The sequence below is a fragment of the Alexandromys fortis genome, unplaced genomic scaffold (genome assembly GCF_014885135.2).
Source record: "Alexandromys fortis isolate MF-2015 unplaced genomic scaffold, M_Fortis_MF-2015_v1.1 scaffold_3, whole genome shotgun sequence".
NCBI lineage: Eukaryota > Metazoa > Chordata > Mammalia > Rodentia > Cricetidae > Alexandromys > Alexandromys fortis.
The window spans coordinates 8,539,430-8,603,304 of record NW_026067909.1 but is presented as its reverse complement, the minus strand read 5'-3'; the positions used below and the strand labels follow the sequence as shown (position 1 = coordinate 8,603,304).

At 48.9% G+C, this 63,875-nt stretch overlaps 4 protein-coding genes across 10 annotated transcripts; 3 read left to right on the top strand and 1 right to left on the bottom strand.

Moving 5' to 3' along the window:
- Positions 1-3,152: 3,152 nt before the first annotated feature.
- On the bottom strand, positions 3,153-7,405 carry Znf511 (zinc finger protein 511). 2 transcript variants are annotated; one of them, XM_050136788.1, is made up of 6 exons: positions 7,253-7,405; positions 6,940-7,013; positions 6,461-6,662; positions 6,240-6,364; positions 4,212-4,331; positions 3,153-3,509 (listed from the first exon to the last, which is right to left on the bottom strand). In XM_050136788.1, exons 1-6 carry the CDS (start codon positions 7,403-7,405, stop codon positions 3,431-3,433), a joined length of 753 nt encoding a protein of 250 aa, XP_049992745.1. In that variant the 3' UTR covers positions 3,153-3,430. The 2 variants fall into 2 exon arrangements, with proteins under 2 accessions (XP_049992745.1, XP_049992746.1); XM_050136789.1 differs by having other exon boundaries at positions 6,299-6,364; positions 6,471-6,662.
- On the top strand, positions 7,367-31,421 carry Tubgcp2 (tubulin gamma complex component 2). 4 transcript variants are annotated; one of them, XM_050136780.1, is made up of 18 exons: positions 7,367-7,512; positions 11,374-11,557; positions 12,843-12,971; positions 13,863-14,039; positions 15,101-15,260; positions 18,346-18,553; positions 18,745-18,944; positions 19,275-19,464; positions 20,144-20,289; positions 20,919-21,099; positions 21,386-21,566; positions 24,627-24,799; positions 25,518-25,646; positions 27,042-27,162; positions 27,475-27,618; positions 28,449-28,577; positions 29,680-29,843; positions 30,461-31,421. In XM_050136780.1, exons 2-18 carry the CDS (start codon positions 11,408-11,410, stop codon positions 30,594-30,596), a joined length of 2,718 nt encoding a protein of 905 aa, XP_049992737.1. In that variant the 5' UTR covers positions 7,367-7,512; positions 11,374-11,407; the 3' UTR covers positions 30,597-31,421. The 4 variants fall into 4 exon arrangements, with proteins under 4 accessions (XP_049992737.1, XP_049992738.1, XP_049992736.1 ...); XM_050136781.1 differs by lacking the exon at positions 7,367-7,512 and adding an exon at positions 7,527-7,611; XM_050136779.1 differs by lacking the exon at positions 7,367-7,512 and adding an exon at positions 7,735-7,988.
- Positions 31,422-31,527: 106 nt separating this feature from the next.
- Adam8 (ADAM metallopeptidase domain 8) lies at positions 31,528-48,695 on the top strand. Of its 3 annotated transcripts, XM_050136784.1 has the most exons (26): positions 31,528-33,834; positions 34,781-34,884; positions 35,848-35,924; positions 36,040-36,118; positions 36,195-36,271; positions 37,239-37,422; positions 37,648-37,710; positions 37,792-37,860; positions 38,067-38,233; positions 38,402-38,483; positions 38,744-38,892; positions 38,976-39,153; positions 39,447-39,536; positions 39,645-39,834; positions 39,918-39,993; positions 40,210-40,375; positions 40,793-40,870; positions 41,225-41,318; positions 41,501-41,620; positions 41,797-41,908; positions 42,537-42,696; positions 43,111-43,164; positions 43,440-43,490; positions 47,349-47,423; positions 47,670-47,744; positions 48,165-48,695. In XM_050136784.1, the coding sequence occupies exons 1-26, from the start codon at positions 33,795-33,797 to the stop codon at positions 48,213-48,215; spliced, it is 2,661 nt and encodes an 886-aa protein (XP_049992741.1). In that variant the 5' UTR covers positions 31,528-33,794; the 3' UTR covers positions 48,216-48,695. The 3 variants fall into 3 exon arrangements, with proteins under 3 accessions (XP_049992741.1, XP_049992743.1, XP_049992742.1); XM_050136786.1 differs by lacking the exon at positions 41,501-41,620; XM_050136785.1 differs by lacking the exon at positions 47,670-47,744.
- Positions 48,696-48,753: 58 nt separating this feature from the next.
- LOC126498295 (sperm flagellar protein 1-like) lies at positions 48,754-54,044 on the top strand. The gene is given in 8 exon segments (XM_050136787.1): positions 48,754-49,089; positions 49,486-49,597; positions 50,412-50,562; positions 50,952-51,153; positions 51,463-51,550; positions 51,633-51,729; positions 53,796-53,900; positions 53,902-54,044. Coding segments are annotated over 8 exon segments (1,023 nt in total). The 5' UTR covers positions 48,754-48,851; the 3' UTR covers positions 53,932-54,044.
- Positions 54,045-63,875: the final 9,831 nt, after the last annotated feature.

The following is a 63,875-nucleotide window of genomic DNA, read 5'->3' as shown; positions in this document are numbered from 1 at the left end:
GTTGTTAGTTTTTGAGTCACCTCCATTTTGATTCCTGTAGTGCAATTTACATTACATTACATCAGCAGTGTTAAAAGTTCCTATTTTCCAAACCATCTCCAGACTTTGCTTACATTTAAATTTTTGAGACTCAATTTTTACTTTATGTGTATGTGTATTTTGCCTACATGTATGTCTGTGTGCCACACGAGCATAGTGTGCTGTCAGAAGAGGGTGTTGGATCCCCTTCTATGCTTGTGAGCCACCATGCGGTTGCTGGGAACTGAACCTAGGCCCTCTGGAAGAGCAACCAGTGCTCTAACCCCTTGGCCATCTCTCTAGCCACTCATTGATCATTTTTAAATTAATTTTATTGGCAAGCATGATAGTGCATGCTTTTAATCCACAATTCAGGAGGTGGAGGCAGGCAGATTTTTGTGTGCTCAAGGCCAGCCTGGTCTCCACAGCATGTTCCAGGCCAGCCAGATTACATAGTGAGACCTTGTTTCAAAATATTATTTTTTAAAATTACTCGTGTGTGTGTGTCAGTACGAAGTTATATGCGTATGAGTGTGGGTTGCCATGGAGACCAGAAGTAGGTATTAGGTAATCTTGAGCTAGAGTTACAGGCAGTTGGGAGCTGCCTGATGTCAGTGTCTGGAACCAAATTCTGGCCCTCTCCACGTATGGTCTCCACGTGCGGTATATGTTCTTTAGTACTAAGTCTTTGTTCTGATTCTATTGATGGTCATAATTCTGACAAATCAAGTAAATCTCTCAGTGTCAAACACTTTTTCATATATTCATTGACCACTTCTAACAATTGTTCGATTCTGTTGTCTACTTATTGATAGCATTCTTTATTCTTTTGGCACTTAATATCTTGAGTTCTTTCTATACTTTAGATCAGTGGTTCTCAACTTTCCTAAAGCTATGATCCTTTAATACAGCCCCTCACGTTGCGGTGATCCCACAACCATAAAATTATTTTGTTGCTACTATAATTTTGCTGCTGTTAAGGATCATAATGTAAATATCTGATATGCAGGACATCTGATATGTGACCCCTGAGGAGGTCATGACCCAGAGGTTGAGAACCACTGCTTTAGATAGTAATACCTTATCAGATAGCTAGCAAGGAGATTCACCCATTCTGGAAGCTGTCTGTTTTCTTCATTGTGAAGCCTCTATTTCTTGTAAACCTCATTGATCAGTTCTTGGATTTTCTGAGTTGCTTAGGTCCTTAGCAGAAAGCCCTTGCCCATGTCTTTATCCTGACATGTTCTCCTGCTTTCTTCTAACAGTTTTAGAATTTTAGGTCTTATATTAAGACATTTGATCCAGGTTGAGTTTTGTGCAGATAAGAGCCAAGGACCTGGTTTTATTCTTCTGCATGTGGAACCCACTCTTTCGCACTACCATACACAAAAGAGTCCCTCTTTTCTCCCATGTATGTTTTTGACACTGTTTTCAGATTAGGTGGCCATAGCTGTGAGTTTATTTCTGGTCACTGTAGTAATAAGAGCGGCAGCGGGGTTGCGTCCCCGGCACCCCAGCCACCTGGCTAGCTTATGCCCGAAATAACAACACACAAACTGTATTCTTTTAAACACTGCTTGCCCATTATATCCAGCCTCTTCTCAGCTAACTCTCGTACCTGGACTAGCCCATTTCTAATAATGTGTGTAAGCACCCCAAGGTGCGCTTACCAGGAAGATTCTAGCCTACGTCCATCCTGGGTCGGAGCTGCCTGGGAGAGCGGAGCCTGGCGTCTCTGCTCCAGAGAGCAGAGCTGTCGAGTCTGAGCTCACTTCCTCTTTCTCCCAGCATCCTATTCTGTTTACTCCTCCCACCTATGTTTTAACCTATCAGGGCCAAGGAGTTTCTTTATTGCTTAACCAATGAAATCAACAGATTGATATATGACACTCCCACATCAGGTCACTTTGTTCTCATCAGCCTACTTACCTATTTGCCTTTACCGTGCTATGGTGAGAGCTCTAGCATTACACTGTTGTGCATCCACATGAATTTTAAGGTTACATTTTCCATTTCTGTGAAAAGTTTCCTGTCCTTCATCAAATTTGGGACTGACTCTGTAGCCGAGGCTGGCTTTGAACTCTCAGTCTTGCCGGTGTTGGGGTTACAGATGAGAGCCGTATAACCTCGTCTTCACCTTTCTCAGCTCCTTGACTTGCGTTGCACAGTTGATGTGCCCAGCTCACTTGGTCTCCCCTCTGCCATCTCAGCTCTCCCTGTGAGTCCTTCGGTGAGGCGTTTAAGGTTCCAGCACTGTACTTTCAGCTCCAGAATTCCCATCTGGCTCTTTTCAAAGCTGGAGAGATGGCTCAGCAGTTAAGATCACACGCTGCTCCTCTAGAGGATCCTGGCTGGATTCCCATCAACCACAGATGTCTGTAACCCTAGCTCCAGGTCAGAGCCTCTGTGGGCACCTGCTGTCATGTGCACATGCATATAATAAAAATAAATCTCAAAAAAAACCCCTAAAACATCACTCTTTATTGAAGGTCTCTGTGAGATGCCATGTTCCACCTTCCTTAGTCTTATGAACATGTGTAATGCTTCTGTTAGTCCTAGCATTCCGCCACCTCATAGGCAGCTTCTGCTGCCTTCAATTTCAAGACGGTGGGCTATACATTCTGTTCCTTTTCAGACCTCTCATTGATGTTTAAATTTGACATTAGTAACAACTAATTGATCTTAGAACAACTCTGGGGCTTGTTACAGGTGTGTTTATGGGTAAATAGATCAGGGTTTTGGTAAAGATGGTTCTCCTGTGTTTGACTTTCTCAAGCTTCTGGTTGGTATCTTTGGGTAAGACCAGTACCCCTCCCTGTGAGCTCTCATTATCTACTCCACATCTGCTCCACCATCTCTGCAGTGTGTGCCCAAAATCCCTCCCAGGGTTTCTTCCTGCTCCCTTCCAGTAGGGTTTAACTGGCTGAGCAGGGCACAAGGAACAACAAGAATGTCTCTTAGAGCATAAGGATCCTGGATTCCCCTGTGGCTGTGCTGGACCCCTCCTTCATAGCTTCTGTGGGATGCAGGCTCTGTATGAATATCTCTAAAACTTTGTGTTGAAAGCGGAATAATCATGGCTCACAATAATTCCCTTTTCTGTCTGGCTCAAGAACACAGGAAGAACAGAGATGAACAGTGAAAAATTTTATTTTGTATGTTTAATAGTGACATTCTTCGAGTAGCCCCCACGAAGCAGGTAGGTGGTTTCTCCATCTCATTCCTTCAGTGTGTCCTGGTTATTTCTAGAATCTGCAGATTCTGGGTTTCGACACACTGGCTGCTTCATGTGATCACGTAAGAAAATAAGGAGGTGGCAAGGGTCCAGCTCAGGGCAGCTATCCAGAAGCAAGAGAAAGGCCCTGGCACACCACTCCCTGAAAGTCTGTCTGGCTTTTCTTGCCAGGATCCATCAGTGCTGTTTGTTTCTTTTTTTAGTGCTTTTAAATCCTCTGGCTGCACCCTGGCCAAAACAGACAGTGGAGGGTATTCTGAAAGAGAAAAACGGTCATATCAAACAAAGGCATCATCTCTAACAACACACAGTTTCTCTGTACTTCCTTCACATTTGTATTCTGGAATGTTCTCCTTTTGCTCTGTGAACACTCAGGAAATGGAGTCTGTCCTCTTGGGCCCTAGGATCAGCCCCTGGTCTCAGGCTTGCTTCCTGTGGGATATCTTCTTGGTACCAATGTGCATTTGCTTAGAAGAACGTAGCCAGCAAGGTCGGCTCCCGCTGAGGCCCCTATGGCATTGGTTTCCTGTTATCTCCATTTCTGAAACCCAATCACCACGGGCAGGCAGGGTACTCACAGGCCAAGGCCCAAACAACTATAGAAGATGGCTGCTGGGAGGCAACTGAGGGACACACATGTCCATCTTCCACCAGTTTGGTTTCTGGGGCCACCCCGCCACCCCCTACTGTTCAAAAACTTCCCAAAATAATAGTTGAAGTTTATGTGAGTGTAATCTGTGACAGACAGTCTGCCAGGCAAACACGGGAGAAGCAGAGACGACAGTGAAAGGATGGGGATGGGGGGTGGAGGGGTGCCTGCATGTGGGGCTCCAGGGTCCAAAGGAGGGTAACTAGAAACTTCAGGTTGTCACCTGCCATGAAGCCCATCTTTCTGCCCAGCGTCACCCACTCTCAAGTCTAGGGTCATTAACACACACAGAAGGATGTACACACTGACCTGTGACTGTAGGTCCGCCTGCAGGGAGGTGGGGCAGCAGGTTCAGAGGAGATTTCCATGGCGTCACTGTCATCTTTCAGGGCTCTGGCTGGTGGCTCTGCTGCAGCTGGCATGGCTGGGCTGTAGAGGAAAAGCAGTGAGCAGCATCTGTACCTGGTTCCCTAGTACTAAAGTTGCAAGGAAGACACTATTTATTATTTCCCCTGCGATTCTTTTTGTAAACTATTTTGGCACATTCTAAGATTACAATTAAATTTTCAAATTATTGGAAAAAGAATGTTTTATGGCATCATCACTGGTCATGCATTCATATAACGAAGTCTGATAATTTATAAATTTAAAAATAATGATTCTTCATCCCTCCCCTTTTTAAAGACAGCTGGGGCCAGGTGCAGTAGTGTATTCTTTAATCCCAGCACTGGGAAGGGACAGAGATGGGTAATCTTTGTGAGCTCTAGAGGCTACTCAGGTCTACAAAGTGAGTTCCGGGTGAGCCAGAGCTACAGCGTATACATAGTGAGACACCTGCCTCACCCAGACCCAAAAGAAAAGAAAAAAAGACAGCTGACCAGGAACTTGTTATGCAGACCAGGCTGCCCTCAAATGCACAGATCTGCCTGCCTCTGCTTCCCAAGTTCTGGGATTAGAGACATGAACCACCATGCTCAGTCCCTACTAGTAACTTTAAGATTTTTTTATTTTTGTATTTTTCTCTTCAGTGCAACATATGTGTGGATGTCTAGGGGCCAGAAGAGGGCACTGGATCCCTTGGAGCTGAAATTACAAGCAGTTGCGAGCCATCTGATATGGGTATTGTGGACAGAACTCTACTACTGAGCTGTATTCCCAGTTCCCAGGTGTCTTTCCACAAGGAAGAGAGTTACTAAATGAACTCGATAACGTGGATTCTTGCCCCTGCTATCCACAAGCTAATCCAGCACCACAGACGCAGAGGAATGATGAGGTCTCAGATTCGCATGGGGCATTCCACAAGGCAATAGGCTCTCAAGTTATTTTACACAGAAAGGTACGCTATTTGAACAAAACAGACTTCAACTCACGAAGTTTTTATTTATTTATTATGTGTGCTTATGTGTGTATACCCATGTGTGTGGTGCATGCGTGTGTGTGTGTAGGACAGAGGCCAACCTCGGGTGTCATTCCTCAGCAGCCGTTTACCTTATTTTTTTTGAGACCAGGGTTTCTCACTGGGACCTGGAGCTCACGGATTAGGCTAGGCTAGCTGGCCTAACCCCAGAGACCTCTGTCTCCACTTCCCTGGTGCTAGCATTATATGTGTACACCACCATGCTTGGCTTTTTTTAGGTGACAGGGAAAGAACCTCAAGCTTACGCACTTCACCGAATGAGCTGTCTCCCCATGCCCAAGCTATGTAATGATGAGAGTTCACTGAAAGGGTCCTCCCACCCCCACTCCGCCTTATAGGGTTTCTCTGTAGCTTTGGAGCCTGTCAGGAACTAGCTAGACCAAGCTGGCCTTGAACTCACAGAGATCCTAGACAGAGTGCTAGGATTCAAGGCGTGCACCACCACCACCTGACTCAAAAAGAATCATTTTTTTAGAGGAAGCAAAGAAGCATTACACTAAGAGTTATTCCGGGAGTTAACTTTCCCCAGAGCAGTGTAAACAGTCATGGTAACAGACAGCTTTGTGGATAAGTTTTTAAAAGTCAGCAGAGAGAAAAAAAAAAATGAAAACAAAACAAAACTAGGAGTTCCATGGGAGAAGTGTGAAAGGTGCATGCACTGGGACAGTCCCCAAATGCCCTTGTTGGTAGATTCAGAGGGGCACGCAGGGCACAGACCAGTACAAGCACCCGCTAGTACCACTCCCTCTGCTCCCAGCCAGGAATTGCCCTCCTGTCTCCATTGACATATAACCCAAGCATACTAACTCACTGCGCTCAGAGTTCCAGATACCTGTGTATGAAAACGAAGTCAAATTTAACTACAGTGTCTGTTCCCTGGCTCAAGACTGGGGACAGTCACAACTGGTTCCCTCACGTACCCTCTGTTTGTCTTGGGCTTATCAAATCGGAAATCCGCAGGGTACAAGTGGAGCCTCACCATGTGATCCTTCCGGTCTTGGCTGGTCTTGAACTTCTCTGGGCAGCCTTCCACCAAGCACTGGTACTACAAAAGACAAGGTGGCACTTCCACTCTCACCCTGCTACAATGGTTCCAATCCCAGGAACCACTGTAGCCACGCTGAGTGTAGCCAACACCCACCATGTCTTGCCTCTGGGCCAGGATCTGGAACAGAGAGTCGTGCCATTCCAGGATGTGGACATCCAACAAATGCCCAGAGGGGAAGGCCCGGCTGCAGAGGGAGCAGGTGTTTCCATGTAGCATGTGATAGTGGTGTTGGTAGTCCTCTAGCGCAGCGAACACTTGGCAGCAGCCAGCCACCTGACAGGTGAACTCGGGCACCCTGGGAAAGGAGGCATGTCACTTGGAAGGATGCCCCCACCCCAGGCAGGAATTCCAGGGGGATTTGAGCTTCCTGTGCCACCCCAAGCCTTACTAATAGACTAGGGGAGGGACGACCCAGCCAAGCCATGCGTGAGTGTGGGCAGGGTGGCGCTAAGCCAATAGTACTCAGGGTGTGAGCTGGGAGGGGTCCGATTCCTAGCCTGTGTGCGGACGGGAGAGGAGGAACCAGGGTAGCACTAGCAAGCAGAGAAAGGCCTCGAAGCCAAGCTGCTCACATGGACTTCTCCGGCGTCTCGGACACTTGCGTGAGCATGTCCTGCAAGTAGAGGTGCCGCTGCACGTCCCCATCCTACAGAAGACAGGCGCCAAAAGCCATGGGTGGACCTGGGCCCCGAAGCCCCGCCCTGCAGCTTTGAACCACGCCCCAACCTATAGAGTTGTATCCAGCCCCTAAGACCTGCCCACAGGTCCCACCCACACAGACAAGCTCCGCCCAGAACAGCCCCGCCCACAGCCACAGTCCTGCCCCTTCGGCCCCGCCCTGTGTGTCGGGGGCTCAGGAAACCTTCCGCCCAGGTTTTCACGCACCTCAAAGAATTCGTGATCCCGCGGGAAGTGCACGGGGCGCGGTGTGAACCGGAAGGGCGCCGCCCCAGCTGCAGGGTTCCGCTCCACCGGCAGCGGCTCGGCCGCCCCGGGCGCCCCGGCTAGGCGGGAATATAGCGAAGGGGGAAGCAACATCTCCACGGTTGCCGCAGCCCTTCGGCCACCGTCGGCGGGGCGGGAACGGACGTGACGTTTATTAAGTTCCTGTGGCGACCCTGCGGGGCGGGACGCGGCGCGGGGAGGTGAGTGAGGACTGGGTCTGGGTTGTGGCGGGAACCGGTCGGGGCGGGGCTGGAGTCGCACGCCGGGACCCGGTACGCGAACCGGACTAGCCTGCAGTGGTAAGAGTCTGATTCTCTTGGGCGTCCGCCGCCGACAGTTCCTACTGCTTGCCCGGGCCTGCCCCACAGCTCCACGGTGCGACAGTCTCTGGCTGTTTCTGTCCCCTCCAGGCGTCCCGCTGGAGGAGGCAGCGGCCGTGGGAAGTTCACGATTTAATGTGACCCCTCTCTCCTGAGAGCCCCGTGGTGACTGCGGAACTGACTTGCCTGTCTTCTGGAGTGAAGGAGTCAGCCCCCCGCCCCCCTTCAGTAGAGACTACGAGGGAAGAAACCCTAACCTAAATAAGAAGGCGATTGAGATGTGCAGCTGACACGTTCGGGGCTTTAACTTTCCTCCTTTCCTAAAATACGGCCGAGCAGGGCTTACCTGTAAGAAGGTATTATCGTGGAAGAAGATAAAGAAGCTTAAAAGCTCCTAGCTTTCTCAACCCGCCTGCCTGCCTACCTTCTCTCTCTCCTTCCCTCCCTCTCTCCTTCCCTCTCTCTCTTGATTTTTGGTTTGGTTACACAGGGTTTCTCTGTGTAACACCCTGGTTGTCTTGGAAATCACTTTGTAGATCAAATTGGTCTTGAACTCAGAGAGGTTCGCCTGCCTCTGCCAGCCTGCTTTCACGTACACTTCAGGACCATTTGCTCTAAAGGCGGCACCACCCACAGTGATCTGGGCCCTCTCCCATTAATCATTAGCTGTCAGTCAAAGAAATAAATGCCCCACAGGCTTGCTTACAGGCCAGTCTGGTGGAGACAGTTCCTCAGTTGAGATTTTGTCTTCCTAGATAGGTCTTGGTTTGTGTCAAGTTGACAAAAACAAAACAAAACAAAAAAAATGACCAGCACAGACAGGCTGGTTTGTACTATTATCCAGGAGCCTCTAGTGGTCCTCAATCTTCCTAATGCCTGCGACCCTTTAATACAGTTCCTCGTGTTATGGCTTCTTTAATACAGTTCCTCGTGTTATGGCGAACCCACCAATCATAAAATTATTTCATTGCTCTTCGTAACTTTTGCTACTGTTATAAATATCTGGTACGCAGGAGGTCTGATCTGTGGCCCCTGTGAAAGGATTGTGGGGTCTCGACCCACAGGTTGAGAATCGCTGCTCGAGATTCCCCTTTTCTCGCCTCTTCTACCTCCACCCCAAGTCCATTTTTGTCATTGTCCACTGAAAGAATGCACCTGCCTTGCTCATAATTGGTTGCGCCAGACTTTGCTAAGTAAGTTGTGTTCAGTCCAGTGCATGTGTGGTGACTGAGAGCGGTAGGAACCAAGGAGGGTGAGATGGTCCAGTGGGCTGTTAAGGGTTAATCAGACTTCTCTACAGTTGTATCTTTCAACTGTGACCTTGTCTTCATGTATGTAAGGATGTCAATTTTGTTGATGTTCCTATCTGTGTCCCTTGCCCACTAACTGCCAAGAGTTTAGATATGTCTCCTGGGGCATATCTAAAGCCTTAAAGGAAACTACTGTTTAGAGATGAGAGAAGCCTTTATTTTTTCTGGAATTACGTATAAATCAGGAAGCACGGCAGGCTCCTTAGATTAATACATAAAAGTGGGGATATCCGAGGATTTACACATTTACTTGGATAGGATATTAAACAAGTATCTGTGTAGATGATCTTTCCATGTGGTCAGGTCTGTGTGTTGGCGGCTCACCTTCGTTGCCGTCTAGCATGTTGCAGGACAGCCTTCAGGCCTGGGAAACCACATGGTACTGCTGAATTTGGAGAGAGTATATGTGGGGGAAGTTTGGGGTTTTGTGTTCTGCTTGCCGGGTAGCTTAAAGCAACTCTTTTGAGACCTACCAATATTTAAAAAAAATATTCCTTGAACGTTTTATTTTTAGTTTCGTATGTATGGGTGTTTTGTCTGCATTTTTATCTGTGCACCATGTGCATGCAGTGCCAGTGTCAGACCTCCTGGAATAGAATTACAGATGGTTTTGAACTACCGTGTGGGAGTTGGGAACTGAACCCAGGTCCACTGCAGGAGCAGCCAGATGCTCTTAACTGCTGAACTGTGTATCCAGCCCTAAGGGACCTGTCATTTAAAATACTGCCAGTGTCTTAGTATCTCTCTAAAACCAAACAATGTCCACGTTACTTAGTAAGCATAACCAGTTTGCAGATAACAGCAAACATGTTGAGGCAGCATTGGTTTTATTTAATCTCCATAGCAACTCTGGGTAGTTCTGTTACTCCCTCTTCTTGTGAGAAACATGCAAGAGGCTAGCTAGCATTTTGTCACATCTTGTTTTAGTTCTTGGAGACACCTATTTTGACCATCGGTGGAGGTTGAACTAAGAAACTGCTTTCTTTTACACGGGTTTACAGTGTGAAACTCTGAAGGTAGAGATCCAAGATGGCACTGTTTGTACATTGGCATACTGTGGGAGTGTGTGCTGAGTGCCCTTGGCACTGCTTAACTCAAGGCTTGTCTCAGTTGGAGATGTTAGCATTGCAGTTCTTAACTTCTGAGTTACAACACCTTTGAGAATTTACAAGAATGCTCAGAAAATTCACAGGTCTGAATAGGAAAGTCTCATCTCCAAGCATAACTTCACTAATGTTTGTGGATCTCAAATTAAGAATCCTATAAAAGTTTATTACCATGTTCCTATAATATCATCAAGTTTATTAGGCTTAATTTTGAATCTGTAGCTAGTGTCTGTTTTCCTTAATGTTCTTTATTAGTGCTTCTGATACTGACTAGCTCAGCCATCGGTAGAAGAGTGGAAGACCCCATGTTGTCAGCTATTGGTACCAGGATATTGGTACATCTGTTACCACTAGGACATTATAAACAGTCTCCACATGGTCAGCTACTTTCCCCTGGAATGATGGGATAGATGGGATGAAGTCACCAGCTCTTTCCTAACCTGTGGAAATTCACATGCCGTCTTCTCTGTTGCGCTGTGACATCGGATATACAGTTCTGTTTGATTTTGAGACAAGTTTTTGCTGTGCATTTCAGACTAGCTTTGACTGTGATCTTTCTGCCTCCCCTCTCAAGTTCTGGGGTTACAGCCTCTAAAGTCGCTTTGATCTCCACCACTTTGGCCATTGTCTCTACCCTAATACTGCTGGCCTAGAACATCAGGAAAGCTAGAATATGTGGAAATCTTACCTACCTAAAATATCTTTGTATGTTGCCAGGACTGGGCCAGAAAAGGAAACATTGAAGGCTTTAGAGTGCAAAAAAAGGATGCTAGACTTAAACCTTACAGTTTAGGGTTTAAGAACTGGGTATGCCCTCATGAGTGGGAAGTTTTAATACATCAGGGCAGAGACAGTAACATAGGCCTGTGCCAGCGCCTCAAAGGGCAGGATCTTTGTGTCTGCCCAGCCAGGGCCTGAAAAACTGAGACAAAACAGCAGATCTGCCTCCTGCAGGCAGGCCCATGGTCACATGAGGATGGCTGGACCAGGAAACGAGAACAGGCTTGTGGGGCCCATTTCTGTGATTTACCCCGGACAGCTGGCTCCTTTAATGGTGGTGTGAGCTGGAAAACAACTGGAGGCTCTGTCAATAGGGGCATGACACAGGTGAATGCAGTGACAATGGCTGGCAGATCTCAGTAGCATTTTGATACATCCGACTGTTAGGAACAGGGAGAAGCTCATGATTGACATAATCTTGGCAATGATTTTACTGTCAAAAGCTTGAATCAGTCAAAAGACATTTTAGGTTTTAATTTTGGAAGCCAAAGTAGCCAATCTTGTTTAGGTTTCAATTTTATGAACAGCTTTCTTTCTGCCTTCAGGAGAATATTGCTATGTTGGTGTCTCAGATAAACTATGAGTGAATTTCGGATTCACCGTGATGTCAATGAGCTGCTCAGTCTGCTGCGCATCCATGGTGGGGGCGGGGCTGAGGTCTACATTGACCTGCTGCAGAAGAACCGGACACCATATGTTACAACCACAGTCTCTGCCCACAGTGCCAAGGTGAGTACCTGTTCCTGATACAGTACCACAGCAGTGGGGGCCTGAAGGTGCAGCCACGGGTGTGGACACCCAGCCTAGGGCCATGGGGATGGGCTGTCCCTGGTAGCCACAGCATGGCTAGTACTGGGCCAACAGCACCCGGTGGATGCTTCCTTTGAACCTGGCATTCACTGTGCTCTGCTGGTCTTCAGGTTCCTGACAGTAGCTCCTGTTATTGTATCCCGTTATATAAATGAATTAGCGGGTGTCCAGAGAGAGAGTGAACTCTCACTTACACAGCCCTCCTCTGTTCTGAGGAGGAGACTTAATATATGTAAAAATTACTGGGTGGGAAAAGGAAAGCTACTGGTATTAATCACGTTGAAATTTCTTTCAGTTTTTTTTTTATTTGTTTGTCTTTTCTTTTTATCTCTTTCTTTGTGTAGCCTTTGCTGATCTGAAACTCACTGTGTAGGTAGTACAACAGGCTGGCCTTGAACTCAGATCTGTCTGGGATTAAAGGTGTGTACCACACCACACCTGGCTCAATTATTTCTTTTTTAAAGAATTCATAATTCAATAATGCATCTTTAATAAAAGATACTTTTGAATTTGAAATCTACTATGTTTTTAAACCTAAAAACATAGACACTAGAGAGCCGGCTCAGTGGTTAAGAACACTTGCAGCTCTTGCAGAGGACCTGATTCAGTTTCCATTTCCCCACATGGTGGCTCATAGCCATCTGTAACTCCAGTTCCAGAGGCTTCAATGCCCTTTCTGACTCTGTGGACACTACATGCACATGGTGCAGAGATGTACATGTAAGCAAAACATTCAGATGCATAATAAAGTAAATCTTTTGAAAGTTAAAATAAAGTAGACTTTGTGAGGCTTCACTTATTTAACCAGTGTAATGAAGGCATCGGTACAGGCAGATGGATTGAGCAGAGCATGGCTCAGGAAACGCACACTCATTTGGTTTGTTGCCCGATCGTTAAACATTGCTGAGTGAAACGTCCCTAAATTGGTACAGACAGTAAGTTCAAGAGGCAGCAAGTGTCAGAGAATGCATGAGCTTGAAGAAGAGTTGTGAGTGCTCCTAGGCCGTGGAGCAGAAGACAGGAGAAACCATAAAAGAAGGGTGGCTGGATTTGGTGGACCATTGACATTAATCTGTTTGTTTCAGAGATGTGATTGTTTAGCTCACCTAATTCAGCTGTGGTTTATTTGTGTTTCTTTTTTAAGATTTTTTTAAAAATATTTGATTTGTTACTGTCATTAATTTACTTCTGCTTGTGATTTGAGGTTAAAATTGCAGAGTTTTCTCGTACTCCTGAGGACTTTTTAAAGAAATATGATGAACTGAAGTCTAAAAATACAAGGAACCTTGACCCGCTGGTGTACCTGTTATCAAAGCTCACAGAAGACAAAGAGGTGAGCTTCCTGCCTCATCTGCATCACCACACCTGCTTTGGGGACATTGGAAACACCCCACAGTGTCTCCACAGAGTCCTCAAGCAGCCTGGGGTGCAGGTTAAACCTCTCCTGCACACCCTGTCCCTGCTCTTACTGACTGGCAGCTGTACCTCATGAAGGCAACACTTTGAAGGCATGTGTTTGGTGAAATGTTAGCCTCTCCATACTGAAAGAATACCTGTAAAATTAAAGGGAAGTGGATGTATTAGCTCATGGCTTCAGTCCCCATTATTTTTGGGCCCAAGTTGAGGCAGAATATCAGAGAGTAGCCTGGTAGAGAGGTGACAGAGCTGCTGGCAACTGGAAAGCAGAAGAGATGGACTAACAGGCATGAAGAGTTCAGTTTGTGTTATCAGTGAGTTAATTCACTGATAAGGTTAGAGTCTTCATGAACCAACTCTCTTTCAATAACATCACCAGCTGGGGACCAAGCCTTTAACATGTGAACCTTTGGGGAAGGCATTTTATATTCAAACTACAGCAGTGAATCATAATAACGCAGGAAACATGGATGTAGTAGCATGAGGTGTGCATATTTGCTTTTCTCTGATGCTGTGCTGCATGTGTCATGTGTCAGTCTGGAGCCAGAGAGTAGTGTGTTGAGCCCGGCTCTCCATCCATGCACAGGTGAGTACCAAGCACGAGGACAGACCGGGAAAGTGGTACTGCAGCCTGGGTGCTGTAAGTAGACTGTAGTAGAACATTTGTCCATTGGAGGTAAAATTATGAATTGACTGTCAAAGAAGACTGTAGGCTTTCTGTCCCCTGTTGCTTTGGTGACGTGACAGGTGGTAGAACACTGTGAGCTTTTGTGGCCCGGTGTAACTGGATGGTTTTATGTGTTTGCAGACACTGCAGTATTTACAACAAAATGCAAAGGAAAGAGCTGAGCTCGCAGCTAATGCTGCCACCAGCGGCAGCACCAGCTTCAGCATTCCTGTTGCAGCCTCTAAGATGTCCACACAGGAGCTAGAAGAGCTGAGGAACCAGTTTGGGGGTGTGGCTACAGGCTCCACACTGCAGCAGGTACCATATCTACCGTCGTCCACAGGGTGCTAGCTGGGCAGATATTTCTATTCCTAGTAAAGAAAAATAATCTGCCTTAAGTGAGGCTAAGGCTGATTGTGCTCTACAGTCATAATTCTGACCCATAAGAATAAACAGTGCGGTGAGGGTCTGACCACGTCCACCTGCCGTGCATCTGAGCCAGCACCAGTCGTGATTCCTACTGGAATTTGTGACAGTTTCTAACACAATAGCATTTTTAAATCACCAGTTATTTCCTCTAAGTTATGTTCTCCTGTTGTAATTGCTGCTGCTTAGATTTATCCTGCCTCACACTGGCCTTTTTGTGAGTTTCGAGAGTCGTAGCCACCACATGCCTGCATTTGAGACCCTCAGACCCCTCTTCACAGCCCCAGCTCTGTATAGTGCCCCAGCCTCTCCACTGTTTGCTGAGCACAGAGGACACCGCAAAACCTTTTAGGTATATCCCTGTACCATAGCACTCATACCTCTCACGTTGTGTGACCTATAAGTATGCAGAGCTAAGTCGGTGCTTTCAAAAGTTGCCAAGCATTGTTAGCCTCTGGTTGTAGTCTCCCCGGAAGGCCAGTGCTCTGTGCGTGGCCTAGAATCTAGCCGTTGTGATGGGCTTTCTCCATATGGCAAGGATGTATGTCAGTTGCTAATTCCTGTCTTATTTCAGCAAGTGGCATTAGATCTAGTCACTGCTAAGAAAATTGATTTTGGCTCTTCCTGCTTTGTGTCCTGATCTGACACAGCTCTGAGGTAAAATGCAGACATTCCTCCATGGCCCCCATGGTTCTCATAGCTGGTGCCCTGGTGCCTGTGGGCTCCTTGCTGGACAGAGGGACCTTCAGAGGGCCTGGCTTTCTTGTTCCTAGGCCCAGATGTTGTGATGGGCAGATAGAAATATGTCGCCTTTTTAAGTAAGATCAAATGTCCTATGTGCTGAAACGATGGACTTTTTCTATGCAAAAGGTGTGTTAATTTCTGTAGATATCTTAGTTTTGTTTGCACTATGGTATATTTTTGTTTTTGTCTTTTTAAAATGTCCTTACTAGTCTCTGGAACTTACAAGAAAGATGCTTCGAGACAAACAGAACAAAAAAAATTCAGGCCAGCCCCTTCCGGTCTTCCCAGCATGGGTATATGAGAGGCCAACACTGGCTGGAGATTTCCTGATTGGTTCGGGCTTAAGCTCAGACACGGCTTTGCCTATAGGTATGTGATGGATTTCTTCCTGACACATGAGAACTTCTCCCTGCTTGCATGTGCTTCAGCAGACTGGGGAACTATGGGTGTCATGCTGAAGCCCAGAGGACTTGAAGTGGTTGTTGTGCGTTCCTCCTGCCAGACCTTTGGGACAGTCCGAAGCTGGTCTCCCAGGCTGTGCACAGATGAGCAGACCAGGAGGACGCAGTTTTCTGAAGAGATTTGTGATTACTAGAGTCCATCAAATATTAGTACTGTGTTTACAAAGGCCTTAGAAGTTGTGTCTGCTTGACAGCACACTGTTTCAGGGCAGGTTCTTGGAATGTGAGATGTGTGTGATGCATGCTATGGGCTGCACGCAATCCACAGTGTTTTTTTGTACATTCGTGTAGTATACATATGGTATCCTACCCCTTTGATGGCAGCCCCAATTCAGGAGGAACATGGGGTGGTATGCCTTGCCACAGCTTATGAGTTCTGGGTAGTGTAGGTGTGTTAGTCAGAGGTCTACTGTCACCTTTAGAAATACCTTACAGGACTGTTAGACAAATTGAGTGTTTTTCCTGTCCCTAAGCAGACATATTCTGCTACAAGTTAATGGGAAGGTAGAGACAGCTGGCTTATGTCATGGACTTCTTGTTTGCAGTGTTGGTATTTACGTAATTGTCACCTGTCCCATCACCTGGTAGAGGTAACTGCTCTCCTGTCTATACACGGACCGTGTGGTCAGCATAGTCATTGTCTTTGGTGGAGCCTCAACCTTAGACCTTCTCTTTCTGCAGCCTGAGGGTGTAATTGGTGTTCTGCATACTGTGTGTCCTCAGGACTCATTCCTATGGGATGCCACTCTCTTCAGCAATGCAATACTTAGCATCATGAATCAACATTTCTCCAATTGTCCCAGCTTTGTGCCCTTCCACCTGCTCTTTCCAGTAAGCTCCCCTGTCTTCTCACGTTGCCTCTGCTCCTTGACGTTTAGTCCTGGACCCACTTCCTTTATCTCCCCTTTCCAAGTGGCTAGGTAAACTTTGTCACCTATTGCTGCTCTGCTGCTGTACCTACCACCCCCCAGTGGCTTCCTTACACCTAGAACTGTTGAACATTTTCAGTAAGTTTGACTAAGCAACTAGTTTTCTGTTTTATTACTTTAATCCAAGTAGCTATGGCATTATGCAGGGGCATGAATCTGACAACTCATCTCCCTCCTCTTTCTGTAGCTCCTGTACTTCCTGTAAACATAGCTAGAGCCTACTTTCAGTGCAAGGCCTGAGTCTTGGGTCAGCCTGTCCAGTGACAACCCTAGTGCCCGCCCCCATAGAAACCCTGACAGTTTGTCCAGGCTGGCCCCTTCTGGCCCTTGAGCTCCATTTTTCACTCAAGCCCCACATACCAGCCAAGTTTGCTAACTCAGGGTGTTTGCACATTGTGTTCCCCAGCTCCTTCAGAGCTCAGCCTGAAGATCTGGCAGTATTTGCCTATCGTTATTTGTCCTGCCTTGGTTAGGAGTGGGACTCTGTGCTCATTTTCCTTTCAGTGCTGGGACCCGGTCTTATTTAAAACTACAGGTCTTGTGCGTGCCACCGTAGTCTCCGTGAGTCCATGTGTGCATCGGTCCTGCTGTGTCTTGAAGACATTGTTTAATTGGCTTCTTTTTAATAGTGATGATCTCTTTAGAAACCATGCCTACCTTAGCTCCAGTCTTACATGGGCTTTTCTGAGTAGTCTTTATGCTTTGCATTTTATTTTATTTTAGGCTCCCAATTCTCACTATAAAACCAATCTAAAAGAAGTCTGGGGGCTAAAAGGAGAGATGACTCAAAGGTTAAGAACACTGACTGCTCTTCCACAGGTCCTGAGTTCCAGGACCACGTGATGGCTCACAACAATCTATAATGAGATCTGGTGCCCTCTTCTGGCATTCAGGCAGAACACTATATAATAAATAAATAAACAAATAAATAAGTCTTTTTTTAAAAAAAAAGTGGGGGGGGGGCTGGAATAAACATGTCATATCCTGAAGGAATGACTGCCTCAGAGTTACCTACCAGGAATAATTAATTGGTCTATTACTTTTAGACTCAGACTCAGAAATTTTCAGGGCACAAATAGTATGAAGACAAATTCTTGGCTAAAATGTAGCACAAGTGGCCTCAAGTCTGTGTTCCTATCTGACAGCTGAGAAGCCTGCCTTTCACTCTCTGTTCCTAATGTTTTCTGGTCATTGCCACTCACAAGACTTGCCCATTTGTTGGGGAATATTATTTTAAGATGTGTTGCTTTTGTTTATGCTCCATTTTTTTTTTTTAACTCTGTGAAGCTATGATTCTTCGCCTCTCTAAAACTCCTGATGGTCCTAATAAAGAGGCTGAATGGCCAATAGCAAGGCAGGAACAAGGATGGGCGAGGCTGGCAGGCCGAGAGGCTAAATAGAAGAAAGAAGGAAGAGGAGGAGCAAGAGAACAAGAAGAAGGAGAGGACGGGGGGGGGGGGTGCACCCATTGCTTAAATTCTAGGCTCCTCCAGCCTGCATTTCTAAACATTTCCACTTTCTTCCCACAAACTAATCCAAAGCCTATGAACCACTTGGCCAGGTTTAACAGAACTTGTTCATACCAACTTTCTGTATTGTTACTTTTGCTGTGACCAAAGTAACACAGAGGACAACTTAAAGTTGGAAGGGTTTTGGCAGGGCTCAGGGAGAAGAGGCCCACAATTTCAGAGATTTTAGCTAATGTTCTTTGGTCTGTTCATTGTGGGCCCTCAGATGAGGCACCACATCAGGAGTGTGTGGTGGAAAAGCTGTTCATTTTGTGGACAGGAAACTGATTAAGAAAGAGCTGGGGATCCTGTATAACCTTCAAAGGTATACCTCCAGTGTTCTACTTCTATAATTCCTGTGTCCTGAGGTTTCTGCACCTACCAGTAGAGCTACCAACTAGGGATCAAACATTCAACACAATCTGTGGAGTATGTTCATATTCAAACCATATCAGGGAATCGCTTCTGCTTTCCATCCCTCTGTGTACAAGAGGTTACAGAGAAGATGGTAAGTAAGGTTATGGAGCTAAAGTCTAGTGTTGCCTCTGCCTTGCAGGTACACTGCCCTTGGCCTCCCAGGAATCAGCAGTGGTGGAAGATCTGCTCTATGTGCTTGTGGGTGTGGATGGCAGGTACATCACTGCTCAGCCCTTGGCTGGGAGGCAGAACCGTACCTTCCTTGTGGACCCCAACCTGGACCTCTCCATCCGGGAGCTGGTAAACAGAATCCTCCCTGTGGCTGCCAGCTACTCTACAGTAACCAGGTGGGTCCTTAATAAATTTTGAAGAGCCTGTGAGTCACCAATTCCTATCCCGACTCAGTTTAACTCTTCTGCCACAGATTCCCATTGACTATAAGTACTGGAGTGAGTAATAGGAATGGGATTTGGAATGGGCTCAACTTTTTTTTGGAAATTTAGCCCTTCCCTAGGTGTCTCATGTATGTTTGCTGTAGGTTCATTGAGGAGAAATCTTCATTCGAATATGGGCAGGTGAACCATGCCTTGGCTGCTGCTATGAGGACCCTGGTAAAGGAATACTTGATCCTGGTCACACAACTGGAACAGCTGCATAGGCAGGGCCTCCTGTCGCTGCAGAAGCTCTGGTTCTACATCCAGCCAGCCATGCGGACCATCGACATCCTCGCCTCTCTTGGTGCGGACTGCTGGTGGAGGGGCTGTAGGTGGGTGGTTCCCTAAGGCATGGCAGGCCGTTCTGGTAGCAGGGTGGTGGGCAAAGCACTTGTCATGTCTTGTTTTCATGAACTATAGAAGGAAGGTGCCAGAGTATTTTTCTTTATTCTTGTTTTTTGAGTCAGGGTCTCATTATGATGTGTGCCATCACATCAGACCTGGAAGCTTTTCTTGCTAGGCCTCATTACCAACCGAAGCTTTAGCATCTGAGCATGGTGTCTTGGGAGGGGTCCTGCCTGCCTGCTAGGGGTGCATAGACACCTGGTAGTGAGCCACCCCTTTCTACCCACAGCCACCTCAGTGGATAAAGGCGAGTGTGTGGGCGGATTGACGCTGAGCCTTCTCCATGATAGGAGCTTCAACTACACAGGGGACAGCCAGGCACAAGAGCTGTGCCTCTATCTGACCAAGGCGGCCAGTGCACCCTACTTTGAGATCCTGGAGAAGTGGATCTACAGGGGCATTATTCATGACCCATACAGGTAGGCCTATAGGTGCCGGACACCTTTCACCTGGAGTCTCCACTGTGCGATAACCTCTGAGAAGGGACATGCCAGATGCAAGTCCTCAACACTGCAGTCAAGTAGGAGCTGAGGGAGTGTGTCACTCACTCAACTGCCTTTCAGTGGTTTCATCCTGTTGAGTGAGGAACATTGGGGTCTAAATCTGGAGCCCATGTTCTTACCTCCATGTAGTTGTGTGTGCTACCTCAGCATTGTACCTTTGACCATGTAAAGTAAATGACTAGTTCATAAAGAGCTCTGTTCTCCTGTACTGGGGATAAACCCAGGCCTTGCATGTGCTCTATCACAGAATGGGCCTAGTGTTTCTTTACTGAGGGGCCAAATTATAGAATCTGGTGTGGTGAGCCTAGTAAGCATTGCAGTTTCCATCTGACTACAGGGAAATGGGTCTTAAAACTCTATGGGAAGGGTCTTATTCTGTTGGTGATAGACCCAGGACAAGTCATTCTGTGTCCATCCTTTGACCATAATGGAAAAGTAGGGAAGAAGCCACCTAGCTCTGCCTCAAAGTAGACACCTGCTCCCAAGTGAGGCTACAATTACTCAGTGGTTGTGCAGGTGTTTCTAGAAGCATGTGACCACCTCGAGGTTGGCCAGGCTTGCCCTCTGGTGCCCTGAGAGACTGTGTGACTTGCAGTGAGTTCATGGTGGAGGAACACGAACTGCAGAAGGAGAAGATCCAGGAGGACTACAATGACAAGTACTGGGACCAGCGCTATACTGTGCTGCCACAGCAGATCCCATCCTTCCTGCAGAAGGTAGCAGGCAAGATCCTCAGCACAGGTAACTACTTGGCTCTCTCACCAAGGTCAGTGGCCTCTTCACAGCCTTCCAGCCTCTCTGCCTCTGGAGATGATGTAACTGGGAATGACCTATTAGTCTGAACTGTTGTTAGCTACTGGTAGTTCTTAACTCTCCATGGCTTCATTCTGCGCCCCCCCCCCCCAATCTGGAAGCTATCTGCCTTAGACATAGCTTTCTCTCTTGGGTCTTAACCTCTAAAACTCCATTCTATAGCAAGAAAAGCCTTGAGGAACCCACACCTCCCAGGCCAACTGTATCCTTTAGTTTCATTGCACAGGTTAAGCCTGATGTAGGTATTAGGCAAGTGTTTGGGGCCTTGGCATGTATGCTCTGCTTTGAGAGCTTAGCAGCATCAGAAAGGGCTAGGAGATGATTCAGCAACCTAGCTCTCAAGGCTTTTTCAAAATCCTTCCCATGAAGTACAGTCCTGAGGAGCCATTGCAGGTCACTATTGCACAATCTTTTCAGGGGAAGGAAGCAAATTGTACTTGATGTTTAGCCCACTACCTCATGTTAGATTTGTGTCATAAAGCTCCAACTTGAGATACAACATGTACAGAGATACTGAATCCACCTTCCTCTTTTCATTTATTTATTTATTTATTCAGGAAAATATCTAAATGTGGTCAGAGAATGTGGTCATGATGTCACCTGTCCCGTAGCCAAGGAGATCATCTACACACTCAAAGAGCGAGCATACGTGGAACAGATTGAGAAGGCATTCAACTATGCCAGCAAGGTGCTGCTGGACTTCCTCATGGAGGAGAAGGAGCTGGTGGCCCACCTGAGGTTAGACTTTACTTCATATCCATATGACTAAGAGTAGAATGTCCCTCTTAGCAACTTTTTTTTTTTTTGTCTCTGCACAGGCTCTCTGCCGCCCTAGTGTGAGGTGCCAGGGTCTTAGTTCTTTATACTGTTCAAGCCAACGAGTCTCTCAGCTCCTTGCTGTCTGCCTCTCCCCTGCCATGTCCGAGCAGTAACTCCATGCCCCATGGAGAACTGCCAAGCCTCTACCTTATATGTTGAAGGTTGGGTTCAAACCCCTCATCCTCACCCCTGTCCCCCGGCACAGGTCCATCAAACGCTACTTCCTGATGGACCAGGGGGACTTCTTTGTGCATTTCATGGACCTTACTGAGGAGGAGCTCAGGAAGCCAGTGGAGGACATCACACCCACACGCCTAGAGGCTCTGTTGGAGCTGGCCCTGCGAATGAGCACTGCTAACACTGACCCCTTCAAAGATGACCTCAAGGTGAGTGCAGTGTTAGTCACAGCACATGGCTTCTGAGACATTAGAGTGAGCACATAACAGGGCCCAGGCAAGTGTCCCATCCTGTGTTTGCCCTCACTTCCCAGAACACTAGCTTGTAAGCACTTTTGGCTCTGTGTCTGCTCTCACAGGGGACGCTGTTGTGTGCTTTTCTTGTGGGTTTGGTCTGCACCTGTTTCAGATTAAGTTCTCCTTACCTCACAGAGTGTATGGAGACAGATGCTGCTTCTCTGTGTTCTTAGGTGTGGTGAGTGCACCGGTGAGTTACTTGAGTTCTGTCACTGGGCTTTTTCTGGAAGATTCTGCATCAAGGTTCCATCTCATGCAGGTCAAGGTCAAGGTCTTTCCTAACATCTACTTTTAGAGTTCATCCTGGACATCTGTATGTTTCTGTCGCCATCAACAGGGTGTGCGTTTGCTACCATGCAGTGCAGAGAACTATTGTGGTCTAGAGAGCTGGCAGTAAGAACTCCACTTCCATCTCTCTGACTCCAATGGTTTGTGTCTTCTGTTCTCCCTCACATAACTGAAAGCTTCTCAGTTCATTGATGTTTTTAAGAACTCAGTCTAGGTTTTATTACTTTTCTCCCTTTCTATGTTTCTATTAACTTGTTTCTGTTAGTGTTGGGCTTAGTTTCTATTCCTTTTTTTTTTTTTTTTTTTGAGTTTTGAAGTTAGTTTTAACATGCTTTGTTTTCATTTGTTTCAAGAGAATCTGTAATTTCCTCATGATTTCTTCTTTAGTGATTTGTTTTGTTCAATTTCCACTAATTGGTACATTTTCAGGGTTTTCTCCTGTTACTTAGGATTTTTTGTTTTTTAAATTTTGTTTATTTTACTATAAACGTGTGGGTATTTTGCTCGCATGTGTATCTTTGCACCATATGCGTGCAGTGCCTGTGGAGGGCAGAAGAGAGCATCCAGTGCCCTGGAACTGGAGTTACAGGCAGTTGTGAGCCACCATGTGGGTGCTGGGAATTGAACCTGGGTCCTCTGAAAGAGCAGCCAGTGCTTTTAACCATTGAGCCATATTTCCAGCACTGCTACTTAGTTTTAACTTCAGCTGCCATGCTTATAGAGTGTGCTCTGTGTAGCATCAGTTGTAAAGTGTCCTGGGATTCCACATGGGTTCTTCTCTGCTGTGCAGGTCTTGGATGATTCTTAGTGCTGTCCATGTGGCTTCCGTATATTACTGAGAGTGGGCCTGAGTCTCCAGTTTTCTCCTAGGACTTCATTTTTCCTTGCAGTTCTGCTCTTCTTCACTTCATATATTTCTGGATCTCTTGTTAGGTACAGGAGTAATTTTATGGGGTACATTTCTAGTGACAGTCTGTGGCCTGATCATCCAGGTGGACCACACAAGAGCCATCTCAGGTGCTGGCTATGGGGCAAATGAGTCATTACTGCTCACTCGATGTCCCCATCTGTGTTACTTTGACAAGCAGGATTAGAGTGGCCTACATTTTCATGACTGTTAGGAGATGGTGAGCATTTGATTTGTTCATGAGCTGTTTGTGTTTTTCTCTTCTTTATTCTTTGTGCTTTGTTTTTTCTAGTCTTTTATATTCTGTGTCTTTCATGTTTTACAGGAGCCCTTGTCACACTGGCATGTGGTTGGCTCTTGATAAGTATTTTAATAATTAATGTTGTAGACAGTACTGTTTGTTTATAATAAGTTTTGTCATATATCTCACCGAGTATGCTTCATCTTCACAGGTAAAGTAAAAAGTCTTCACTCCTAAGATTTATTCAGTTTCCCCTATGGTTTCTTTTTTTTTTTTGTTTTTTTCGAGACAGGGTTTCTCTGTGGTTTTGGAGCCTGTCCTGGAACTAGCTCTTGTAGAACAGGCTGGTCTCGAACTCACAGAGATCCTCCTGTCTCTGCCTCCCGAGTGCTGGGATTAAAGGTGTGCACCACCACCGCCCAGCTCCCCTATGGTTTCTCATTTATAACAGCAACAGTAGAAACATTTAAAATGCTGCTTTAGGACTGGAGAGATGGTTCTGTGGTTCGGAGTTATCTTAGGCTTCTAGTGCTATGATAAGCACCATGAGTTAAGCAGCTTGCGGAATGGGTTTATTTCAGCTTCAGTTCTACATCATACTCCGTCACTGATGGAAGTCAGAACAGCAACTCAAACAGAGAGGACCCTGGAGGCAGGAGCTGATGAACCAGACCACAGAGGAGTGCTGCTTGCTGCCTTGCACCTCATGGCTTGCTCAGCCTGCTTTCTTATAAAATCCAGGACCACCTGCCCAGGGTGGCATCCACCCACATTGGGCTGGGTAATCCCACATCAATCACTAATACAATCTACTACAGACCTGCCTATGGGCCAGTTAATAAGCATCTTCATAATTGAGATTCCCTTTTTTCAAATGACTCTCGTTTGTATCAATTTGACATAAAACTAGCCAAAACACAAAAGTATTTACTGTTTTTACAGAGAACCTGGGTTTGGTTCCCAGCACTCACACTGGGCAGCCTGTATCTTTAGTTCCAGTGGATCTGATGCCCTCTTCCCACCCTCACAGGCACCAGATGTTCACATATTATATATACATACATAGATACATACATAAACACATACGTACATAATATAAACATGAGTCCCTATGTGAGTAAGCGCCCTGTGTTTTCTCTTCCATTTTGATAGAAGGTGTTTTGATTTAATTTTTCTTGTGCGGTGCTGTAGAAAGACCTAGGATCTCACACATGCAATTGTACTACATATATCCCAACCTAACATTGTATTTTAGAGACAAGGTCTCTGCATAGCCCTGGCTGTCTTGGACTTTACTCTGTAGACCAGGCTGGCGTTCAGTTCACATAGATCTATCTGTCTCTGCCTCCCGAGTGCTGGCATTAAAGATGTGGGTCTTTGTTCTGGCTCTAAACCTAACTTATTAATTGAGGGTTATCAGTGGGTGGTTAGCTTCTAATAGTATTTAAGGAACTTGCTTGCTTTCCCAACTCCATTCAGGAGTATGTAAGGGTTAAGACAATTTTCATACATCATTTTTTTTTTCTTTTTCCCCAAGATTGACCTGATGCCTCATGACCTTATCACTCAGCTTTTGCGGGTTCTGGCCATTGAGACCAAGCAGGAGAAGGCAATGACTCATGCTGACCCCACGGAGCTCACACTGAGTGGTCTGGAGGCCTTCTCCTTTGACTACGTTGTCAAGTGGCCCCTGTCACTGATCATCAATAGGTGAGGCCTACGTGACCCAGGCCACATATGGTTGAGCCAAGTGCTTGCCACTGAGCTTTACCCTAACCTGACTTTTTAGTTAAGGCTTTCCAGTTGGTGTTTAACCTCTTTTAGTATTTAAGAAACTTAGTTGCTCGGGGCTGTGGTGGCGCATGCCTTTAATCCGAGCACCCGGGAGGCAGAGGCAAGTGGATCTCTGTGAGTTCAAGGCCAGCCTGGTCTACAAGAGCTAGTTCCAGGACAGGCTCCAAAACTATACAGAGAAACCCTGTCTTAGAAAAAAAAAAAAAAAGAAAAGAAAAAAAATAGACCATGAACAGCTCTTAAAAGTGTGTGTGACGTTTCCTGTTTACGGGCTGGAGCGATGGCTCAGTGGTTAAGAGCATTGCCTGCTCTTCCAAAGGTTATGAGTTCAATTCCCAGCAACCACATGGTGGCTCACAACCATCTGTAATGAGGTTTGGTGCCCTCTTCTGGCCTGCAGACACACACATATACAGAATATTGTATACATAATAAATAAATAATTTAAAAAAAAAAAAGAAACTTAGTTGCTTTTTCAGCTCAGTGCAGGTATGGGTAGGAATCAGAACTGCCTGTTTGGACAGCCTCATGCTACAGGATGCTGGGTTGCTCTTGCTGTCTGTTGGTGCCATCCTGCAGATAGTCGGGAGCACAGGCTGCCTTGCCAAGGTTCCTGACATGTTCCTCTTTGCAGGAAGGCACTCACCCGCTACCAGATGCTCTTCCGGCACATGTTCTACTGCAAGCATGTGGAGAGGCAGCTCTGCAGTGTCTGGATCAGCAACAAGACCGCCAAGCAGTACGCGCTGCACTCAGCAAAGTGGTGTGTCCTATTTTGGCCCCCCCCCCCCCCCCCCCGGTCATTCTAAGAACATTCTCAGAACATTGTTTGAAAGTCACTTGTAGCTTTTCTGTTTTCATAATTCCCTACTAACTGCACACTCACTGTCTATATCCTCGTAGAGCTGACTTCCAGGCTCAGTCTGTATCACACAAGCCCTTCTCTATAGTCCCTCTTCTTCAGTACACAGAGCAATAAGTTCTGGGAAGTGCTCTGGTAATCTTTTATACTCTAGTGTGTGGAAAGGTTGAGGGTAAAATTTCAAGAATTTGCCTCAGGATGATAGGCAGTGGTGGCACACACCTTTAGTCCCAGCCCTCAGGAGGCAGAGGCAGGCGAATCTCTGAGTTCGAGGCTAGCCTGGTCTACAGAGTGAGTTCCAGGACAGCCAGAGCTACACAGAGAAACAAAGAATTTACCTCAAAGAGCTGGAGCAGTGACTTGGGTTAAGAGCATGTAGTGCTCTTGCAGAGGACCAGAGTTCTGTTCCCAGTGCCACACTGAAAAGCTCATTAGTACATGTAACTCCAGCTCCAAGGGATGATCATTTTCTGGCATCTGGCCATTTGCACTTACATGAGGATACCACATACATTACACATATATACATAATTAAAAAGAAATCTGAAAAAAAAAATTGTCCTGGTAAAAGACAAGCATGTGGAGCCAGCCATGGTCGTAGTTCTTGGTATTAGCATCTACCTGATGTCTTAGCTCCTTTTCTACTGCTGTGATCAAACACTATGACCAAAGCAGTGTATTAAAAAAAAAAAGAGTCTATTTTGGGCTTATAGTTCCAGAGGGATAAGAGCCCACTACTGCTATGGTGGGGAGCATGGCAGCAAGCAGACAGAAATGACAGCTGGAACAACAGCTAAGCGCTCACAGCTTGAATTGAAAGCAGGAGACAGTGAGAGATCTCAAATGGTGCTAGCCTTGTGAAACCTCAAAGACCACCACCAGTAACAAGCTTTGTCCAACAAGGCTGCCTCCCCAGACAGCCACCAACTGGGAACATGCCATCCAAACCTCCACACCTGTACTGAGTAACTTAGTTAGCTACAGATCCTGCCCTGCCTCTCCGTGGTGTGGCTAGTTGGCACACTCTTTCAGGATGCAGGGGAATAAGAGTTATGCTGAGTAAGATATTTACTTGACACCCAGATGAAGCCAGAAGTGAGTGTCCTCAGACTTCAGCGTTGAGGCCCCTTCCTTGTTAATATCCTTTGTCCCTGAGTCTGAACCATCATCACATGAGAGCTAGGATCACTCATGAGAATCTGCTCTGCAGTGGAGTTGGGGCGGGAGCCATCACTGTACTGCACGTAGTTGTTATGATTCTGCATCACATCCTCAGTAACTTGTTTCCGCACTCAGGTTTGCTGGTGCTTTCACTTTACGGCAGCGAATGCTCAACTTTGTCCAGAATATTCAGTACTACATGATGTTTGAAGTGATGGAACCAACCTGGCACATCCTTGAGAAAAACCTGAAATCTGTGAGTTTCTGCTCTGCAGAAATACATGTAGCATCTGAAAGGCTCTTTCCCAGCCAGAGTGCATTTCATAGCACCGGCATGTGCTAGCCGGGTGTCATGGTGGCCACAGAAATGTCCACAGCCTCACATCTGCCTACTTCCTTCTCATGTACAGACAGGGCTTCCGTCCAACATGGTACATGAAAGAGGAAACAGAAAAAGACGGGGTAGCAACATAGTCTCTAACGGAAATGTACAGGCAGTAGAGTACCAAACAGAACTGAAAGCCATGTGCACAGTAACTTCAGGGAAGTCTCAGGCCTTTGTTTGCAGGCTTCCAACATTGACGACGTGCTTGGCCACCACACAAGTTTCCTTGACAACTGCCTGAAGGAGTGCATGCTGACCAACCCTGAGCTGCTGAAGGTTTTCTCCAAGCTTATGTCTGTGTGTGTCATGTTCACCAACTGTATGCAGGTGAGGACAAGGGGGCAGCATGGAATGTTTAATGTCCAGGCTGCATGCCACTCTGTCCTACAGCTTCTCCCTTCAGAGCTCCTGGTCTTTGTGGCCAGTCCGTCCCATTCAGGTAGGGAGGCTATTTAGGGGCCCTGCCTTATTTCTTATAGTATCTCTGGTACTGGTCTCTGTCTTAGGCCTCTTCTGAATGCTTTTGCATTCATTTGTCAAAACTTAGTATTAAGCCAGGTGGTGGTGGCGCACGCCTTTAATCCCAGCACTTGGGAGACAGAGGCAGGCGGATCTCTGAGTTCAAGACCAGCCTGGTCTATAAGAGCTAGTTCCAGGACAGGCTCCAAAACCACAGAGAAAACCAAAAAACAAACAAACAAACAAAAAAAAACACTTAGTATTAAAGTTGTCACAAGCACTTGTCCAAAATAATGCAGAAAATATCAGGTGACAAAAGGGTAACCCAAGATCTCTGGGCTGGAGGATGCTGGGAGCCAAGTGGTCTTCAGGCAGCACTTTGGAGCAGATAGGAGGTAGGAGATATAGGTGGTGATGGGCTATAGAGGAGACAGGGCTGTGAAACTCATTCCTTAGGTGTTTAGAGACCATGATAATTCCCATATAGGAAAACATGAAACAACTATGATTTTATGAAAATCAGTTGATAACCATTGAGAAATGTAGCCTTGCAAATGCTGAGAACTAACATCCTGTCTACAGCTTTTGTGTCCCTGTGTCTCTGGGTTGGGTACTGTGTTCCTGTAAGTACTTGCTGTCTTGTTATGGTATGCTGTGTCTGGAACTAATCATAACCTTTCCTCGTGACCTACCCTTAGAAATTTACACAGAGCATGAAGCTGGACAGTGAGCTGGGCCGGCTGACACTAGAGCAGGGTAGTGCACAGGGGCCACCCTCAGAGACTGAGCGGACTGAGGAGCGCCCCCGCAAGGAGCCTACCAGGAAGGTACGTGACCTTGGGGATTGTCAAGAAAGACCCTCTTTCTAGTCAGCTGTGGCAGTGTTGGCACTGCAAACTTAAGAAAATAAAACCTTAATCAAAACAAATATAAATCAGGTATGGGGGCATATACCTGGAATTCCAGCACTTGGGAAGTGGAAGCAGGAGGATCGGTTGTTCAGAGCCAGCTTTAGCTCCATAACAAGTTTGAGACCAGACCTGTCTCCAAAAAAGACAAACAAACAAAAAAAATTAACCATTTTTAACCCTTTCCTGGTTGTCACCCATGTGATGGGGGAAAAAAACGGGTCCTGCAGTTAGGTTCAAAACACAGCCATTAGAGTCTTTCCACTGAGCCTCCAGACATCTGGTCTCCAGAGTGTGGCCAAGTCATCTATACAACAGTATTGTGTGGAGTGGGCCTGAATGCCCTAGAGCACAGAGCTTTGCTTGGCTGCAGTTGGTGCTTAGTGCTTATCCCTGTTGGTGCAGATGACCTATGCAGCCTTCAGGATTCATGGCCACGAGTTGGCAATTGGGAGATGGTCTGGGAGCATGTGAGGGTCAGAAGCCAAGGACAAAAGGAGATAAGGTCTATCCTCCTTGCTTCTTAGTGTACAGGAGGAAAGCACACCAGTGCTGAAATCAGACCTGTAGAGAGCATATAGTACCCATTGTTGGTTCTCCATGCTGTGAGCCTGGAGAAGCCCCAGTGGGCCTGTTGCCCTAAGTATTTCTCCATTTGCTGTGTTCTGATACCCCAGCTTCCCATCTTGTCTAATAATGGGAACATCACAACTTCTTTCATTAACAACATTTGGAGGGTAGAGGCAGGAGGATCAAGCATTCAAGGTGAGTTCCAGGCCAACCTGGACAACATGAGACTCTGTCTCCAAAAAAAAGAGTCAGAAGTGGTGGCACATGCTGTAATTCCTACACTCAGAAGGCTGTGGTAGGGGAATCACAAGCCAGCCTGAGCTATGGTAACAACAGTCTGTCTCAAAACTAAGAAAAGAAACACAAAAAGGGAAGAACATCCTTGTAGCCAGCAGAGAGGTTAAGTGCCTACCTGGTAACTGATACTGAGCTCCCTGGGGTTTGTCTCCAGCACCTGTCCGAGCATGTGGATACTCCTCAGCTGGCCTCTGGGTTCGAGGCCACCATCAATAACTTTGACAAAAACTTTTCTGCCCATCTTCTTGATTTGCTGGACCGACTAAGTGTGTACAGCACCAGTAACTATGAACATGGCATGGCCAGCGTCATCTCCAGGTAAGAAACACCCTTCCTGACTTTGAAGCCTAACCCTGTCATCTGCTTTCACTGTAGCCCTTGCTCCCCATATCCCTAGCAGCAGGCGTCCTAATCTGGGCAAAGGTGAAAGATGGAAGAGGTGCCAGCTGTGAATACTCTGGTGAAGGGGTGACTGCTTATCACTGGGATAGGGAAGGGGCTTTGACTTCAACCAGGAACTGGGTACCATCCATGAATTACCCTTTTGAAAAGTGCTAGTTTGTACACTGGAATCATCTGGTACATTGTGCCGTCCTACAATGCCCTAGTTTCAAGGGTTCCTAGAACCGAAAGTCACTGTCAGGCTTCCCAAGCCTGGGGCACCCTCAGAATTCCATTGCCAGGAGATACTGTGTGATAGGAACCCTCACCCATGGTGTTCAATAAAGCCTACCAGGATTGAGACCTGCAAGAGTATCCATGCACTGGCAGGTGGAGCATGCCCTTCCCTCTACCTGGAAGAGGTCCTAGTTGTGTCTGTTACTCACCTTTACATGATTGGGAGAAGTGGGGTTGCCACATGTATATCTTCTCAGCTTGGGCTGGACTCTGCCCTATCCTGGAGTTTCCCTGACCCTCCTTTCCCTCCTCTAAAGGCTGGATTTCAATGGTTTCTATGCCGAACGCCTGGAACGTCTGTCTGCAGAGAGGAGTCAGAAGGCTGCTCCCCAAGTGCCCATCCCAAGGGGGCCCCCAGCATCAACACCCAGAGTGGCCATCCCTGCACAATGAGCTCCCCTTTTAAATACCATCTTTCTGAACGTGGACATTGGTGTTGTTATTGTTTAAGTGTGGTTTGAGATTCCATCTTGGCTCAATGAGTTCCTTTTTCAAGGTACTAGATTTCCTTTTGGAAGCTTTTCAGAGGGCTGGAGAGATAGCTTAGTCAGTACGTGCTTTCTGTGCAAGTGTTAGGACCTGAGTTCAGATCCTTACCATCTTTCTTAGGGCTTTCGTTGCTATGATGAAACACCATAAGCAAAAGCAACTCGAAGAGAGTAGGGTTTGTCTCATCTTATAGCTTGTAATATAGTCTGTCATCCAGGACAATCAGGGCAGGAACAGATACAGAGGCCATGGAGGAGGGCTGCTTACTGGCTTTCTCCCATGGCTTTCTCGACCTTGCTTTTTTTAATCACACCCAGGGCCTGCTCAGAGGCCACACTGTCCACGCTGAGCTGGCCCTTCCTGTTATCAAGCATCAAGGAAATGCGCCACAGAACAGCCTTGTGGGGCATTTTCTCAGTTGACGTTCCCTCTTCTAAAATAGCTCTATTTTATTTGAAATTGATGTAAATTTCACCCAATACACCCCCTGTATAAAAAGTTGAGTGTAGTAGAGCATTCTATTCCCAGTGCTGGGGCAGGGAGAAAGGGTTCCTAGGGATGAGGTCAAGAGACTTGTCTCTAAATTAATTAATTAAAATTAAAAATAGGATGGATAGTAATAGAGGAAGTAACTGGTATCAGTCTCTCGCTTCTACATGCACAAGCGTGCACACACACACAAATATGTACATGTACTTGCAAAAGGAATAAAAACGGAAGCTGACTGTACCAGAGGTTTCCTCAAACTTACCTGTGTTTGCCTTCAAAGTCCAGTGTGTGTGTGTGTGTGTGTGTGTGTGTGTGTGTGTGTGTGTGTGTGTAGGGCGGTGCTTTTAGCCTCAGACAGTAAAAGCATCTTTATGCAAGGAGCAATATAATTAGAAAAGACCAGGCAAGGGAGGTGTAGCCTGGGGGTTGGGACTGTTCTCTACATGGTTTGGATCTGCCTTTATGGACGCTAGGGGGCAGCATTATCCCTAACTGAAGGTGTTCTCACTTCACCAGTGTGTGCCCAACTCTTCACCCAGAACCCTTAAGGTGTACTTTCTGAGATGTGTCCTTGGAGACAGACTAAGCTTCAAGCTGGACGCTACTCCTGCCCATCAGGGTCTGGATGCCCTTTATCCATTAGATGCAGGCCTTTCCTTTTGAAAATTATTCAGCAAAGTATCTAACAAGTTGTACTGTGGCCGCCTCATCCTCAGTGGCTTTTTGTTTCAGTCCTGTGTGGACAGTTTTAAACATCTGCCCCAGGTGAGCTTGGGGAATGAGGAAGTGTGTGGAGGAGTGAGAACTGGAGGCAGATCTCTTGATTCTGCAGCTGGTAAGACTGTGGATGACCCAGTCAGGACTGGCTAGCTAAACAGAGGCCCCCTGGAGTGCCTGTGTTTTTGTTTTGTTTCTTCTGGTCTGCAGCATGTGCAGGCTTGCCTGAGTAAACGCACATTGGCCAAGCCAGTGTTGTCAGAATAAATGCCAGACTAAGCAGAGCTTAGTGGTCTGTTTCCAGGAGTCCAGACACCCGTGTCTCTGGTCTTGGATCTGCAGCTCCCAGGTTTGTATGGGACCCAACTACAAACCTTCAGAGCACCTGCTGGGCGAAGATAGCAGTAAGTTGAGTCTGTCTTATGTGGTGGAGTGAGTACCCATCATTTCCAATGTATTTCTGCCAGGGCAGGACAAAATTGGCCCCACCTGGTCCTGGCTTTTGATTTTACCCTGTTCCGTTGCCTTCACTATAGATGGTTGGACTTACAAGACAGTGGTACATACATACTGACAACAGCTTTCGATTGTGCCTACTGTTTGACTAAGGAAAAATTGCTTTGAACCTTCACTGTTACTAAGGTCCTGTGTATGTGGAAGTCAGCCTTGCCCAAGAGCTCTGCCTGCTGCTTTCTGCAGCCTGGTGTCTGTTCTAACCCTAAGCACTGTGGGCTGATACCTCTGGCAGCAGGTTGCTGGTGAGATTCCTAAACCATTGCTACATTTCTGACCAGTGGGGGTAATGGTGTCCTTTGTGCCCCAGCTTAAATTCTTAGGTATAGCCCTCAGGATATGGTCCAAGACTCCAGCCCAGCCCCACTAGTTTCTTCTGGCTGAATTCTCAAGCCCTGTTGATAGTCTGGGTGTCTCTCCCTTTAGGTCTCTTACCCCTGGTTTGGTAGATTTGTGGAGTCTGTAAGGTCTAACCATATATGTCCACAAGGCTGGGTCACAGAAGAAGACATTAGCACAAATAATAAACAGGCTTGACTATATTCCAAATAGTCCTGGGTTCCCACAGTAACAGACCCACCTGGAGAAACTGGGAACTAGGCCATATAGGGGTGCTGAGACCTCTGGTTCTGGGACAGCACTACCTTTGGGACACGAAGGACAGAATTCAGGCATATACATGGAGACTGGTGCATCAGGACCCGAAAGGATCAGTCAGTCAGGTAGACTTTTTGCTTGCTGTCACTTGGTCACCTGGGCCTAGATATCCACCTGCCTGTTCCTACCTGCATTTCCCTTCCCAGTGAGGCCTCAAAAGCATGGTAGAGCTCGGCAGAGATTTTGGAAAATGTCAGCTCCCACAGAGTGGTCCCGGGACCACACTGGCCCTCCCTAAGGCTTTCAGTTGTCCTGGAAGTCAAAGGGTCCCCACCTTCTGACGTTTCAGGCTTACAAGTAACTTCCCCTTCACAAGTCACCTTCCTCCAGTTAGACTCCACCCAATTAGCACTCCCCAGCTCTGGTAGGACTAGAAGGCAAGCTCTTGGTTTCTCCACCAGGACTAGGAGCTTGTAGAGTTAGTCCATGTACCGTCTCCAGCTCCTGTTAATTTGGTCCCCAATTATGGGAGATGCAAAGCTAGCCAGAAGCCACTGGGGAATAGCCTCTAACTCCAGACTGCTCTGGGGGCTGGTTGCTGCCAGCAGGATACTGGTACAGAGGTGTACACATCTCGCCCCGCCCAGCCCCACCCCAGCCCGCCCCATGACTTAGCGATTGGCCAGCCCTGATCTCTGGGAAGGGCTCTCAGAAGTAACCACACTAGTCAGTGCTCAAGACAGAACTTTGTGGAACCTCTAGGGTTAGTGTCTTCAAGATCCCATCATGCTTGGCCTCTGGCTACTCAGCGCCCTGTGGACACCAGGTGAGTGATGATTTGATTTCAAGAAACCCATTCAGGGCTTGGTATTCGACCTAGTAGCCAGTTATAGTCAGGTCACCTTGCCTCCCTAGAGTTGGTCCTTGGGTATGGAGAAAATAGGTAGATACAGAAAAGATCAGAATTTGAATTTTTCAGAAGTGAAGTGTAAGAGAAGTTGGCTCCTGGGACTTTCCCTCCTGAGCAGATTACAGAAAGAGTGACACCGCTAGGTGTGGTGCCCACAGGGCAGCTTCCCTGGCTGCTATAGGAGTCCAGTCAGCAAGGTTCACTCACCTGTGGGACCATGGATGATGGTGAACCCTCTAGCTGGGCAGGGTCAGAAGCTAGAGATGCAATGGTCCCAGCTCCCTAGGAACACAGGGTCCTGACTCCCACTGGAAGACTTGGTTTACTTCTGTCCTGGGAGGCATCTGGCTGGAATGGTCTCTCCTCTTACCTCTTAGTCCTGGAAGTTTGGAGTTAAGAAGCTACACCCTTTGCCCATGCCAAGAGAGGACACTTCTCTGGGATAGGTGGTCTCTAAAACTGGGCCTGCCTATAGAGGGACATCTGTTGTTGGACACAAAATTTTCTGTTGGGAAGAGAAAAACCTGAGGGAGGGTGTGCTTTCTTAATCAATTAGATCTGATCATGTAACTAAAGATGAGATCAGGTCAACTCTAGATGTCTGGCAGGCAGACCAAGGGCCTATGTGTTTTCTCTCTGGATAGGTTTAGATAGGCACTAGGGAAGGATGGGGGCACCGTGCGTGGCGTGCTAGGTTCAGACCGCTGACTCTAGTGCGATGGATCCGGTGGTATTTTAGGCACAAAGCTCTTACCTGGACCAACAGGTCAGATCCCATTGCTGGTACCTAGCCATGTGGTGATTCTCCAGATAAGAGGGGAAGCACTGCCTTGCTGTGCCTTCTGACCCCTTTCTCCTGCAGCCGTAGCTCCTGGACCCCCTTTGCCCAATGTGAAAGAGTATGAGGTGGTATGGCCTCGGCGCCTGACTGCGTCCCGCTCCCGCAGAGACCTGCCCTCCCCCTGGGTGAGTCCATTAGCTCCACTGTACAACCTGTTTCTGTGAAAGGACCAGCAGTCTCTGGGGGCTGCTCTGCACAGCTGCAGTACCTAAACCTGTCTGTGTGTCTGGGCATGACTATGGTCTCTCCCTGTTGTGCTCACCACTTCCTGCCACAACCCTGAATCAGAGTCTTCTCTGATTCAGGCTTCGCTCCTTTGGAGGCCATTGGCTCCACCTGGAGAGGCCTGTCACCCAGGAGAGGTACAGCAGCTTGTGCTGCCCCAGGCCACTCCCCAGTTTCAGTTGGCAGTGGTTCTTTCAGATTAGCCAGCAGCTGCTCACCCTAAAGCTATGTAAACGCGACTAGAACCGCTCCGACTGGGATTTCCTGGGGCTGGGAACCGAGTATAGCCTATAGACCTCCAGGAAGGTTCCTGGGCCTGTCCTTGTTTGGATCTCCAGGAAACATCTCTGCCTGGGCTTTCCTTTTTCCTGGTGTATGCTGTCCCTAGGGCTAGCTGGTTGTGCACATGGTGTATGAGTGAAAGGTCATAGAGTGTAGAACACACACCTGCCCTGAACCTCAGGATGGACACCATAGCCAGCTGTGCAATGGTGCTGCTGAGAGGGTCTGTTTACCTTGCCCACCCCCGTGTTGCCCTGGATTCAGTGGCTCTGGCTAAGGCTCCCTATCATTTCCTACCCTGCTTCCTCTGGGAAGGAATGTCATATCATCATCTTCATCATCATCCTGTGAACAAATGGGGAAATGGCTCAAGGGGCCAGGAAGCTCTATGCTTTTCTTCTTCATCTTGGAGACTTGCTTTGCCTGTCCTTCCCAAATAGCTCAACCTGGCCCCAGCCACCTACTTTCTTGCCTGAAACTAATGAATTGCCAAGGTCTCCTAGGGAGGTCCTTCTGGGGCTCTTTACTATGAGAAACCCTGGCCATAAGCTGAAGGCCATTCACTCTGAATCCCCATCCAGGGCCAGTACCCAGAGAATCTGAGCTATGCTCTTGGGACCAAAGAACACATGTTCACCCTGCACCTTCGGAAGAACAGGTAAGCAGATTCTGGCTCTTGAGTCAGTTCCTGAGTCCAGTGGGAAGTGTAGGCTCTTTATAGGGGCTGCTCAGGGGGAAGGTGAAACTAGGGAGCTTAAGTGGTTCCCTTCCAGGGACCTGCTGGGTTCGAGCTACACAGAGACCTACTCAGCTGCCAATGGCTCCGAGGTGACAGAACAGCTGCCTGGGCAGGTATGTGCCAGGACAGTCTTCCCTGGGCCAATGAGATTGTGGCAGCAGGACCTATGACCCTCTCTCCCTTCTTCAGGACCACTGCCTCTACCAGGGCCATGTGGAAGGGTACCAGGGCTCAGCGGCCAGCCTTAGCACCTGTGCTGGCCTCAGGTATGTACTGCAGACCCAAGCAGGAAGTCCCATTCTACAGAAGGGTAAACTGAGGTAGTGTAAAAAAGGCCTGGGGCTGGACAGATGGCTCAGCAGTTGTGAACACTGACTGCTCTTCCAGAGGACCTGGATTCAATTTCCAGTGCCCTCATAGGAGCTCACCACTGTCTGTAACGCCAAGATCTGACACCTTCACACAGACATATATGCAGGCAAAACACCAGTGCATATAAAATAAAAATAAATAAATCTTAAAAAAAAAAAAAAGGAATAAGCCAGGTGGTGGTGGCGCACGCCCTTAATCCCAGCACTTGGGAGGCAGAGGCAGGCATGAGACTTTGAAAAAACAAAAATGTCTTTGCTGGTCTGTGTTTGGAAGGGTTGGGGCTCTTAGACTCCATTAAGAATTTCCAGCCGGGGGGCTGGAGAGATGGCTCAGTGGTTAAGAGCATTGCCTGCTCTTCCAAAGGTCCTGAGTTCAATTCCCGGCAACCACATGGTGGCTCACAACCATTTGTAATGAGGTCTGGTGCCCTCTTCTGGCCTGCAGACATACACAGAGACAGAATATTGTATACATAATAAATAAATATTAATTTAAAAAAAATTTCCAGCCGGGTGGTGGTGGCGCACACCTTTAATCCCAGCACTCAGGAGGCAGAGGCAGGCAGATCTCTGTGAGTTCGAGACCAACCTGGTCTATAAGAGCTAGTTCCAGGACAGGCTCCAAAACCAGAGAAACCCTGTCTCTCGAAAAACAAAACAAAACAAAACAAAAAAAAAAAAAAAAAAAAAGAGAATTTCCAGCCACGCCAAATCCATGTGCCTTCTTGTCTCCTATGTCCACAAGCCTGGGCATCTCCCACAAGGGTGGGAGGTGGCAGTTCCAAGGCAGTAGGCATGGACTACCTGTAATCCCTGATAGGCAAGCTGACCATACCCTCTGTCCACCTGACTCTCCCTTCAGGGGCTTTTTCCGAGTTGGGTCCACTATCCACTTGATTGAGCCTCTGGATGGTGGTGAAGAGGGGCAGCATGCGATGTACCAGGAGAAGCACCTGCAAGAGAAGGCTGGGACCTGTGGGGTCAGCGACACTAGCCTGGATGACTTAGGGCCTCGGGCCTTAGAAATCTACAGTTCTCAGCCTCGGGTGAGCAGCCCCTGCTGGCCAGTCAAGCCACAGAGCCCATGTTTGGGCCTACGCATGGCTGTCTGTAGTCCTGAAGTAGTCCCCATGGCCAGTGGTTGGACCCGGTTCAACCCTGCTGCTACAGAGAAAGCACTGGAGATGTCTAGACTTTGCCTCCCGGCACAGAGTTGGGCTCTGGGGTAAGTTGGGTCAGGGCCAAGAATGCTGACTAGATTCTTTCCCTAGAACTGGCTGATACCCAGAGAACCCCGATATGTGGAGTTGTATGTGGTCACAGACAGCCAAGAGGTATGGGATGCAGGGGCTGAGAGGGCTGGATGAGCTGGGATGAGGTTGCCAGGTCCCAGCCTAAAGACAGTATGTTTCCAGTTCCGGAGGCTGGGAAGCAGAGAGGCCGTGCGCCAGCGTGTGTTGGAGGTAGTAAACCACGTGGACAAGGTAGGTTGCCCCAGGGATGCTGACACTTGCTTGGGGTGGAAAGGGCAAGCTAGCAGCCGATCAAGAGGGGAACTAGTTCAGGGCTGTATACTGAGCTCAGTACCTGGCCATCACCTAGACTCAGTACCCCTCAGTGGTGAAATGGATGTAATGCCCCTGTCTACCCCAACCCCAGCCTGACCTAGGTGGCATCTCACCCTCTGCAGCTTTATCAGGAGCTCGATTTCCGTGTGGTCCTGGTGGGCCTGGAGATCTGGAGCAGAGACAAGTTCTACATCAGCCCCCATGCCAATGTAACACTGGAGAACTTCTTGAACTGGAGGGAACAGAACTTGCTAGGGCAGTACCCACATGACAACGTGCAACTTATCACGTGAGTGGGCCCGCACACCCATCCACCACAGTGAGACAGAGCCAGGCCCGGGAGATTTGGCTTCTGTACAGCCTGGCCTCGAGGGCAGGACACCAGAGCAGAGCTGTGAAGGGATGAAGAGGGGCCAGGAACCATGTCCAGGATATTACATGTTATGTCTGTTTCTAGAGGGGTTGATTTCATCGGCAACACTGTCGGACTGGCTAAGGTATCTGCCCTGTGTTCCTGGCACTCAGGAGCTGTGAACCAGGTAAATGGAACTCTCACCCAATTTTGCCAAGCTGTCTGGTGGCTGAACAGTCAAGCACAGAACCTGAGTTGTTGGGTAGAAGTGTCAGTCCAGGTCCCTAAGAAACCATGAAGCAGTCACCTACTCCGGGGATGGATTTGGAACCTGTTTTTTGTTAGGATATTAAGCAGAAAGCAGCATCACACCTGTTGACACCTAGGGTGGCAGAGGGCATGTGGGTAGATGGTAGCAAGACAGTACTAATGATCATATCCTCATAGGACAATGCCAGGGACCCCATTGGTGTAGCATCCACCATGGCCCATGAGCTGGGCCACAACTTGGGCATGAACCATGATGAGAGCGTCCCAGGCTGCTACTGCCCTGTACCACGTGAGGCTGGTGGCTGCATCATGACCCAAATATTTGGGTGAGGTCCAGTGGGACATGTTGGGTGGGAAGGAACAGACTGGCATGTGGAACTCCCTGATGGTCATATCCCTTTTCCCTTAGCTCCAACTTCCCAAGGAAATTCAGCAGGTGTAGCCAGGTTGACCTAGAGTCATTCGTGATGAAGCCCCAGACAGGCTGCCTGACCAATGTCCCAGATGTCAACCGGTTCGTGGGAGGCCCTGTGTGTGGAAACCGATTTGTAGAGCATGGAGAGCAGTGTGACTGTGGTACACCTCAGGTCTGTCTCACCCTCTCCCTGCCCCTTGCTGGTCAGCCTCAGCATTAGTGTAGGGGCCTCAACCCCGGTTCCTTTTTGCTTAGGTTAGCGTCTCAGGCCTGACGTTATGTGCCCACACCACGTGTAACCCTTGGGAATCACACGTTACCACATTTCCCTTTGAGCCCCTAATAACTTATTAAGGAATTGGAGAAAAATTGTCTGCAGCCCCTTGGCCAAAGTTCACCAAAAGCTAATTTACCCTGCAGCCGGGTCTGGCTAGGGCATAGCTGTTGAAACCACTGTCCTCCTAGGACTGTAAGAACCCCTGCTGCAATGCCACCTCTTGCCAGCTAGTCAAGGGGGCAGAGTGTGCTTATGGTGCCTGCTGTCATGAGTGCAAGGTAAGTTGGACTCCACCCAGGATCCGCCCCAGTCAAGCCCGGGACAACAGGATACCTATGAAGGCATCATGTGGACCTGTTCCACGGTGAGCTTCTCTGTGGTACCAGGTGAAGCCAGCCGGTGAGCTGTGTCGTCCCATGAAGGACAAATGTGACCTGGAGGAGTTCTGTGATGGCCAGAAGCCAACATGCCCTGAAGATGCTTTCCAACAGAATGGCACACCCTGCCCGGGGGGCTACTGCTTTGATGGGAGCTGCCCCACACTGACACAACAGTGCCAGGATCTATGGGGGCCAGGTGAGGCAGGCATGAGCATAGGATGGGGGCAAGCTTGTGGAGTGTCTGTGACCTACACCAGGCTAACTTCTCCTGCCCCCCAGGTGCCCGGGCTGCATCAGACTCCTGCTTTACCTTTAGCATCACTCGGGGCTGCAGGGTCACTATGTACCCTGGCAAGTAAGTAACAGCTGGGGACTGGGGGTGGCGTGTCTTCACTGACAATTCCCCACAGAGGAGGACTGCTCTGTGAGACAGGTGGCTCTCCTGGAGTCTGCCCCGCTTCAAGTCATCAAACTTTGAGGAAGGAGAGGCCTGGGGCCATCTCCTGCAGCTCCCAGGCCTCTGAGCACGTGCCCATGACACCTGTGACCACAGCCTGCCCTCTGTCTGCAGAATGAACCGGTGTGGGGTGCTGTACTGTGAGGGAGGCCAGAAGCCCCTTGAACGTTCCTCCTGCAGTTTCTCCACCCACCATGGAATCTGCCACGCTCTTGGCACAGAGAGCAACTCTGACACCTATGAGCTGGTACTCCAGGGCACCAAGTGCGAGGAGGGGAAGGTGAGCTGAGAAGCGCTTGAAAGCTATCCCAGGCTGCTGAAGACCAAATGTGCCCCTATGAGGCTCTAATGATGTCCTGTACAGACAGTGTTGACTGGTGGGGGCATGTGCGTGGAACCTCTTATCCCCTAGTCAAACCTGACAAGGTAACTGGACAAGCAGAGGCACCTGTCTGGAGACCACCACAGCCAAGGTGTCCCCAGGGTCAGCCAGTCCAGTACCATTCTCATGGCTGAGCCCCTATCCCATGTGTGCGTGTGCGCGTGCGCACACACACACACACACACACAAGTATAAGGGCCTAGTTATCCTAGAGTGTGAACACACCAGCTGTCCTGGACTGACCTTTGGGTTTGAAGATAGTGGGGTGGGGGTGGGGTCTAGGCCAACTACCCAGGAGCCCCTTCCACCTTCCAGGTTTGCATGGGTGGACGCTGCCAGGACCTCCATGTATATAGATCTGAGAATTGCTCTGCTAAGTGCAACAACCATGGGGTACGTGTGGCCCAGGACCTCGGGGCATGGTATACCCACTGACTGGTGCCCTCAAGCTACCACCACTTACTTGTCATATGAAGCTTGTGACAGAGATAGCTGTGGGCATAGCAGTGTGGGCTCAGACTAGCCTATATCCTTCTAATGGAGGCATCAACAAGTCCTCTCTGAGGCTAAGGTAGGACAGGTGCCCTCCACTGAACTCGTGGCCAGTGACCAGTGTGGTCACTAGGGATACTCCTTGTAATCGTAAGATTGACATATGTGGGTGGATGGAGGAGAATCCTATGTGTGCCACGATCTGCTCTGCTGCCCTGTGGGATACCCGTCCTTGAGGCCCAGCTTTCCCTCCAGGTATGCAACCATAAGAGAGAGTGTCACTGCCATGCGGGCTGGGCCCCGCCCCACTGTGCACAGCTGCTGGCAGATGTACCAGCTGGGCGAGCAGGTAAGGTCCTGAGAACCACAAGAGCTGGTTTTTGCGGGTTGCCGGTCTTGAGGGTGATTAGGAGGGATCCCATATCTCTGCATCTCAAAGGTGACTATGTCCTGCTCAAAACAAGGCCAGATAGCCTTGGCCCAGGCATCCAGGGCCACTCCCTACAACCCCCATAGTGTCTTCCTCCCCAGTGGTCACTGCGGCTGTCCACAGCACCGCAGCCTCGGGAGCCTGGCTAGGCCTCAACGGTGGCACTGTGGGGCTGGCACTCACCACGTCTAACCCATTGCCGGAGCGCCTGAAGAGCTGGTGTAATGTACCGGGCCCTCTGCTGGAGTCCTCAGGCACTTGACCACATGTGGGGTGTGGGACCTAGGACATGGTCAAAAGGGACTGATCCTTGGGCCAGTATCTCCCAAGGGCCCTCCCCAGCTCTTGATCCAACTGGTCCCAGTCCTGGATGATCATGTGGCCATGTGTCACGCAGCATCTGGGAGCCTTCCAGTTGGTGTGGTGGTGGTGGCTTTGGTGATCCTCGTGGCGGTCATCCTGGCAGGTGTCATCTTCTACCGAAAGGTCCAGAGCCAAGTCCAGAGGAGGTGAGGACATGGAAGTTGTGACATATCTACATATGAGACATATACTTCCTGTTCTCGGCACTTGGGAAGTGGCTTTGCGGCTACTTAAGAAAAAAAGAAAAAACATTGCTTCTGTCAGCAGGCCCGGGCAGGGCATTCAAGGGGCCTTGGGGTTCTCTGGGTGCTGGGAAGGCTTGGTGGGAAGCTCAGGAGACTCCCAGAATCTCTTCTGTTGCTTCTTCTCCTCCTCTTCCTCCTCTTCTTTCTTTCTCCTCCTCTTCCTCCTCCTCCTTCGAGGCTTTAAAGGGACAGTGTGGGCAACAGATAGGGATACGGTAAGTCCAGAGTTGAGATGACCTTCCCACCCCTAGCCATGGCCACATATGCCCCACTAGGTTCCTACCATGCCCTGCACCAAGACCTTGACCCCCAAACTGACTGCCAAAGCACGGCTTTTCCAAGATCCTCCAAACACCTTAGCACAGCTGTCAAGAGACTTGCTCCTTGCCTCCTGGGCTCACCGTGTGCCTATGACTACAGCTTGCAGCCTGTGTAGGGTGTACCAGGGTAGAGATGCCAGCCTCAGTAGGAATCCTGGATTCTTTGCCTAGAAATGACCACACCATTGTTTGTCTCTTTTTCTCCCCAGGAGTGTGGCACCCAAGCCCACCACAGGGCTCTCCAACCCCCTATTCTTCATGAGGGACAGCAGCCTGCCAGATAAGAGAAGGCCTCCAGGCACCCCAGAGGTGGTTTGTACCAACCAGCCCCCGAGACCTACAGTGACACCAAAGAGGCCACCCCCTGCAGTAAGTACTGTCCTCTGGGGGTGGAGGTGCTACTGCTCATGGGGTTGAACAGAGGGGAACTCAGGTTGCAGCCCAGTAGGGATAGTGAAACTTTTTTGTATAAATTAACTCATGAGTCTTGAGAAGTATCTCAGTCACCCCAAGGGAAGGAGAGGGACTAGATCAAGATGTGTCCCCTGAGGATCTATATTTGGAGTCTGGACTTGTGGGTTTGAGGGTTCTCAGACCTGAACTGTGAGAGGAAAATGGGATAGGCCACGCATCTCACCCAGGGTGAGCAGGAAAGAGGGGGTGGAGGGAGTACCATTTGGGAAGTGTAAGAGTCTTGGGTCCTTAAAGCAGGGGACCTGGTGGGCATGGGTTGGGGGCAAGCACTGCTTCTTGGGCCCAGGCTCACATTTCTGTTCCCTGAAGCCTCCAGCTCCTGTGTCCAGTCCACCACTTCCAGTTCCAGTTTATACTCAGCAGGTAACAAATCTAATAAGCCTTGGGAAACAGCCATGTGTGTTCTGAGGACATGGAAACCTCCTGGAGGTGGCATCTAGTGGCTGACTCTGTGGGCCTGGGGCCTTAGGAAACAGCTGCTGTACTGGCAAAGTAAATTAGCCTTGCCTAGCTGGGATAGTAAATTGAACCTAAGGGTGGATTCAGGGAGCCTGGGAGGGAGGGGTACTACTGCTCTATCCCCCAACCCTGAACTGCTCTGCTCCCTGGATCCTGATTCTGTCTCTTTCTTCCAACAGCTTAGACCTGTTCCACCTACCAAGCCCCTCCCAAAGCTGAAACCCAAGCAGGTAAAGAGACAGCCTTAACTCTGAGGAGACCCTCCCCTCCTTCAGGCCTGTGGCCCTTTGCTCCAGAGACAAATAATCCTACACTTTTCCTTGGGAGGAAGCTATAGAGATTTGGAAGGTCTCAAAATGCCACTTCCTAAAGCTTTGAAAGTAGAGATTCATTCCAGTTCATTCTTCCCTGCGGTGTTGGAGTCATTCCCAGCAGGGCTCTTCACCTCTAGATGAACGGGAACCCCTTTGCTTAGACCTAAAAGGGGCAGCCTGTTTAGAGTCACTGTGGGTCTCGGGTCTCCGAGGCCACTTGGTAGAAACCACCTCTGCAGGGCCTGGAGGCCTGCTCTTACCGGGCAGGCTGCTGAACCCATGTAGAATGGGGTTTGGAGAGTCTTTTAGTGGGCTTGGGTATCACACTCAGGGAGAAAAAGAGACAGTGGTGAAGTCACTTCCAGGCAGAAAATCCAGGACTCCTGGGCATGCCCCCCCCCAACTTCTCCTACTTCTGAGAATCCATGGGACTCTGCTCTAGCCCCAGCCCTAGGTAGCTACTCTGGGGTCATGGCTGGACCGGTAGAGAACCTGTGTGTAGGTGCATAGGCTTGCCTGTCCCAGGGAGCAAATGCAAGGTAGCAGCAGGACAGACACCCAGTTGCCCCTGACTCTGACACAGGCCTTAACTGCACAAGTCAGCTGCCCTCCTGACCTGTGGGACCTGAAGGGTGACTATTTGTTCTTTGCTCTGCCCGAGACCTTGTTAAGGGTCTTAGCTGCTCTTCTGGGCACTTGTGGCTCTCAAGCGGCTTTCAGTCTACACTGCTCATCTGGAAAGTGCTAGTTGACAGTTTTCTGAGTGTCCTTTCGTTTGTCTACTTCTTATCTTCTTATTGTAAGTGAATGTGGGTTGATACAGGAAGAGCATGGAAAGTAACCAAGACAGGATAGGGCTCTGAATGCCAGTGAGTTCTTTGCTGGGAACTGTCTTTGTGCGAAATGAACTGATGTCTAGGGAAACGAATGAATGCTTGGGAGATCATCTCGAGACTTTTTTTTTCTTTCAAAAAATTTTATTTATTATGTATGCAGTGTTCTGCCTGCACGTCGGTAGAGGCATCTAGATCTCATTATAGATGGCTGTGAGCTACCATGTGGTTGTTGGGAATTGAGCTCAGGACCTCTGGGAAAAGAGCAGTCAATGCTTTTAACCTGAGCCATCTCTCTAGCCCAGCCACCTGATTCTACTAACATCCAATAAACAGCATACTCCAGACACATAAGCCTTTAATTTATTTGTCCTCTGGGAAATTGTCGGCATATCATAGCAGATGAGTCACTGCAGATCTACTCCTTTGGCTTTTTGCCAGCACCAACATTGGCCTTCGCAGTCCCCCTGACCTTCTTCATTCTGTTTTTGCGTTCCTTTTACTGTTTCCAAGAGGTTTTTTCTTTTTTTTTTTAAGATTTATTTATTCATTATGTATTCAGTGTTCTACCTGCATGTATGCCTGCAGCCCAGAAGAGGACATAAGCTCTCATTATAGATGGTTATGTGCCACCATTGGTTGCTGGGAATTGAACTCAGGACCAGTGCTCTTAACCTCTGAACCATCTCTCCAGTCCCCATCTGGAGACTCTTAAAATTCCACATCTCTGGAAAGTTTGACACTTAGCCGTTAACAACTGTCACTATGTCTTGCTATAGCAATTTCATGTTTTCTTCCTTTATTTATTTATCTATTATTGTGTGTATGATGTACGTGGGCATGTATGCACATATGGAGGTCAACTTTACTTGGTTCTGGGACTCAAGCTCAGGTCGTTAGGCTCGTGCTGCAAGCACCTTTACTGTGTGATCAGTCTCAGTGGCCCTTGCTGCTGCTGCTGCTGCTACTGCTGTTTATTATTATTAATTATCATTATCATTATTATTGTGTGTGGTATGCTGTGATGTGTGCATGCAAGCCATAGCATGCAAGCAGGATCAGAGGACAACTTTGTAGAACTAGTTCATTCCTTCCACTCTTACGTATGCTGCAGAGCTTGAACTCAGATTGCCATGCTTGCATAAGTGTCTTTACCCAGTGAGCCATCTCACAAGCCCCTGGTTTTTGTTTGTTTAGTTTTGTTTTTTTAAATTTAGTCTCACTTTAGCCCAGGTTGATATGGAACTCACTGTGTATCCCAGGCTGGCCCTTAAACTCACGGTGATCCTCCTGCTTCAGCCTCTTGAGTGTTGGTATTATAGGTGTGATTTTCTGTTTTTCTTTTTCCATTTCTGGAGGGAAGAGGGAAATTATTTATTTACTTTTTAATCAGGGCCTCGCTATGTAGCCTTGGCTGGCCTGAAGCTCTCTGTGCAGACCAGGCTGGCCTCAAACTCATAGAGATCCTCCTGCCTCGGCCTCTTGAGTGCTGGGATTAAAAATATACATCACTGTGCCTAGCCAATACTAATTTTAGATTTACATAAGAGCTGAAAAAGTCTAGCCAGGTGGTGGTGGTGGCACATACCTTTGTAGATAGATGCTGCACGTTCATTTTGTGGCTGTCCAGACCAAATAATCACACAGAAACTATATTAATTACAACACTGTTTTTTTTATTTATTTATTATGTATACAATATTCTGTCTGTGTGTATGCCTACAGGCCAGAAGAGAGCACCAGACCTCATTACAGATGGTTGTAAGCCACCATGTGGTTGCTGGGAATTGAACTCAGGACCTTTGGAAGAGCGGGCAATGCTCTTAACCACTGAGCCATCTCTCCAGCCCCCAATTACAACACTGTTTGACCAATAGATCAGACGTATTCTTAGCTAGTTCTTGCATCTTAAATTAACCTATTTCTAGCCGGGCGGTGGTAGCGCATGCCTTTAATCCCAGCACTTGGGAGGCAGAGGCAGGAGGATCTCTGTGAGTTCGAGACCAGCCTGGTCTACAAGAGCTAGTTCCAGGACAGGCTCCAAAACTACAGAGAAACCCCGTCTCGAAAAAAAAATTAACCTATTTCTATTATTTTATATTTTACTATAAGGCTTGTGGATTGTTACCTCTCGCTTCTTGGGACTACATGATGTCTGCCTCCTTTGGCAGCTACATGGTGTCTCTTTGACTCTGCCTACTCTCTCTCTCTCTCTCTCTGTTCAGATTTCCTGCTTGACTTTACTCTGCTAAGCCACTGTCCAAAACAGCTTCTTTATTAACACCAATGATAATAAGACATATTCACAGCATACAGAGGGGAATCCCATATCACACTTTTAATAGCAGCAGTCTGGAAGCAGAGACAGGTGGATCTCTGAGTTCGAGGCCAACCTTGTCTACAGAGTGAGTCCAGGACAGCCAGGACTACACAGAGAAACCCTATCTTGAAAAACCAAACAAAACAAAATTTAAAAAATATCAAAACAACAATGAAAGAAAGAAAGAGAAGAAGGAGGAAGGAAGGAAGGAAGGAAGGAAGGAAGGAAGGAAGGAAGGAAGGAAGAGAAAAGAAAACCCTAGAAGCAATCCTAAAGGCAAAATGGGGGCAGTGCAAAGGGATTTCTGAGCAAGGATTAAGAGAAACTGGATGAGGAAGAAGACCAAAATGTGCCTCGCCCAGTAGGAAAGCTCAGCAAAGCCTTCCAGATATACTAAAACCAAGCAATGTCAGGTTACCATCCTCTCTAGGAATGTGGAAATGCAAAGAAATGTGTTTTAGAAGTTAATTCTTTCCTTTCGAGCTTCTGGTAACATCGTGGAGTACTGTCCAGGCTGCAAGATGGGTTAGGACAGCTAGCCAAGAAGAGGAGCTCTGCCAGGTTCAGGTTTAATCCTCTGAGTGGTATGGCCCTCCACCAGCTGTGTCTGCTTCCTCCCAGGTCAAGCCAAATGTTGTACCTCCAACACCACCAGTCAAGCCTGGGACTGGAGGGATCACGCCTGAAGTGACTCAGGTGAGCCCCGGCAGGGACTCTACCTTGCCGGAACCATCCTGCCGGCTATGGCACTGCTCTGGAGGCTGAGGTGGGTTTTTTTTTGGGGGGGTGGGGGTGGTATTATTAACTGGTTTCCTACAGAGCTGTGTGAAGACAGAGGCCTCAGGGCTGGAGATGAGCAGGGCAGCCTTGGGAGGATAAAGCTGGGCCATACTTGGCCTTCATGGGAGATGCCCTCCATCAGCTGTGTCTGCTTCCTCCCAGGTCAAGCCAAACGTTCCACCTCCCACACCACCAGTCAAGCCTGGGACTGGAGGGACCACGCCTGGGGTGACTCAGGTGAGCCCCCGTAGGGAGGGAGTCCAGCTTACCAGCAATATCCTGCTGACTATGGCACTGCTCTGGAGGCTGGGGTGGGGTATTTTGGGGGGGTTTATTAACTGGTAAGTTTTGTTGACATCTGAAAGGCAAATGGGAAAAAATCCTCAGTAATAGGCTGATTCTGCTTTATAATCTGTCAAAACATTTCGGAGCTTGCTGCTATCAGGGGCTATCAATTTTTCCTTTTCCTATAGCAATGGGAAGTCTACACCATATATGAAGTATTAGTGTAGTCATCTTGTGTGGACGGGGTCATTAATTCTGCCGTTAGGAGAAGTGAGAATTTAAATTTAAAGAATTATAAATGGGAATTACTTAGCTGTACCACTTATAGCAAACCAAATGCTCATAACATCAATTTCCCTTTTTTCCTGGCAGAGCGCTGCTGGTCCAAAAGTTGCTCTGACGGTCCCTGTCCAGAAGAGGTGACCAGCTAGGGCACCCCAGGGCCACTGCAGGCTTGTGGAAGTTCGGAGATACCAGTGCTCCTATGAACATGCTCCTTCAGCAACAGCCCCCACTCGGGCTGGACCTGCAGTCCAGCTGTTCCTACCTCAGGAATAATCTACGTGGCTCTTGCTGTCCAGCTGCCCACTCACGGGCCTTGTCTGCAGTTGCTAGGCTGGGGTGACGTTACCTGCAGTGAGCCAGGGTGCCAGGAGCCCCCCTCCCAGCAAAATCCGCCCTCACCTAGTGACCCCTCCCCAAGGCCGGGGCAGATTTGTACAGTTCCTGTATCTCCTACATCCCAGTCACGTAGGAGACGTAGGGAGGAAAAGCCTACGTTGTGGGGGAGGGGATGTATGGGACAGGAATCGCCTTCATTTCCGGGATTGGGACAGAATGATTGTCTAACTTACTGCTAAACACTAGACATTAATAAAGATTTTATTTTATCAGTAGATTACAGATCATGTTCTAAAAAGTAGATTGTTTTTATTACACCAGATCTACTATTTCGCCTACCTTCTTTTATTTTAACCATCGTCGTAATTTAGTCCTGCCCCCTGACTGACGTACAGGAGGACCAAGCCTATCTGGGATCGAGGGTGGGCCGGGTGCAGTATGGGTCCCGCCCCTTCCGGCTGTGCCTCGTCTCCTAGCAACGGTCTGAAGCCTCCCGATTTACTCCGCGGCTTTTTGCCGCTGCAAACGCACCTTTCTACCATGTTCAGTGCTTCCAAGCAGAGCTCTACCGCGCTCCTGCCGCCGCCTGAGGTTATTCACAACCTCTGCGCCTGGCTGGACAGGCTTCCACTCAGCCGCCCCAAGCGCCACCTGGCTCGGGACTTCAGTGACGGTGGTGCGAGTGAGGGCGAGGCGCAATGGGGCACATGATGAGAGGGCTCAGATAAGGGCCTCCCTTGAATCCAGCCCCCACAATACCGGGGCGTGGCGGGGGGGGGCGGTTCCTGAGTCCATACTCATGCTCCTTAGGAAAGGCTGTGGCAAACTTGGCCTCCTGTGGCTCTTCCAGCTCCTCTTGGGCTCTCACGCTGTGGTAACTCCGTAGGCTATCCTACCCCTTGGTCTGTCCAGGAGTCTAGGTGCGGTGCCGAGAACTCTCAGGGACAATCACGGGTTCCCCAGGACAAGCTCGTGCCCTCCCCCTTCACTCCGTGCCTCTCATGTGGTCAGAGATTACAGCTGCAACTGGGGTCTTAGCCAAGCAAGCCAAGCTCACCTTGCATTCCCACAGTGCTGGTGGCCGAGATTGTGAAGCACTTCCACCCTGGGCTGGTGAACTTGCACAGCTACGTCCCAGCCTGCAGTACAGACCAGAAGTTGAGCAACTGGAGCCTTCTCAACAGGCAAGGCATGGTTGACCCAGGGACACTCTCTAATGCCCCTTCGCGACAAGTTTCCAGCTGCGGGTCTCTGACTATGCCACAACCAGGATTCCTGGGGACTCCCTGCCGGGACAGCCCACCAAGTAGCCTATTCTCTCACAGATTAGTGGAGGCACATTTTACTCCACCTCCCAAACTGTCCTCAGACAAGCCCCTACCTGTGTGTCTGTTGTGCTACATGACACCAAGAACAACCAGAGTAGGCTGGACATGTCAGACGTAGTCAAATCAAGAGGGAACCCAGGAAGTGCTTGAGCAGAGCAAGGTGGGGAACACGTGCTGCATGAGGGATGTCAGAGCCCCCAAGACTGGCTCAGATTGGATTGGGGGCACTGAAGGACTCAGGCCTGAGCTTATGTTTAAGAGGTTAGAGCTGGAATGAAGGCTCAAGGGAGGTGATCATGCCTGAGTGGGCCCAGCTGCCGAGTTCTGGGACTGTGTCTAGCTGTATCAACAGGACTTCTAGAACAGAAGGCAAGCAGTCAGGGAAACAAGGTTGAGTGCAGAGAACCTGGCCTGGTGGAGCAGAGCGCATCAAGTGTTCTAGGATCTCCTGAGACACAGGCCCACTAGGCCAGGAAGGAGACTGCCATGGGTCCCTGGGCTGCAGAGCAAAGAAGACACCTTGTTAGCCTCTCCTCTCTGAGGAAACTAGATGCTGTCCCGTGGCTGGAAGGCATGACCCACAAGGACAGGACTGCAGGGAGGGCTCCACTCCCAGCCCTTGGCGGCACTGTTTTGAGAGTGTACCCCCCCCCTTTTTTTTTTTTTGCAGGAAAGTCTTTCAAAAGCTGCACTTATGTATCTCAGAGGCCGACATCCAAAAGGTGGTGTCCAACAAGCCTGGGGTTATCGAGTCTATCTTGTGTTCGCTGAAGGAGAAAATGGAGGCCAGCACTGCTCACGGAGGCCCGGCTGGTGCAGCTGTAAGTGTCCGTACATCAGCTCAGCCTGCAAGTGGGCTGTGCCTGCTGAGCTTTGTGCACAGTCAGACAATCTGCCTGTGTGAGAATAAAACAGAGAAACGGATGTCTCTGTGGTCCAGAATGAAACGAAGTCCATACATGAGGTGACAGTAGCCACTTAGGCTCATTCCTGACTTTCCTGCTATCTGGGATCTTCCCAGGCCCCCATCTCCTCCTCAGCCTGAACCACCTACCTGAGATAGTGAAAGCGCTTGAGAGTTGTTCCAACTGCGACCACCCTAAGTCCTTCCCTCTCTTCTTCTGCAGTTTGCCCACTGACCCCGCCCAGAGTGGAGACCAGACATGTGCAGCCCTGCTACACCTCACCTCCCAACTTTTGTACTCTGCAGAAACCAGGCCTCTCCGGTGTGGATGCTGTCCGACCTTTTGGAGGGCTAAGTACCCACTCGCATACCACTAGGACTCAAAATCTTAATGTGGATAATAGCAGCTCATCCGAGCCCCTCTGGGACGCCTATGGAGAGCGTCGCTACATTCCAGAAGGCTGGACACATGACAATCACGAGCTCACAAATCTTCAAAAGAGGGCAGGTATGCTGTGGTACACCCTGGGCCTAGAGGGGCTAGTCGGCTTCTGAGGAAGGCGCCCTCATTTGTGCAGGTCCTGGCTCTATCAATACCCAGAGAGCAACCATCCAAGGGGGAGCCTGTGTGCCATACAAGGAAACCATTTCCAAGCTTGCCAGGGCCCTGACACCAGGCTAGGACCAAGTCCTTCCATGATGATCCTGGGTTTGCTTTACCTCCTATGAACCATGTCCCCTCATCCATACTTACTGTCACTGGTGGGGGCCAGTTGGCAGCAGGGCCCTCCGCTGATGGTGTCTATTTGTCATACAGGCCTACAGAGCCCTCCAACCCCCGTCAGCACGAAGACCCTTCAGAATCAAAGGGATCTGGAGAAAAAGGGCTGCTGTGCTTGCAGAGGGTGGACCCTTATCTCTCAAATTCTCCCTGCCCATCTCCTCATGATCCCTATCCTGGATTAAAGGTCAGTGTTTACCTTTCAGGGACCCAGTTGAAGGGCTCTGGGATCACCTGGCCGACATCCAGCAGCAGCTGGAGGATAAGGAGCAAGCAATAGCCATTCTGCAGGAGACAGTCAAGGTATGGTCCTGTTGGGCATCCCTTGCTGCCTGGACAATCTGGGCTGCAAGACAAGGATGCAGAGGGACCCGTTTGCCCCAGTTTCAGACTCCTTGGCTGAGTTTCTGCAGAGCTGGCACTGACCCAGTGAAGGGCATAAGGGGAGTGCAGGGCCCTGATCAGAGAGAAGCGACATCCTTGGGATTATTTAGAAAGCAGTTTATGGAACATTTGAATCCTTCTCTGAGGCAGAAACGATATGGTGGTTCCCTAATGCACTCACCACCTGCTTTATTGGTCTGTCCACACCACACCCAAGTGCAGCCACAGGGGTACAGGATGGCTGTATGGACCAAAGCCCATCTCAGGAAGCAGGTTCCGGGTGAACATCTGAAAAGCACATAGAAGGGGGACGCTTACTGGAGAGGCTCCTGCCTGCCTCCCACTAGCCTGAACTGGGCCTCATCTTTCTTCCCATCCCCAAAGACCAGGGCCCTGGAAAGAACCCACATGGAGAGTCTAGTGAGCATTTAGATGTGCATGCATACCTGGCTTTGGTACACACCTGGTACGATGGAACACACTTAGCTCTGCAGGGCACATCTGGCTCTAGGATACACAGTTGGTTCTGTAGTGTATATCTAGGTTCTGCAGTGCACATCTGATTTTGTGGTGTATGCCATGCTGTGTGGGCTAATATCTGGCACTGCAGATGCACCTCCAGGTCTGTGGATGTACTCCTGGCTCTGTAACTCCACACCCAGTTCTGCAATATATGGGTTATGCGGTACATGACTCTGAGGGAGAGCATTCTTTCGGTTCTGCAGACACATCTGTCCTGCTACTCTTTCACCAGCAACTTCCAGTGCCCCTTGCTATTTCTTACCTCTCCTGGTACCCCGGGAGTACAAGAGCTAAGACAATATGGAAGAGTGGACAGTCTGGGCCAATGGGCCTCAGAGTCACAGGGGCTGTCGGAAATTGCGATACCATCTCAGTTCTTGCGTTTGTACCTGAATCTTGATGAGTTATCTTCTTGTGAAAACAGGAAAGTGATGTGATATCACTGTGGCTTTGGAGCTGCAGAGCAGAAGAGAGGAAGCAGTAAGGAGAACTGAAGCTCCTGCCTCCGTCTGCCCTGCTTGTTCACAGCCCAGCTCTCCCCACCGCCGCCCAGGCTCATATGCTGACCAAGGGAACTAACTCTTCATTAGAGACCCAGAGAGGAAATAGAACAGCTTGTCATTTAAAGGTTGACACTCAACTGGCCCTTTAAGGGTTGACACTCAACTGGCCCTTTAAGGGTTGACACTCAACTGGCCCTTTAAGGGTTGAGTACCACTTGTAAGTGGCCACTAAGTAAGATACACAACTTTGGAGTTGAAGAGACACCAGGAGTCATAGGAGAAATATATGGTGACAGGATGTATCAAGCATGTGACTGGGCCACATGGGATGGATTCGATTGCTGGGCCTAGCCACAGCTCCCTGGCTTTTCGGTTTGTCGCTGAATAAGAGTTGTAGGAAGGTGTCTAGAAAATAGGCTTTAGACAGTCTCACACTTGTCTGCTGTGAGGCTGGCTTCCTCTCCACCTGGCTCCACAGATTCCTTCCTTCACACTACCTGGGAATGAGGTAGATCCCGTTTTTTTTCTGCCTGAGGAGTGTGGTGGGGTCTGTGTTTCTCATAGGAGAAGGTTTGGGACAAGGTCGTCCTTGAAACAGGTGTGGAGGAACCACAGATACCTGAGCCTATCAGTCCTCTGCTGGGTTCGTAGCAGAGAGAAGGCTCCTGCCCTGCCCTGAATCTAGTCCTTCTAGTTGATACAGAGGGAGTAGACAGAGAGGTCAGGGAGATCCCAGCAGGGAACAGGAGGAAAACCCAGCCCTTCCTGGCCTGCCAGCCCCCTAAGCTCCTCAGGCTCGTTGGCTGTAGAGTCTTCCCCAAGGATCCTGGTGTTCATCTTTCTCAGTGCCCCCACAAAGGGCCTTTGATCCAGCCCCCAACCGTGAGACCTAGGCTTGGGGGACTAACTGGTACATAGGGGGCATCTCTGACTACGTTCAGACTTGTGTACTTTCTGAAGATTTTGCAGATGAAGGTGATGAAGTTGGAGCATCTGGTACGGCTGAAGGACCAACAGATCTGGGAGCTGCTGAGATCTGGGCCCGAGGAGCGTCAGAGCTGGAGGGGCCCCCCATCCAGAGTCGTTCAGACCTTGACCCCGAGCCCAGCTGGAGCCTCGCACTGACCAGGCAGCTTCAGAGTGGGACAAGTGAATGCAGAACAGGTGTAAAGGCCAGAGCACCCTGGGGCCGGAGCCAAATTTGGACAGATTGGAGTTTGGTTCTCCCAATCCCCCAGTGTCTTGTCATCATTATTGATTGCACACTTGTGAGCTCACAGGTGCTGGGATGGGCAATGTCTCGGGGTCGCCTTCCAGGGTGGGTGGGCAGTGTTAACCATGTTGCCCCAGTGACAGCCACACTAGAGTTTTCTGAAGACTCCATGGATGGGACCCCTGGAAGAATTTGCAAGCCTGAGCCTGCTAGGCTTCTCCATTGCAGATGGACACAAAGGGGAAGGGTCACAGGGCATGGCAGGAGAAGGGGATATAGGAGAGGATGCCACACCACTTCTAAAGTAGGCTCGTTACTTACTTTGCCCTGAAGGTTTGGAGAGTCAGGTGAACCTGAACCCTGGGCCTAGATGGCCATGGCAAACTGTACCGCTCTTTGGTTTCAAGATCTGGCTGCTACCACTAGGCTTTGGGACATCCTCACCTTCCTGGACACCAGCCACATCCCAGGGGAGTGGGCATAACTGCCTGCTGTTTAGCTACCTTGCTCCTATATCCACAGTGGGGCTTGGCTGGGGCCTCCTCTACTCCCTCACAGTCACCATTCTCCCTGGGGACAGCCTCCTCTATGCCTTTAGGCCATGGCTGGCCCAGGAAGGGTCTCAGGAAGTAGTAATTGAAGCCCCAGGCTGAGGTCATGGTTTTACAACTGCCCCCAGAGATCCAGGCACCGTTTCCTTCCTGAGTCAGAATCAGAAGCGCGTCACTAGCCGCAGGTCTATCGCCCTCTCCACTCTGAGTCATTTTTCAGAACATTAGTCAGGAAGGCAGTATCCTAATGACTGGCTCTGTTAGCAGTGGTCACCTCTGGTCAGCTGCCTGGAGAGAGAAGCTTGATGCTCGGAACTGAGGCAGGGGACCTCCAGGAGAATAGCCCCTATCGTCTTCCCACAGTCCTAGCCAAAGTACATTACAGAGGGGGGCATCTCTGTTGCATGTGGCATAGTTAGGTTCCTAGTGTCCTTCCTTAAATCACTCTAGAACCTCCCAGATGGGGCTTTCACAGCTCTAGATATAAAGTCATGCTTGTACCTCAGGGAGGCAGAAAGAATGGAGAAGGGCCAAGGCGCTTAGCGCAGGCCCAGGCAGCTCTAGATCTGGCCAGCCCTCCAAGTCCCCACATGCAGTGATAGTACAGGCCAGCTTCTCTGGGCCAGCTGCATGCACACGTGTGCACATGCTTGCATAAACAGGCATGTGGCACACACAAGCACGCTTGCACCCGTGTGGAGGCTGCTTCTTTGAGGAGTAAACAGACTATCCCCAGAAGCGGAGGCCAGTGTTGTGGGCTTTGGTGTGACTGTGTGTGTGACGATGCGTATGACTGTATGTGACAGTGTGATCCTGTGTATGATTAAAGATAACACTGTGACTACGTTCCTCATGCCATGACAAAGTGTGACTGCATATAACTGTGGCATTGTGAGTGGCAGTGGCACTGTGTGGCGGTGTATTTAACTGTGGGACACTATGTGATTATGTGTGTGACTGTAGATTTGACAATATATACAGTGTGATGGCCAGTAGAGGTGCCAGAATGCTAGCCTCAAGATGGACGGCAGAGATGCCGCCCAGGGGCCTGAGAGGCTGTGGCTCTCATGCTGGCAGGACAGGCAGTGTGCCCTGCACGGGCTGCTCCTCCCTGTTCCAGGACTGCCTGCTGGGCCTTGGCCAGCTGATGGGCTTCGGGGCAGAAAGTATGACTGGGAAAACAGAAAGCAAGGCTTTGGGGTGATCAAGTCATTCCCTGGGGCGGAACACACTCAGTACTGGAGTGTGTGTTGTGCCAAGGACAAACAGAGATAAACAAGCGGGGCTTAGGTAACTGGGACCTCGGGGTTTCCCCGGCAAGCCCTGGCTTGCCCACCCAAAGCCAGCACCCCAAGAAGTACCTGGAGTAGAATGGGTGGGGCAGGAGCCTAATTTGAGCTGCAGTACCCCAGGCATGAGGAACTAGGATACCCACTCCCAGGTGACCTGAAAGAAGTCCCATAGTCATGCTAGAGCAGGAATCAGGACCACAGTGGTGGCTTAGTGGTGCCAACCCCACAAGATGCTAACCCTCGGCTACTGTGCCTGAGGACTCCAGGATAAGCAATTACTTCGGCTGACTTTGCCCAGGATCAACAAAGTGCAGGACTAAGAACTCCCTGTGCCCACAACTCCAAGGTTCCTCTTTTGCATCCCTGACTATGGTATCATGTGACCTCTTCTTGGCCAGAGTCCTCTCAGGAATACCACCCATGCTATGGCTATGTCTAGAGTCACAAGGGCCTGTGTCTTAGCTTCATTTCCAGTTACTGTGACAAAACATCCTGCCGAAACAACATAGTGGAGAAAGGGTCTTTTTCAACAGTGGAGAAGCCGCCGCAGCAGCAACAACAGCAGCAGCAGCAGCTTGAGGACGCTGGCCCTACTGCACCGTACTCGAAACAGGGAAAGGAATGCATGCAATACTTTCTGCTCAGCTTGCTTTATTGTACCCAAACCCAGGAATGGTCCCACCCACTCTGGGTGGGTCTTCCCACCTCAATTAGTGTTATCAAGATAATCCCCATAGACAAACTCACATAGACTGTCTTTCATTGAGACCCTTCCCAAGTGATTCTAGATTGAAGTTGACAAAATTAATGGTTACAAACTACAGTTTTGGGGATAGGGTGGCTGGAGCCCCTGAATACACCAGGCTACTTGCTTAAGGGGTAAATCCTTGTTGTGTCCTGGCTAGGGGCACCTGGTTTCTGTAAACTGATGGGGAGAGGGGAACACAGGGAATGGGGAAGAGGAGAGAGAGAGAGAGAGAGAGAGAGAGAACTAAGAACCTAGGGTGCCACCTGGAGGAGACTTGTGGTTCTGCAAGTACAGGAGTAACCTAGGCGATGGAGCTGAAGGAGCTGAAAGTCTCCCAAGGACAAACCTGGCGTTATTGTGCACACCCTCCTTTAATCCCAGCACTCAGGCAGCAGAAGCAAGTGGGTTTCTGTGAGTTTGAGGCCCGCCTAATCTACAGAGCAAGTTCCAGAACAGCCAGAGTTACCTGTCTCAAAAAAAAAAAAAAAAAAAAAAAAAAAAAAAAAAAGTTGTGGACAGATGAAGAATCAAAGCCCCCTACTACAGTACCACTCCCCCAGATTTACCAGTATCTTTGGATAGAAAATTCATTGCAAGACCTGGCATGATTCCTGGGACTGCTGGGGTATTCTTTGGAGAGGACTCTAGCGTTCATGATCTAATTGACATTCTCTACCTTGGTCTCAGGGTCTCTTCCCCTAGGGACCTTACATAGCCATCGAGACCCTGAGTGGTTATTGTTTGTTTATTTGCATTTGTTTGTTTTGAGACAGGGTCTCCTGGCTGTTCTGGAGTTCATTATGTGGGCCAAGCTGTTCTCAAATTCACAGAGACCCATTTGCCTCTGCCTCACAAGTGCTTAAAGGCAGGCAGTTGGACCCTGAGATCCTTTGAGTTTAAGGGTCATGAAGGTTGTTCTTCTGGACCCAAATAGAGAAGTTCTTGAAGGGCAGCTGAGGCCTTCACCTCCCACCCCTGCGGGAGAGACGCCTGGAGGTCAGCCCGCGCTGCCAGCTCAAAAGCCCCAGGAAGTGATCGCAGACCCCAGGTTTTTCCTTTGCTCTCAGTGGTTGTAATGGAAATACCCAGTTTCATCCCCACTTCAGAGAAACTAGAGACCTTTTGGGGAGGGACCAGGAACCAGCTAGTGTCACTTCCCACTTGGTGGACATGTCTCCCATGAACTTAGGGCCAGCGCTAAGCCATGAAAGGCTAGGTGTAGAGAGAAGCTAAGTGGAGCCACAGGACCCAGTCCTTGTTGTGTTTGCTTTTTAAATTTCACTTTATAAACCAGGAGATTGTGGCACATGCCTTTAATCCCAACACTTGGGAGGCAGAGGCTGGCTGATCTCTGTGAGTTCGAGGTCAGCCTGGTTTACAAGAGCTAGTGCCAGGACAAGCTCCAAAGCTACAGAAAAACCCTGTCTCAGGGGGAAAAAAATCATTTTATAGTTGTTCCTGCTATGCAATAAAAGAAATATGAAAAATACCAGAACAAATTAAGTACCCATAAGAAAGGATTTCCTCAGGCTGAGCAGTGGAGACATGTGCCTTTAATCCCGTGCTCAGGAGGCAGAGACTGGCGGATTTTCTGTGAGTTCAAGGCCAAAAAACTACAGAAAAACCCTGTCTCAAACCAAGAAAAAGAAAAAGGAAGGATTCACTCCTGATGTGGTGGTACACACTTGTAATCCTAGAGTTTTTGTTTGTTTGTTTGTTGTTTTAATATGGCCTCACGTAAACCAGACTAGTCTTGAACTTATAGAGATCCTCTCGCCTTTGCCCCTGAGTGCTAGAATTAAAGGGATAGGCCACAACACCAAGTGTTTTTTGTTTTGTTTTTGTTTTTCGAGACAGGGTTCCTCTGTGTAGCAGTTCTGGCTCTTCTGGCATTTACTACGTAGGCCAGGCTGACCTCGAACTCACAGAGATCTGCCCACCTAAGTCTCCCAAATGCTGGGATTAAAGGTGTTTGTTGTTTTTTGGGAGGGTCTTGTTATACAGCCCAGACTGGCCTCAAACTTGAAGCAACCCTCTTCAGATGGCCTCAACCTCTGTGGCTCTGATCCGCCACTTGGATGTTGAGATTATAGTCTTGAGCCCTCAGGCCTGCCTCAGAGGACAGTTTTAGGAAGAACACTTCACTGTGCCACTTCTTAGCTGTTGTCACCTCTGAAACTTTGTCCTCCCGCGTCTGCCCTTCCCTTTCGTCACAGTGCGCTCTAGGGGGTCAGCACTCACTAACCGTCTTTATGCAAAGAAAAAACTAAACCACCGGCGGAATCCCCTCTTGCAGGACTTACCACACTCCCTGCAAAGAGAGTGGTTTTCAGGACATTAGGGCTGCACCCAGAAAAGGAGTGTGCGCCTAGGAACCATTCCTGCCCGCTCCCCCCCTCCCCACCAGTGATGACAGTGACCATGCCCACAGAACCAGAGTTGAGATTCTGATGGGTCAGACCACTGACCAGGACCAAATGCTCCATCAGCTATGTGAACCTAACCCCTCTTTTGTTTCCCTTTTCTGTAACATCTTAGTTTCCACTTGCTCCTTGAAGATGGACCCGGGTCACTGAACCCCTTATCTCTTCTTCCCAATATGTCCACTCTGCTGAGACCCCTTTTCTGCAGCCTTCTCCACTACTGAGTTCTTTGACTGGCACACCGGGGAAGTAGTTAAGCCTGTTCCAGTTGCTTTTGTCCAGTAACTATTAACACTCAAGGACACACAGGGATGGAAGTGACCTGCTGTTAGTCCCTTCGTGCCTGGTCAGGTCTGCAGAGGCCTGGAAGCCCAGCTGAGCAGTTTCCTCATTTGCAAATGAGAAACACTGGCTCCCCGGGGTGATACAGCAGGGTGTGACTCCGACTGACAGACTGGAAGTGGTTAAGACCCTTGCAGCTGCTGTTCAGCAAGATCAGCTGCCTTTCGTCTCCGGATGACCCCACCTGGCCAATCTAGGGATCTCCCTTCCTTCCCTGAAGTTTGGCATGCACAATGAGAAAGTCTCATTTTCCTCATTTTTCTTTTAAGTTCTTCCCCTTCTTGGCTAGAAAGGACTCGGGCTCACGTTGATGTTCACATCAACCATTTGCAAGGTCTCCTGGGGAGGGCACCTGGGATGGGGAGCCCCTCTGATGTGTACAAAGCCAAAGACGGCTGTGCTGGGCCTGCTCATGAGAGGCCTCTGGCACTTCCTGATAACGGAGAAGCCTAGGCGCGAGTTCCAACTGAAGGCAGGAGTACTTTCAAGGGTGGGGCTGGCTGGGAGTGTGGTCAGCAGGTGCTGGGTGCACACAGTGGACCATCTCAGCTAAGAGAGGTTGGTACGGCGCGACAGTGCTCTCTAGTCACCGGAGCTGGAGAGATGGCTGAGCAGTTACGGCCTCACGCTGTACTTGCGGAGGACCCAAATTGAATTTCTATGATCCACAGCTGCCTATAACTCCAACGGATCCGACACTCTCCTCTAGACTCCTCAAATACATAGTTAAAAATAAGAATTTTAAAACTCAGCCGGGCGGTGGTGGTTCACGCCTTTAATCCCAGCACTCGGGAGGCAGAGGCAGAAGGATCTCTGTGAGTTTTACGCTAGTCTGGTCTATAAGAGCTAGTTCCAGGTCAGGCAACAAAGTGACACAGAGAAACCCTGTCTCAAAAAACAAACAAAAAAAAAATTTTTTTTAACTCACTTAGATTTGGCCCTAATATCATGTTGTGGAAACAACTTCATTTAAAACCTGAAAGTTGTGCTGGAGAGATGGCTCAGAGGTTAAGAGCATTGCCTGCTCTTCCAAAGGTCCTGAGTTCAATTCCCAGCAACCACATGGTGGCTCACAACCATCAGTAATGGGGTCTGGTGCCCTCTTCTGGCCGACAGAATATTGAATGCATAATAAATAAATAAATGTTAAAAAAAAAAAACCTGAAAGTTTCATTTCAGCTGCTTTAGGTCAAGCCAGAGATTGTACCAGAAGACTTAACAATAGACAAAGGAAATCAGAAGTAGGTGTTATGGGCAAATAGGAGAGGATCCTATGCCATAGTGGACAACTTGTTTGAAGTAAAAGATACGATGTGTATGCATGTATATTCTGGTGGGGGGGACCATGACCCAGAGTACTCCTGGGGGTTCTGATGCTCAGAGTGTCTGGGAATGTCCCTCTCCCTCTGTGCTGATGTTCAAAGGTCTGGGCCACATCTCTCTGTGGTAAACTCAAAGTGATTGGCAGCAGGACCTATCAGGACTCCCCCATAGTGGGCACCATGAAAGGCAGGTCACGTGTCTAGGAAATAAGTGGAGGGGCTGAAGAGCTGGCTTAATCAGGGAAGTGTGTGCCACACAAGCACAAGGACCCGAAGTTGGATCCCCAGCACCTACAGAAAAGCCCAGTGCAGCGGTACATGCCTGTAATCCCAGCTCTTGAAGGCAGGGCTGGGTTCGGGATGAGTGGACAACAGAGGATCTCAGGAGTTTGCTGGGCAGCCAGCCTTGCCTAATTGGCAAACTCCAGGTCAGTGAGAAATCCCTTTTCAAAAAATAAGGTGTGAAATGTTTGAGGAAGACAGCCAACATTAACCTCTGATCTTCACACACACACACACACACACACACACACACTTGTGGGGGGGTATACTAAAGGCTGGACAAAAAAAAACTATTGAAAGTATTTACCTATTTTCTGTACAACTCAGACTCTCCATGATAATGCACTGTTTTATAGTTAGGAAGAGTGGAAATCATGATTCCTTCCAGGCCTGTGAGAGAGCACCACCCTGGCGCTGCTTGGTCATGTGTGTTTCTGACATGCATTTTCACAAACTGAAAAGGACATATGTGTTCATAAGAGCTAGAAGAGCCCTGGAAGCTGAGGATGTGGCCGGGTGAGGATGGTGACCTCCCATGGCCAGTTCATCATACTCTCACGGTGACAAAGGGGGACACGTACATGGTAGGGGGCCGTGGTGAGAATGCCGTGGCGAGGTGCTTCACCTATTTTCAGGGGATGTTTGCTGACCACCCCTGCTAAACACCTTCACTTTATCCCCTGAACTAGTCAAATTCAAAGAAGGTTGGGCAGGGTAAAGACAGGGTGGTACGTGGGTGCTGGTCTCCATGGTGCCACCTTAGCCTACAGATACCAGCCTCAGAGGGCAGTCTGGGCAGCAATGAGCCACCTCTGCCCAACCCGGGATCCCAGAGCAAAGTATGAGAATGAGCCACAGTTCTACCTATGCCTGCCTGGTGTGCCAAAGCTTGCCAGAAAAAGCCAGACCCTCTCTCGATTCTTCTTTAAGCCTAATGACTGTCTTTTATTCCGCTGTCCCAGTATCCTGGTGGTCCCCTACCCTTGGGCACCCACCCCAGCTACCCCTCACCTCGGCTACGTGTAGTGCATCATGAGCTTGGTCTTTCCATACTGTTCTGCCTTGTCTCCCACACTTAGCTGTGGAGGGTTGAGGGACAGTGAGACCCTGGAACACCCTTCACCCTCCACCGTCGCCCAGCCTGAAGCTCCCTACATCTGAGTTTCTTGGCATTTTCCACACCCCAAATTTAAGCCTGAGTCCCCATTCACTCACAGACATGCACCATCTCCCATCAGACAAGTTTGCCCATGCGCATGCGGTACAACCCTACATGCCCACTAGTCTCTTTGACCCACTGAGCAGGATGTGAGCCTGGAGCTGGGGTCAACCTGGACCTGACCTAGAGATAGAGGACCTGTCTACTGAGGCCTGTGATTGCCCTTCTTTGTTCAAGGACAGCATCCATGAGTCCAACAACAGAGGACCCAGACTATTCCAGACTCAGGAGGTTCACAGCCTTTCCAGCCATCCCAAGGCCCAGGGCATGAGTTCCATTGGCCACATGGCCTGGGAGCTCCCTGGAGAGATGGCAGCCTTCAGCCCAGCCAGATCAGGCCAGATGGCCTCTCTGTTGATCAAGAGGGACAGGTTTCCTGAGATACTGTGGATGCTGGAATCAGGAGACACGGGTGCTGTGGACCAGCGCCTAACTGTTCCTCAATTTCCTCTCAGCAAATAGGGAAAAAGCCACAGGCCCAGGCAATGCTGAGGGACTCAGGCCTGAGCCAGGAATGAGCGAACCTGCCACAGTCAGCCTAGAGTCATTCCCGGTTCAGCTGGTTAAGGGGACAAGGGCAGGGTTTGGTGGGACCTAAAGTGTTGACGCCTCCCTACCATATGGAAGCTTAGCAGGCCGGCATGTGTTACACACGAGTGTATACCTGTGATGTGTGCACATGCGAGGAGGGGTATTTCTAGACAGATGTATGATGTGTGTTCCTGGGGGTGGCATGCCCATGCATTTGTGTTCAGGATACCCAGCTCAGGTGCAGGCTTTGGCTTCCAGCCTGTTGTACCAGGGTCCCCTGCGGTGGGCAGTCAGGTGAGCACACTGGACAAAAAAAAAAAAAAATTCTTCTAGGGTGGAACTTGGAGAACTGTTTGCTTCGTGGCCTTGGAGGGCCAGCAGGAGTTCCCACGGCCAGAGTTTTTCTGATTTGTGGTGTGGGCAGGGGAGAAGGAAAGAAACATCAAGAAGCTGAGATTATTTCCCTAGAGGGAGTGACAGGCTTCAGCCTTGAAATGAAGCCCTGGGGCAGGGACGAGCTCCACCCAAAGCCCAGGGCCATCTGTGCTACCCCACTCCCACCTCCAGAGCCAGGAGTAGCCTGGGCAGTACTAGCCACAACCCCTCTCAAACCCCGAGGACTTCCCATATCACCCCGTCTTTCCCCGCTGAGGGTGCAGACCAAGATCTAGTTCCTGGCCTCAAATCCACATTCTCTGTATAAACTGGATTAAGGTGAAAAATCAGAACACCCAGTTGAACTCAAAGTTCAGATGAAAGGGTAATTTTTGATTTTGGTATCCTAGAATGGGAAGTATTTATGTTAAGAAATTGTCCATATCTTTTCCCAGCCTCAGGCCTAGGCCGTGGTGGCTTGGCTAACCGAGGAGGTCAGGATTATTAGTAAATACAGAAGCAGCTGGGGCTAGAGGGCTCCGTCGAGAGCATTTGCAGCTCTTGCTGCTCTCAGGCTTGATTCTCAGCACCCACATGGTGGGTCACAACCATCTGTAACTCCAGTTCCAGGAGATCCAGCACCTTTTTCTGACCTCCGTGCGCACCAGGAATGCACATGGGGCACATATATACATACACAGAAAATAAAGTTGTCTTAAAAATGGGACCATTTATGGCGTGT

Bases quoted from the DNA above. Each gene is read 5' to 3' on its own strand.
- Znf511 (XM_050136788.1), bottom strand. From the start codon at position 7,405: ATGTTGCTTCCCCCTTCGCTATATTCCCGCCTAGCCGGGGCGCCCGGG. The intron at 6,365-6,460 runs GTGGGTGTTGGC...TGTCTTTTGTAG, and splicing joins TGGCCCAGAGGCAAGACATG to TACCAGTGCTTGGTGGAAGG. The intron at 3,510-4,211 runs GTCAGTGTGTAC...TTTCTCTTTCAG, and splicing joins AGGCGGACCTACAGTCACAG to AATACCCTCCACTGTCTGTT.
- Tubgcp2 (XM_050136780.1), top strand. From the start codon at position 11,408: ATGAGTGAATTTCGGATTCACCGTGATGTCAATGAGCTGCTCAGTCTG. The intron at 14,040-15,100 runs GTACCATATCTA...TGTCCTTACTAG, and splicing joins CAGGCTCCACACTGCAGCAG to TCTCTGGAACTTACAAGAAA. The intron at 27,163-27,474 runs GTGAGTTTCTGC...CTTTGTTTGCAG, and splicing joins TTGAGAAAAACCTGAAATCT to GCTTCCAACATTGACGACGT.
- Adam8 (XM_050136784.1), top strand. From the start codon at position 33,795: ATGCTTGGCCTCTGGCTACTCAGCGCCCTGTGGACACCAG. The intron at 39,835-39,917 runs GTGAGGCAGGCA...CCTGCCCCCCAG, and splicing joins CCAGGATCTATGGGGGCCAG to GTGCCCGGGCTGCATCAGAC. The intron at 47,424-47,669 runs GTGAGCCCCGGC...GCTTCCTCCCAG, and splicing joins TCACGCCTGAAGTGACTCAG to GTCAAGCCAAACGTTCCACC.